Source organism: Hydra vulgaris, chromosome 06 (genome assembly GCF_038396675.1).
Source record: "Hydra vulgaris chromosome 06, alternate assembly HydraT2T_AEP".
Taxonomy (NCBI): domain Eukaryota; kingdom Metazoa; phylum Cnidaria; class Hydrozoa; order Anthoathecata; family Hydridae; genus Hydra; species Hydra vulgaris.
In genome coordinates this window covers 38559457-38631545 of record NC_088925.1, presented here as the reverse complement: position 1 = coordinate 38631545, position 72089 = coordinate 38559457, and the positions used below count along the sequence as shown (strand labels likewise).

Sequence of the window (72089 nt, the reverse complement as noted above, 5' to 3'; positions counted from 1 at the left end):
AATGCAGTAAAAATAACCATCTTGCCTACTTTAGAATACACTTCTGAACAGAGAATGAACCAGTTGTTCTGTATATAAACTGATATGAGTTGTACAAGTTTGTTCAAGCTTTTGTCCACAGTCGCTTCAAAAAAGTCTTGGGTTGATTGTCTCCTGGTTACAAACTCTTTCAATATTTCAGCAATTCGCCCAATAGGATTAGAAACAAAACCTCTGAATCCTCTAAATCTGCAATGTTCAATATTTTTAAGATTCATCCAGCCTTTGTATTCTGTATATTAGAATATGATGTGATTTGCTAGACTCTTTTTTTTTAAACATTTTGTGGCCGGCAGCTTTGGTAGTTTATCAAAGCCAACAGTAGCAACATCATTTGCGATAAGTGAGAAGATAATTTGCTTCCATCTAGAGATTGAAGTAAGATGTGTCTTCCAAATATCTATCTATAGTCCTTGCAGAGGGGAAAACGTAGATGAGATCTCTAGTAGAGTGATATCTTTTCAGGTTGTCAGTGATTGCGCTCTTTTCCAGTTCATTTAAGTCTGACTCTGAATCACTCAAATCTTCATCTAGCCAGTTTGAATTGATTGTCCATTTCTGACCAAAGATGATGTTATCATTTTTACAATGATACCAACTGCATCACCATGACTGATTTTGTGGTCGCATAAGCACTGGATTGTGCATTTTATTATAAGTTCCAAACGTTTTTGACTAGTTCTTATCTGATTCCTTGGGAACATATCTCCTGGACTAGTAGGATTGTTTCTCAATCTTGCAGACCGTGTTTCTGGCATGATTGGAAGTCTTGATCTTGGTCTTCCGAGTTGGTTCCGTGTTTAGGGCATCCATTTAATTCAGAATTCTGCATGCTTTTTCCTGTTTAATGGTTTCCTCCATAGCCTTCCACTTTTTCTCATTTGACTGATGTCTTTCCTCTTTACCTGCTCTCTCTCTCTTTACCTGTTTTTTCCATTTCCGTGAAACTGTCGATGTACGAATTGCCAAGTAAGAACCATGGCAATTATCATAATTTCCATGGCAATTATCATAATGCCTCATCTTTATCTATCATTTTAATGCAGAACAACTCTTCCAATTTCCATTGGTATGCCACATCATTTAATCTGATGTCATAGGCTCTGCTTGTCATACACTTGTGAAATCTTGAGCTTTCTCTATACATTGACTCGCTTTTTTTGTAACTTGAATTTTTGTTTTTTAACCAGTCATGAAAGTTTGGTATTCTTCTCTTATCTTTTTGGCTATGTTTTGTTGATACAGTGGATAGATGCTCTTCGATATCCAGTTGTCAGATAGTTCCTGTGCCACTATTTTGCTTGCATCATTGTATGTGAAAACTTTAGAACTAAGTCTCACTAAACACAGGTGTATCATCTGTCCTATTAAATGTGCACCAGTTTGCAACTTGGATTTACCAATAAACATTGGTTCTACTCAGTATACTACCCCTGCGATTTCGCTAGTTACAGCATCTCTTCTAGTTTGACTGAACTATCTGTGTTCTTTGCATGGTGGATTGGTGTGCGTCAAGACCTCAAATGTAAAATCTGCGTCAAAACAATGACCTTTTTAGGAAAATGAAGATGCTGCTAATCACGTAGGCACTTCATTTGGTCATGTAGATAGGTTATTTATACCAGACTGAATGTGCTGCTGGTCACATAGGCGCCTTTGTAGTCAAGTACAAGCACACAAAACTGCATGTCTACCTTTGCAACCATTTACTAAGTTTTAAACATTTTCTATTTATTTCTGCGATACTTATGGACAGGAAACACATGTTCCTGATCTTAAATGCTATTTAACACAAAAGTTTCTGTAATTTTGGATCCAGCACACAAGAAAACATATAGAATGATATATTACACACATATATTTGCGGAAAAATATTTTTTCAATTTTTGGCAGCCATTTTGAAAAAAAAAAGCAAATTTCTATCCAAAACTGCTGTCACAGGCCAATAATACTTCCAGATTTGAATTCAGCTTCACATTTTGCCTTAGAAATAGCTTGTTATAGAAAAACTTTCAGATTTGCCCCACCCTAATGTTAATGGTTATTGTAAGGCTGCTAAATTACCCTTTGTACTAGATGAATGGAATCAAAATTAGTTCTATTGCTGATGTATTATTATATTCTTATTGATGATGCCAAATAATAGATATAAAGCTCTAAGACGATATCTTGATATAGTTAACAATTCCATAAAAGATGAAGCAAAAAATAAGGGTGATAAACTTTTAAAAATCAGACTAGTATTAGAAATGGTACAAGATAACTGTTACAAAATTAAGCCAGAACCATACATTCTATTGATGAGCAAATAATGTCTGCTAAAACGAAACTTAGTTGTATTGGCTAATATAATCCGAAAAAGCCTCACAAATTGGGTTTTTAAATGTTTGTTCAATTTGGGTCAAGTGGAATAATTTATGAATATTTTTTTATATAGTGGGGCTAAAAGCAGCAGGAGAGAAGATTGTTCAGCAGAGAATGTTGTTTTAAGATTGGCTGAGCAAATACTCAAAAATTTAAACTAAAAATTGTTTTTATCAATTGGTTTTTTAACTCTTTCTTTATGCTTAAAACTAAAACAGCAAGGCATATTGACGACTGCAACTATTTGTTCAAATCAAATAGCAAAATGCCTACTACTTTTTGAGAAAAATTTTAAAAAACATGGTTTAAGATCCTTTCCATATAAAGTAGATGTGAACTCGGTTCTTTCGTTTTTTAGATGGTTTGATAACAAATGTATTCTTATCACCTCAACGTGTTGTTTAGCTAATATATCTGGTAATCTGAAATGATGGAACCAAAAGAATAAGAAATACATTCAAGTACCTTGCCCAGAAATTGTAAAAGCATAAAATTCTGGAATGGGTGGTTTTGATTTGGCTGACATGCTTATTAGCTTATATTTAATACCCATGAAAACAAAAAGATAGTACTTCCACGTACTTGTTGATTGCATGGATATATGTAAGATAAATGCTTGGTTGCTGTATAAAAGACAAGCTAACCAGTTAAATATTCCTAAGGGTAACTAACTCAATCTTCTTCAATTTAGCAGCCAAATTGCTAATGTTTTAATAATGAAAAGTAAACCAGTTGACAGACCCATAGGCTGACCAATGAAGCAAAAATTAACTAATTCTGATTTAACTAATGGAAGAAATTGTAATTATCAGTTTCATAAAAATTAGGACCTTCATTGGGCCATGAGTTAAAAATTGACATTTGTACTTTTCATGTTTCAGGAAAAAATCATATAATCATGGTTTTTTATTTTTATGGGCTGTTAATTCTTGTTTAATAAAGATTTATTTTTTTTTAATTTTTCTTTAATTTCTACTCTAACCGGTGAAAATTGCTATATGTCAACAAAATAGATCTCAGAAATGGCTGACCTCAGCCATTTCTGAGATTTATTTTGTGATTTGATATTCTGAGATTTATTCTATACACCAAGTGTTTCTATTGAAGGAAAGATGAAATTTCTTCTGTTAATTATTCAAGTACCGACCTGTAAAGGGTTATATTTATTTTATTTTACATAAATTTATTAAATATTTTTAGATTAATAATTAAATAACTTAAACGCTGTGTAATTTTTATCCAAGTGATTATTTGAAAAGTTAACTTAAAAGTAATCTTGATTTAGATGTGGATCATACTTATTGTTGTACTTCTTGTCATTATTGCAATTATTGTCAGTAAGTTTTTTTGAGTTATAATTCTGCATACGTTACAACTTCAATTGTGCATTTAATTTTTTTTTCTCTTTAATAGACAAACTTATCTTTTATAATAATATTGTTTTCTCACAGGTTTTAGGTTTGTTAAGCTTCAAATAAATTTTACATAAATTTTTAGACAAATTAAAATTTGATGTATATTGTTTATTTAAAGTTTACTTTTTTTTTTTAATTTATTCTTTGTTACTGCAATAAAAACCCTTTTTTTCCTTTTAGTTATTGTCGTTACTGAGAAAAAAAACTAAAAACTTTTCATTGAACAGTTTGAGTCCGACTTTCACGCTCATATCAAGATCTTACGTGTTTTTTATGACGTAGTAATGTAGTAAAGTTTCATCGATTTATTTATTTTTATATACAGTTTCGTGATTTCTTTATTGTAGAGCTTCTATAACCTAGTTAAAATTTCGATAATTTGAAATCATGTTTAAAAGAAAAATTGAAAACTAATAATCAATGGTGATGGTTCTCCTATTTTTCAAAGATTTTCTTTTTTTCAGGATAAAATATAACAAGTGAAAACAAAGTGTTAAGCGTAACTTATGATTTCATTTAAGATACTTCGGTAGTTTTATGTATAAATTTCTTTGTTTTTTTATATTTTGTTAAGATTAAAAAATCATATTAAATGTTTTTGAATCATGTTATGGCTTCAATATTCATATTGTTGGTGATTTGGAATTAACATTTTCGGTAATATAGCAGGCTTTATCAAAAGAAGTCGAATGAAATTGTTAATAAAGATATTGGAACAAGTTCAGCCAACACTTTTTTTTATATGTTTTTTTGTATGACAAATTTTGAAAATATTTTGGTTTTGGTAATTTATTAAACATTTATGCTAAGTTAATGTTACACTTTTTTGTTTAACAAAATATCCTCAAATAATTTTTATTTTGTTCTTAGTTTTTGTAGAAAATACCGTTTACTCATCCACCACTCCTACAAATCCCTTATGAGAAAACAATAGTTTATTGTAAGACGACTGAATAAGTGCGAACTGGCATAAGTGAGAATGGCGTAATGCGAACTGGCGTAAGTGCAAACTTGTATAAGTGCGACGCAGTTTCAAAAACTGCCACAGGTGCGAACTGACATGTTCGCCATAAGAATTAGCAAACATTGGCATAAGTGCAAACTGTCATAAGTGCGAATCAGTTACAAAAATTAGAATAAGTGCGCTGAATAAATTTATAAGAATTGGCATAAGTGCGCCGAATGATTTTACAAACATTGGCATAAGTGCGCCGAATAAATTTATAAACATTGGAATAAGTGTGAAAAAGTTACAAAAACCACATAAGTGCGATGAGGCATAAATGCGCCGAATCAATTTGCAAACATTAGCATATGTGCGAAATGCCAATTTGCACTTACACTAATGTTTGCAATTTTATTCGGTGCACTTGTGGCAGTCAACAAAAATCTGATAAACTTTATATGATTCTTTTATTATTATTTTTTTATTTCGTCATTAAAACATAAGCTTTTACAATGTTTTTACAATATTAAAGTTTCGACCGGAGCTTGCAGAAGACATGATCTTTTCATCCAGCCCCGTTAATGTAATTAAAAAAATCAGCCGATAAAAAGGAAAAAAGAAACTAAAGCGAAAACTAATTTAACAATCAATTTTCAGAAAAAAATTATTTCTTCTTATTTTTTTAATTCTCTATTTTATTTATATTATACACGCACATACACACAAATATATGTCCGTTCATATTTACATACAAAACCAAATAAAACTGTTTTATATTCCATCTACAAATTGCGTAAGATATAATAAATATTGCATTTTACAAATTGCGTTATTATTGTAAAATAGAATAATATCATACATGTTTTAAGTAATATATAATATAATTAAGATGTTGCGTCAATTTATAAGACAATAAATAATTAAGATTATCAAAAGTTTTTAATAAAAGGATAGTAATTGCTTTGCATCAAAATCAAATTAGTTTTGCTTTGTTGCAAGTTTAAAACGTTGAGTTGAAGTTAAAGTTTTTATATTACTTGTTAAAAGCTAGTTCCTTAACCGCGGCCCTCGGCAAGACATCGAAAAATCAGCTTGTTTTGATAATGCTTTTGGTATAATAAAGTTATTTATTGAGTATTTAGGTTCGTATTTGTGGTTAAATGAAAAAAACTAAGTTTGGAAAATGCTTGTTAGTATACCATTTTTTAACTTTAACATAAAAATAAGTATATTAAAAATGTTTATTTCATAGACATCACGCACTCCAATTTCTTTTAATAGAGGTCTGGCACTAGCGTATTTATTTGAATTTAATATCAAGCGACTTGCTAGTTTTTGTATTTTGTAGATCGTATTTAACTTTGAAGGATAAGTACTTGCCCAGATAATGTTGCAGTTGCTGATGTAGCTATGAATAAATGCAAAATAAATATTTTTTAAACAATTTGTGTTCAGAAGATGTTTTGTTTTATACATAACACTATGTCGTAATTTTATACAATTGGGTGGCCAAAAATAGTTTTGAAGAAAGAAATAACTTTCATTTAATTTTTTTAATTTAGTTCAAGCACCTGGACGGCGCTGCGTTTTGATCCAATTTTAAGAGTTTTTTATAAAAGTACAAACTTCGATTTTTTTTTTTTTTTTTTACAGTTAAACTTAATGAAGGAAAAATTTAGGACTGTTTTTTAGGGGACAACTCCGAACAACCAGCCGCCCACTGATTATATTATCTATTATTAATTATATTATTTCGTTGGAGCAGATGACTTGTAAAGATAACCCATTACCCTCACAGACCTAATTAGTAAACTGTGTAGTAGGCCATAAATACCGAAGAGGACACTAGTACTTCTACAAAAGGTTACAAACTTGTTTTAATTTTAAAAAGAGAATATTAAAAAAACTTTCTTCGAAGTAATAATTTTTCACAACTTTTACTTTTAATATTGCTATATTTATTTCACACGTCAATGTTTTTATCTTCCAAATAATCTTCATTAGTAGCTTCTAAATCGTTCATTATTTCATCTTTTAAATTAATAATTTTTGTTGGTTCCGATAATTCTAAGTCTGAGGATTCTAGTTCTGTCGGATTCCTTTCTTTATCCCTTATGTCCACTTCTAAAATTAAAAAACTCTTTACTTTTTCTGGAAGTTTGAGCACAACTTTCTTCGCCCGTCTAGATTCCAAGGAGATAGAACTAATAAGACGATCGGATGATTTCATTGCACGGTTAAATATGTTTTTAAAATTTGCTTGTCTTGAACATTTACGAGCATGTAGTTCACGATATCGTCTATAATATTTATTTCGGCATATAGATGCTTTCTCGGCTAAAACTCCCAAGGGAACTGGAGAGTTTATCATTATTTCTGCTCCATGTGCAAGAACTTTGTGAACTGTTGACGGCATTTTATACCAATCATACAGATCTAAATATCGATGGTATACTGTTTTACAGTATAGCTCAATTAACTTTGGATTTAATGTTTGCTGACAATTTATTGGAGTTAAGATATTTTTGAACATTTTAATAAATCTTATCAATCCCTTATATTTTGCTTAGTTCTTTTGGGTCAGAGAACGCTTTTCTGCAAACATTTCTGGTGGTAGATGTTCCTGCACCACTTACTGCGGGGAAATCAACTCGGAGATGCTTCCTTTTGAACATTAATTGCTGTATAAATTTCTTTTTGTTATCGTATACTGTCATGAATTCTTTGATTACTCTCCATTTTTTGAATTCGAGTTGGTATGAAATATGTAAAAGACACTTTAGAAATCTTATCCAAGCATGTAACGAAGATACTCCATAGATAAGTGTACCTTTTTTTGCTGTATATCCACTTAGAAAGTTCTTCAAACAAGTCATTGCAGTTGGTGTAGCTCCGCAAATACAACAGCACTGCGTTGACGATGTGTTTGTTATAATTGCTAAAACTTTTCCATTAATCCTGCACAAAATAAAATTGAAATCAATAATAGCAAACTTTCCATTAACCTGTTCAATATACACTGAATGCAAATCCAAAATTTCATTTTCTATTTGACGTTTTTTTCCTAAAACGACTACGGCAGTTTCTTTGATAAAAAGAAGTTCAATTGGCCTACAAAATCTTACACTAAGAGGCATTAAATTGGCCCACAAAATGTCACTTTTTGAATTTGACACACTGAGCCTCAAAGGTGTTGTTACAACTGCAAACATGCTTGAATCTCGACTGTCAACAGAATCGGAAAGCGCTTGGTTGTACAAAACTTGCCCAGTAGATCCATCCATACCCCAACATTTTAAAAGTAACATATTTGCACTTAGTTTGTTATTGATATTTAAATAATCCATTGTTTCTTTTTGACCCATTTTTACAACTCTTTCAGCGGTATGATTTATAAGTGCTTGTAAATCTACTTCCAAGTGATTATCCTGTGAACTATACAACTTAAGTGCTGTTTCAACTGTTGAGTTAGATGGATATCTTATTTCAGATGCCTGTTGGATTTGTTTATAGCCAGTTATGCTAAGATCTACGTCAATTATTATCGCAGCGGCTTCTTCAGCAGTCATTTTATCGTTGTCATTTGTCAACTGAACAAACATATGATGTAAATCTTTATTTTTGATGACATGTGCTAACACATTGAATAAAGAATAATCCTTTTGATTATATACTTTTCAACGGGCTATAAGTAATGATTTTTCAATTGAATCAAAATTTGAATTTGTATGAGAAATAGAAATAGACTTTTTGTCATTGTAATTGGCACAAAACATAAAAGCCCAATCAAAAAAAGATTTTGATGATATGAGTAAGAGAAGTAAACGTCAGATAATTGCAAGAGAGCAAAACAAAACATAAAAGCCCAATCAAAAAAAGATTTTGATGATATGAGTAAGAGAAGTAAACGTCAGATAATTGCAAGAGAGCAGAACAAAACATAAAAGCCCAATCAAAAAAAGATTTTAATGATATGAGTAAGAGAAGTAAACGTCAGATTATTGCAAGAGAGCAATTATCTGACGTTTATCATATCATCAAAATCTTTTTTTGATTGGGCTTTTATGTTTTGTGCCAATTACAATGACAAAAAGTCTATTTCAAACTTTTAATTTAACCATTTTTCGTGTTTCTTTTCAAAAAAAGTTAAGTTTCTTGATGAATCTCTCCAAAATCTTTGGTAATTAGATTCAACTCCATTTAACTTTTGTACCAAGTTTTCTTTTTTACCATCACTCTTACAAACTCTAGAAGTTATAAAAAGTGAAGCGTTGTTTATATTTTTCTTTTTTTATTGAATATTTGAAACAGCTAATAATATCTTTAGTTGTTAAATCCATTGCTTTTAATTTAAGTAGAATATATAACTTTTTATTCTTTCAACTTCTTAATTTTTTATTTATTTATGCTAACTTCAAGCATGGAATGTTAATTTTAAGCATAGAATAATAACACATATGCAAATAATTACCTAATTAAATGTCAATTATCAATAATAAACTCATTTTCAATTGATTATTGAATACAAAGTCTTATGTAGACTTTTGATCAAATATCACTTGGGAAAACAAAAAATTGAAAATTGGCTATAATCTAGGTAGGGCCAACTTCAAATAGAAATTTCTTGCATAGTCGCAAAAAGTCGCAACTAATTTTTTAATTTCTTAAAAAAAGACTCAATTCCACGTTATTTAATAACAGTTTGGTTGATACCTTTTGATACCATAATTTTTGCGAGTTCACGGAAGTTGGATTTGAACTTTTTTTTCGGTTTTAAACATCATGAAAATTGAAAAAGAAAAAAGTTTTTTTTTTTTCTTGAGCATCTTAAGACGAACATAATTTGATACTCTTTAATATATAAATCAATTAGCAGAAAGAAAAAAATTGTTCACAAAACACTGCATGACAAACTAAAACATTTAACTTTTTTTGAAAACTTTGATATGATTACTCTAGCTAATATGTTCATTTAGAATTACGCCTAAAAAATCGATCGAGTATTCTCGTTTAAGTTTAGTTTTATCAATTAGTAAACTAGGTAGTTTTATGGGGAGGGTTTCAAATTTTGATAATTTTTTAAAAAGAGTATATATACTTTTTTCGACATTTAGACATAGTTTGTTAGCCTTAAACCATTCGTTCAGTTTCTCAAGTTCTTGATTAACAGTGTTAAATAATAGGCTAATGTTTGTGAGGCTAAAGAATACTTGCGTATTATCAGCAAAAAGGACAAACTTAAGTATGTTAGAAGATAACTAGATATCGTTAATGTAAACGGGGAATATCAATGGACCAAGAATTGATCCTTGTGGGACCCCACAAGTAATGTTGTCAAGTCGTGTTATAGTGTTGTTATATGATAAAGCTTGTTTCCGATTAGTAAGGTAAGAGCGAAACTATTTTAAATTGTTATTTCTTATTCCATAATTATACAGTTTATAAAAAAGAGTCTCGTGGTCAACTGTGTCAATCGCTTTTGAAAGATCGAGAAAAACCCCAAGAGTGTATTTATTGTTGTCAAACCCATTTGAAATTTTAGTTGTTAAGTTTGGTTAAAGCGTGTTCTGTTGAATGGTGTTTTCGAAAACCATATTGGTTATTATTTAGCAGGTGATGGTTTGCCAGCTGATTTTATTTTCAGGTGATACATAATGCAATATACTTACATCCTAAGAAACATGATGACTTGAAAGCAGTTGATGCAGTTGACCGATTATCAAAAGAAGTATTTTTAGGCTTAGACTCATTGGTTCAAAATGTCTTTAAGAAAACATTTTCAAAGTTTGACTTCTGCGATATTGTCAAGAAAGAGTTTCAAGAATTTCAAAATGATAAAGTAACAGATTTTTCAAAGAAAGAAGAATTTTCTCTTAAAGTTTCTATAACACGTCCTTCATATTGGGCAACTATAGCCAGTATGGAATATCGGTTACAAACACTGATGTCAATGTAGATATTAAAGAATATTGGAAAAAGGTAAAGTAACTTTTATTTTATAGGATTTTTCTAATGTATAAAATATTTTATTTTGTGCTTTTCAGTGAAAATAGATAATACACTTGATTAAACCAGCCCACTATTCTTCATTTCATAACTAATTGATATAGTTATTTTACTTGATTCGCTGTTTAGAAGACGAAAATGGCAGTGCAAAGTACATTCATCTTGCCAATTTGGCATTAACAGTTTTACTTCTGCCACATGGAAATGCAGATTCAGAAAGAGGATTTTCTATCAACAAAAGGTTACTCGAGGTAAATTTACCAGTATTAGTTGTTTTGTGTTGTCCAGATGATAAAAAAAGAATTCGTTAAAATGCTACCATTAGTTATCATAGTTTTTATTATTTATTTCTGTTTGGAAACATGGCAACAACATCTGTGAAGTTACCCTCGAGTCAATTCGAATCATTAAAGACTTTATTATTCAAAGTAGTGGTTCAGAAGCTATTAAGGTAACTCCAGCAATGGTTGATGGATGCAAAAGTTCTCGTTCAGCCTATTAAAAATACTTGGTTGAGAAAAGGAAAAATGAAGTAGAGCTTCAAGAAAAAAAGACGAGGACGTTATTTTTTGAGTGATTTAAAAAAAAAAAAAGTTTAATTTAAACTTTTCAGATAAATAAATAAAATTGCTTCATCGATTTAAATTTTATTTCCATAACACTTAGGCAATACGCAACGATAGAAAATTAAAGCTTGAAGATATTGAGCACTCCATATCACAGCTAAAAATACAAATAGATTCTGCCAAAAAAATGTTGGACGAGGGAAACAAACTATTAAAAGTTTGTGTTGCAAAAATGTCAAGGGTTGTCTTCCTAGAAGGCCAGCTTAAAGTAGAGTTGGGACAAAAACTTAAAAGAAAACTAAGTACTAAGTTGGATATGGAAATAGGAAAGAAAAGAAAACTAGAATTAAAATAATAAAAGGTTTCGCAATTGAAAAATTTTTAAAAATATGAAAAAATATTATTGTTTTCAATTCTTTCCTTAAAAAAGTTTGAAACAAAAGTCTAAAATATAAAAATACAAGTATAAATTATAAAATAAATAAAACATAAGATAATTATTAAATATAAAAATAAGATTCTTAAATGATAGTTAACTAAAAGTTATAAATAAGTATTAAGATAAGTTAACCCCAAATATTATAAGTATAAAGTAAACTCCAAGTTAAATAGAGCATATACGCATCTCGCGCTGCGTTTATGCTCTATTAAATTAAATTTATTTTTTGTTTTTTAAGAAATTCGATATCGTCAATCATACACAAAGCATCATATTTGTTGCAGGCCTAGTTTATACCACACATATATATATATATATATATATATATATATATATATATATATATATATATATATATATATATATATATATATATATATATATATATATATATATATATATATATATACAGTTTTTACTGTTTATAAAACGTCTTTACTTGTTCATTTATCATTTTTTTAAATAATATATTTTAAATTGCATCACAAAATAGCCTGTTTTTTTAAGAAAAATCCTGTTTTTTAAGCCTCAACAGTCCTGTTTTTTTTTTAAAAATGTCCTGTTTTTTTTACCAATGACCCTGTAGGAACCCTGTTATTTTACCATTCTCGAACAAAATATAAAAGTTAACTCAAATAACAGTTGTGTAATAAGTCAAAATTTATCAGTATTAGGGTTCAGGAAAGCTGCAGCCTCGTCTCTTTCTCTTCCGTTCCGCACACTTTTAAAATATATAAATTGTTCCCTTTTTTTAAAAAAACAACGTATGTAAAAGAAAAGCTACGTGTACCTAAAGATTTAAAATGATAGAACAAAATAAGGATGCAGAGCAATGTAAACTAAATACTAAGTTTTTAAACTAAGTTATTGAATACTATAGTTTTTATATTAAGCATTCTTTATAGGTTGCTTTGTATAAGTGTCGTTATCATGAGCGTATGTATTGTATGTTAAATAAATTCACTAATGCGCTTCTGAAGTATGTAAATATTAAACTCGCTAACTCAATTTTTTTCGATAAATTTTCAGCCGAAAAAATTTTCGATAAATAAGTCAGTCAAATTTTTTTGATAAAGACTTTGAGCTCTAACTCGCAGATGTTTATATTGTAATTTGATATTAAAAAAGAAAAATACAATAATGAAAATAATAATGATAATATTTTCTTATGCATCAAGTTTATGCAATATACGAAGAAATATCATTTGTATATAACTGTATATACATATACATAAAAATTTCCAAAAAAGGTTATGTACTTCTAAGAAAAAAGCTTTTATAACTTGACTTGGACATTTTCTCCATTCTCCCAACTACCGGTTTTTGATCCATTTAAAATAAACGTGACATCTATTTAAAACAACCATGACATTCATTTGAAACAACCATGATATTCATTTAAAACAACCATGACATTCATTTGAAACAACCATGATATTCATTTAAAACATCGTAACTAATCAAAACAATCGTGGTTTTCAATTAAAAAATCGTGGTTTTCAATTAAAACATTTAACGCATGCGCAACTCAACGGACTTATCTTTTGAACGCTAAAAATATCTTAATGAAAATTGAAATCTGTTTAAAAATTTTGATCTAATTTGTAGCAGCAATTTTATAATAAAAATTTGCTTTGATGTAAAAAAAAGTCAACAAGGGAAGTAGCTAAATATTTTAAAATATATTTAGAGCAAAGCTAAACCCTGACTAATTTCAACAAATTATAATATTCAAAACCAAATAGTTGATAATAAAGCATATGATTGTTATTTATTGCATTTTTTTTCTTTAAATAAGTTTCTTAAAATCAGTTTGTTTCAAAATGGGGCGAATTGGAGAAATTTTATTTGGTTTCTTATAAATTGATACAAACTTTAAAAAATTGAATAAAGTAGAAATTTTAAAGTTTTAGTTTTATAACTTTTTTTAAAAATAATATTAGGGACCTGTTTAATGTTAGACTATTTTTTTTATTCAAAATATTTTTAAATCCAGTGTTATTTATTATTTAGAACACATTAATGAAGTGCCAGCAAACCCTAACATAAACCTAACTCTGATAAAGAACTTTATTTTAAAAAACCAGCTAATAGAGATACGGTTTTGCCGTAAAATAGAATTTTACGGCAAAACCGTAAAATTCTATTTAAATTTTTAAGTATACAAAAAAGATTATGATATAAAATAAATAATTATTGTTCAAGTCATAGTTATTCAATTGTGATAATGAACATATTGACGTGGCTTTCTTCTGTGGCAGAACAGAGTTTGTCAATAGTATCTTGTCAATAACTTCTATATAGTCTATATAGTCTAATAAAGTCTAGTAACTTTTCACACTTCCTGCATTCGTCCATAAAAATTTCCGGCAAAGATCCAGATAAGTTGATTACCAGCAATATTCAAACCTAGATAATTCAAATATCAAGATTGTTAAATAAAACAATTTTTCCTCTTTTTGATTTAACAAAGTGTCCAGTCTTACTTCTACAGTTAAATTTAAAAGCAATTTTAATAACCCTCCTGAATGATAAAATAATCTATATTTTATTATTCAGGTGGGTTGTCATCCCCTATAACCAGGGCCGCCACGAGGAATAGGGCAAAGGGGGCGTATGTGCCTTGGGCGCAAAGGTATTAGGGGCGCCAGAATCATAAACACTTTACATTATAAATACACTCCGTAGAGAGTTGTTAAACTTTAGCAAATATAGTTAATTCTTATAAAAAATTTTTTCAAAGTTTTGGTGTAAAAAATACATCTAATCTATATCAAGCTAGTCAAATCATAGAATAAATTACTTTTTTGGCTAATGCCATTAAAAAAATCATGATGATAAAATTTATTACGCTGCATACAATCAAAGCTGTATATATCAATTTGTATTTATCAATTTCTAATCAAAGATATTTGTGCATACATAATACGGCATTTTCAACATGCTCACAACTTCCTGATCTATACAGATGCTGTGAATTGTATGCAATTGTGAACTACCTTTCAAAGCTTTTAGGCAGGTGTTATACCTACTCCTTAAGCTATTAAAATTAGTTTAGTGCAAAAATGCATGCAAATATTAGCATGTTATTGTCAATATTGTGACACATTATCAACATCTGGACAGGTAGTTGGATAACATAGTATTAAAAAAGAAAAAGCAAATGTCCCGTCTCGAAAACGAAAACAAAGCGTATGCTTATAAATACAAGCTGATATCTCTCACCTTTATACCGTGCAAAGGTGACAGAAAGTATTATCAAAGATAGGATTATGAAATACTGTACACAATCGAACTTCAGAGTCTCAATATATCGGATTGAATTCCGCAATATTCTAATGGGATCGGACATTTACCATGTATATTATTTGCGCAACTGGCATGTGAATTTTAACGTATAGAAGTTCAAAGTAACGCAAGTTGGTTGTCGGAAAAACTAATTAACCATATCAACACCATGGCTGATACTGATGGTAACAGACGCAATCTAGTTTTAACATACTTTGAACGCAACCTTAGAGTACTAATATCCAACAAATTCAAAGTAAAAATACAAATAAAAGCAGCTGCTTGGATTAGCAATCAAATGCTTATTTTTGTCATTATAGTGTCGGAGCTCTCCAGCAATGGAAAAACACTACTAGCTGTAGATTAAACCCCATCTAGAGTTTTTTGTATAAGTCTTGTCATCCCATTTCAAACTGCAATACAAAACTGGTCATCATTTATAGAAGGTTGAATTTTATATTCTACAACTACACTACAGCCTTTCTTGTCAAACTCAGCATATAGTTTAAGAAAAATGCACTTTTTGAAACCCCAGCAAATCTAAGGTCATCCAAAACGTCAGTGGTTTTTTTACGAACCGTTTTGTAAACCGTTGGAATAAACTAGCGCAGAATGTAGTTGATGCAATCTCGCTAGATTGTAGGTTTAAAACCTTTCAGAAACCAGATGGTCAGCTCAGATTCCCGCTATAAAACTAATTGCAAAAAGATCACGGTAAATCACGGTTTAGAGCTTATTTTCCTATCTATAAACATTCTAAATCTATATGCATACTAAATTTTAACTCAATGCCAGTATCTATCACAGAAGATAAACAAGTTTTAAGTAAATTGAAATTGATTAGATAAAAGATTACAATTCACAGCATCTGTATAGATCAGAAAGTTGTGAGCATGTTGAAATAAAAGATTACAAATAGAACAAGAGCGTCTATCGGGCACTCAAGTTGAAAATGAATTGGAGACATTTCTATCGTAAGTTGACACACTAATTATAGTTTTTGCTTTTAAAAAAGCAAGAAAAAATTATTTTAAGTAATAACTTTAAAAAACTGCCTAATAAACCTAATCATAGATGTTGTTTAATCTAAATGTGGTTTATGAAAATATAAATGCAAAACATATAGAAATAATATTACGATCATTAACTTTCATAATTTTACATACTTCTAATTTAAATTCCTTTTAGAAATATGCAAGTTTATAGAGGCACTTAGTTGCTGCTATGCGCCGGGCGTCATAAAAGCTCACGGCGGCCCTGAATACTACACAATAATTTGGCAGTGATGTTAATGAAGCACAACAATCTTAGCTTGTTTCTGTTAATGTATTCGACCAATGCTAAAAAACTCCATTTTTTAAAAAAAAAAACCTAACATTAACACAACTTTCTTTATTAGGTAATAAAAATTGCAACGTTTCTACATTAAATATTCATACTTAAGTAAGCTTTAGTAGATAAAGAAAAAAATGCTTTATACTGTGGTGCTTGCTGGTTGGTATTATGGAAGGCTACAAAAGTTTTGTTTTTAATCTAGCTGATGACTGTAATAATTTAGCGAAACATTTTGCTAAACATGTTTTAAGCAAGTATGTTTAAAGTACTCCTACGCATAAACAAGTGTTTATACACATAATGTTTGATACAATATTAAAATAGAAAATTATCGTTAAAGCACACTTCTTTGAAGATAGCATAATTACAGTCGTTTTAGCAGCAATTTAAGTTATTTTGGCAGATCATAGATTAGCATTCTAATAGCATCAGCAAGGTCGGTGCTTTAATTTGGTTATATCTTACATCTGCGTTATTTTCTAAACTCATAATTTTTTAGACATATTTAAGACCATAACATAAGCAACCGTAGCGCAGTGGTTACCGGGCTTGCCTCAGAAGGTTGAGATCCGCGGTTCAACTCTCTGGGCAAGTTTTATAACTTCGTTAAGGAAAGAGGCGTGAACTTCCCTTCAAATGCTCTTCCGCGGTGGATAAACAATTTGCCAAAGAGAGAATTGAAATTATATAAAAGGAACATTGATACTACTCGCAAAAAGGTTCTTTGGAATATCTGTATAAGATAATTCGAATAGCAATATACTATAAGATAAATAATGATATAAGATAAATATTGTTAATGGCTATTATAGATTTTTTCACAAATGTTTGATAAAAAATCGTAATTTTGATTTTTAAACACTTTAAAGCATTAGCAGCAGGGCCGGCGCCAGAGTATTTGGCACCCTAGGCGAATCTGACACACTGCGCCCCTACCTCCTCCCCAACTTACTTTCACAAAGGAATGCTTAAGTTATGTTATTACATTTTGTATATACATTCGGAAGAATACATCTATAATCATAAAGAAGCGTATATTCATGTAACTTTATAATATATTGATAAATAATTTCAAAACTTCACTTTTCGCGCTTTTGTTTTTGCAAATGTAGAAACGAGTTCCGTCAAGTTAATGTTTCTGGCAATATCATGTTCACTTGACAGAGTTGCTAATACAGCAAGTCTTTCTTGCTGCATAGACGTTCTCAAAAATGTTTTTATCAGTTTGAGTTTTGAGAAGCTTCACTCACCGCTAGCCACGGAAACTGGAAGTGTCAAGAGGATTCTTTAAGCTATAATAGTATTGGGGACACAATCTGTTAGACTATTTTTTAATATAAAATTTAGCAAATCTAGTGGCAATGTACACCTTGCAACTCGTCTTTGAAATTGAAATTGATTTCAGTTTACTACATAGATCAACTGCATCGATCTGCATCTTTGGAGTCTCCATGTTTGCTAGTTACACTCTGTAAACTGTGAACATCATAGAGAAGACCAAACAACGAACTTATTGTTTGCATAAGAGTAAATCTTTTTTCAACCGATTGTATTGCTGTGTCAAGAATAGCAAAGTAAAAGTTTATTTTGAATTTTTCTTTTGGATTTTGAATAAGTTCGTCATCTCCTTTATACGTAAATTGTTTATTCTTTCTTCTGATACGAGTTGATTCGGGTTCAAAAAGTGCAGGTATCTCTAAACTGACTGCAATTTCAACTGCATCTTGAAGTATTTTCTTAAACTCCATTTCATTTCTGCGATTTACAAGAAACTTCTTATTTTTTTAAGATAGTTTATGACGCCATGCATATCTAATTCTTTTGCCTAAAGTTGCTTACTAGTCATATTGATCTCAAACAACACTATAATCTATAATTATTGAAAAGTACTTAGCATCACGAGCAGATGTTAGAATTTTTTGTTTGATTGCATTGGATAAAAGATTAATCAATTCATTTTGTATGTCTTTGCCTAGGTAATATACATGTGTTTCATTGTCTTTAATCTTTTGAAGATGCTCATCCATAAGTGGGTCAAACAAAGCTACAAATTCTATAAATTTCAGAAAGTTTCCGTTATCAGCAGTGTTCAGTTTCTCATGTGTTCCACGAAAAGCAAAATTTTGCATACCAAGAACTCTAAATAAAGCTATCAGCCGTTTCAAGATTTGCTGCCAATACTGTTCTTCTTTTTTAACAAGACGCAAATGTTCGGCATCAACTGTTTTATTGTTTCACAGTCGCAGCTCAAACTCTTTCCATGACTGAAAATTCGCTCGATGTTCACTGCTTTTCTCATGCCCTGACAGAATTGCAGACATATTTTTCCAATCATGTGAACCATCGGAAGAAAGAGATGACGAAGCTGTTGTGCTACTGGTAAACAGTTTGCAGCAGAAGCAATACACAGAGTCATTACTTATAGAGTACTGCAGCTAATGTCTGCGAACTTCATCTCCATTTACAAGCCGGCGGTTGTAATGGTTTTTGAAAATTTTCTTTGCATCTTTAGGAAAGTCAAGCTGATCGACTTGTTTTGGTCCATGTTCTATCAAAAGTTGTCGCATTTCATCATCAAATACGACCCAAGTAGCCAGATTGCTATGGTTAGCATATAGACCAGAGAATTTATAAATTTTATGCACTTTAGATTCTTTGTGTGCTACATGTATTACATTATGTAATTCAAACTCTTCTGATACTGTCATCTCATCGGCTTCCCTGTCTGCTTCAACTTGTTTTTTTAACTCACCTGTGCCATTTTCATTTCTCTGCGGTGAATATAAATACTTTAACAAAGAACCAGCCTGTTTTGTTATAAATCCTTTATTTGCAGCCCGTCGTTTACGATATTACGCACCAGATAATTTTTTTCTTTCTGCCATCGCAAATTGAAATAACAAAGGAAACTGCTAAAAATAATAAAAATGATCACCTCGTGCATTTTTAATATCTTTAAATTAAAGTATTATTTTAACTTCTTTATAAAAGTTTTAAAGATACATTTTAAAACTTTTAAAGCTCCATAAATATAAATAATAACACTCTATTGGTATAAAAACACAAAATAAATCAGTTAATTTGTTACTATACTACTTCGTAATTGCTATCATAGAATATTTAATTTAAATTAGTTTCCTTACTATTTCTGAATAAACACGCCAGCAAAAAAAATTTTCTCTATAAGTTAAACGTGCTAAATGAGTAATGAAAACTTTGCATTGTATTAGTTGCTACAAAATTTCATTCTGCGTAAAAAGTATTAAAAAAAAAAGGAAATCGCGTCAAATGAAACAGAAGTATCAAAGTTGATTCTTTTGTTTTATTTGACGCGATTTAAAAGAGGACTTTTTCAAATCTCCTAAATTTAATTCAAAGAGATTTGAAAAAGATTTTAGCAATGTTTTTAATATATTTATTTTTTATGTAGCTAGTTTTAGTGCCGTCCTAGAAAGCTTGCCGCCCAAGGCGGCCGCCTAGTTTGCCTAGTGGTTAAACCGGCCCTGATTAGCAGTCATTCTTACGTCTTCTATTTTTCCACTAACTCATCCTTGCATCAAACTTAAAATTTCGGGGTTTGTACCCATATATCAAAAAACGCCATCTGGGAAATTGGATGTGCCATTCTGTAAAAAAGAAGAAATATAATTTTTGCGCAAATATGCGCAGAATAATTTTTTTGGTTTTATTTCCTTATAAATATAAGGTTTAATTTCCATATAATCGTGCAATAACATTTGATAATTTCATAAAACTTACAATTTGATATAAAATTACTCACTTCTTGATAGAACTCTTCATGACAGTAAAAAATATTTGTTAAAAGATGAAAGCAATAATAACAAGAAAAAAATATAGCAATCCTTTTTTCAAAATAAATAATTTAGAATGAAGTTTACGACGCGCAACGTTCACAATTACTAAATGAATCAATTATTGTCTACAAATTTGTTCCACTACTTTAAAAACTCGCACATGCTCAGAAGAATTATTTAGCCGCTGCATTAATTTAAAATATAATTTGGTTTTGTTTTAAAACATTGCATCTATCTACTATCAAAACAAAAAACAAAAATAAAATTTGAGATAACTCTAAAAATTAAGTTTTTTCTTCCTAGATAAAAGAAAACAGGCTGCTATGCTGTAAGAACGGCAGAAAATTTGGGCATTTAGGAGTAGCTTCAAGAGTTGCACTTCAAGAGCAGCACTTCAAGAGCAGCTCGACACTAAAATTTTGTCAAAATACTCCACCTAATACTATTAATAAGGTTTCAAGCGAAACGTTCTAATTCTATATTTTGATTTCATTATATCAAACCTCCAATTATTGTTTAGAGAACATCTTATCAAACTGTAAAACTTATTCTCGTATGTGAAAATGTATTTCAAGCTCGAATATGTAGCATAGATAAAGGTTTGAGACTTAAAACTGTTGTTGAAATGTATATCAATAATTTATCTTATCTGCATGCATCTATATCCTAACCCAAAAAGTTTACAAGCTTCATTGCTGAAGTGCAATAAGCAAGGTCTTCCAAATGTATTCACTCATTTATGCATTTGATGTATTTTTTAGTACCATTTTGTGAATATGATCATTTGGCAACTGCGTTCTGCAGATTTTCAAATTATATTAGAGCACCCATGAAGATTGAGCGGATAGGAGCACTTACATTAATGCTAGGGTATCGTGATTATGTAGAAATACTAGACAAATCAAAAATCACAAAACCGTTTTTCTAACTATATCCAAGATAAATAGAGCAGCAATCTTTAATCATATAACATTGATTTATTGTACAATATTTTATTTTAACTTGATTTTGTTTTTTAAATGATATATCATTAAATTATAAAATTATATCAATCTCACAATTTTGAACTTTTAAATGCAATTTATATGCCATTTAGGCACATTAGAAATAGTGCTTTCAAAAATCTCTGGCTTTATTAGATTATAATTTTATAGAACTCAAAAAAAAGTTACTGTTGTCAAAATTAATGTTACAAATTTAGTCTAGTAGGAAATTTTTTATTTAAAATTATATTAATCATTAAACCATTATAATCATATGTATCTGGTCATCATCTGGCATGTCATCATGATTTTTACAATTGCTAACTTACTGCTTTTAGTAAAAAAAGATCATTATCCAGTGGGTACGGGATCTAAAAATCACGTTTTTAGAACTTTAAAAGTCATTCAAAAGACATTTAAAAAAAGTCTATTTTTTTTTACGTCCGTGCCAACTGGGTAACTTCTTTTTAAAGATGTTTAAGTTTTAGGCCTGTTATTAAAATATAAACTTGCAACTTGATCCATAAGTTCATTTAATGTGCCAATAAACCAAATAAATTATCTTTTGATGATGCTCTGTGAGCATGATGTAATCAATTAAAGAAATTGTTTTAATAATTTCTTAATTTTCAAGATAAGTTCTTCTCAATATGCAAATTTTGAGAAGAACTTATCTTGAATTCGTATAATTGCTTATAAAATATAGTCAAGACTTTGACAATATTTTATAAGCAATTAAGCGAATAAATGTGTTTTTTCATAATAGTTGTTTAATTTCCGAAGGACTTAAAAAATTCTTTGGCAAATTTTATTATCTTCGGCTATTTTTTAAAACCATTTTCTGGACATATTAAGTCTTTGAGCAGACGTAGCGCAGTGCTAGCGCCCATACTTCAGAAACAAAGGATCCGCAGTTCAAACCCCACCTCTGGGCAAGTTTTGCGATATTGGTAAGGAAGGAGGCGCGATCTTCCAATTAAATGCTCATACGTGGTGCTTTGTGATAAGACTATAAGGACTTCTTGTGGCACCTAAATAAAATAAAAATAAAAAAATAAAAAGTAGTTGTACGTTATTTTTTCGTCTCCACAATTTTTTCTACAAGTTTTTCTGCGTTAAGCTCTTGAAGTAGAACCAGAGGCTCAATTTTTTAAAACAACATTTTTTTAAATGTGCAGTTCTAAGCATTAGAATTACAGACTTTCAGCGTAGTATGACAATGTAAAACATAAATGAGACACTGTGGCACATAATGAACACAAGTTAATAATAAAAATTGTCAAACAAATTAAATTAAATGTAAAAATACAAAAATGTGCAACGTTTATTTAAAACATTATTAATTGGAATGAAAAAAATAAAATTTACGAGAAATTTACTTATAATACTAAAAGACTGTCTCTATTTACAAAATGGGTATTGTCATCAACTGCAACAGTTAACATTGAATTTTAAAACCTCTACGTTCAAGATTTTGTTGGTTTGTACATCCTATTATTCAAGAATAGTAATTTGTCCTCAACTTTAGAAATAACAAAGTGAGACCCATCCCCGTTTTTTGCAGGACGCATAAAAGTTCCAAGACATTCTTTTAAGCGCAAATCTTGATCAACTCGAAAACAGAGCCAACGACACCAAAAAAAGGGGGTTGGGACAGGGCCCCCAACTTTATATTTCAAGGATCTTTTTTTTTTTCTAAGAAATTTCTAGGTATAGAGGACTTTTTTTTAGAAATTGATAATTGTACCCAAGCTTTAAAATTTAGTATGTAAAAACTTTCTACCAGAAAGTTTTGCTAATTTTAAATAATTTCATAAAACATTTTTGAGACGAAGTTTAATGGATGCGCACTCCACTGCATTACGCGTCGCGAAGCGAAAATTTTACTTACTTTTCTGAAAAAAAATTTCAATTTTAATATTTCAAATATTTTTTAACCAAAACAAGTTATCATTAGTTAATAAAAAAATATTTATTTCAAATTTTATTAATTTATCTTTTTCAGTGCGGAATTTTTAGGGGTAAAAAAACCCGGGTTTTCACTATATCTTTAATTACATACGATAATTTCCAAATTTCCTAAATTTTTTTGCATTTAATCAAATAAATAATACAAATTGTAAATTAAAAATCAAGAAAAGAAAAAAAAGAAGTGTGTTTGTAAAGATTGATTTATTAGACCATGTTACTACAAAGGTAGCCAGTTTTCTAATTATTATAAATTTTCTACGATAAATAGACTTTTTAGAAGTGAAATAATATTTTAGCTACCTCTGTAATAACATGGTATAATATAAATTCATTGTCGTGGGTTTTATTAAATACCGGTTAGTTAATAAGTATAAAATACAATATAAACAGGTATGCAAAGATTTATATATCTCCCTATATATATATATATATATATATATATATATATATATATATATATATATATATATATATATATATATATATATAAAATAAATAAATATATATATATATATATATATATAAAATAAATAAATAAATATATATATATATATATATATATATATATATATATATATATATATATATATATATATATATATATATATATATATATATATATATCCTTAGTATTCAATGGAAATGCACAAAGTCCAAAAACATCATTTTGAGATTATCATCAAATAAGTTTTTTCATAGTAGTTAAAAAAATAAGTTTTTGTATAATAGCTGAAATAAAAAATCTTAATAACTCATTAATAACTGTATTATATATTATATATATAATATTTTGCATGTATTATATATCGGAAGAATAGGTTTTTAAAATTGGTATCATGTTTAGGATAGCAATGTTAATTTATACAATTTTACACGAAACTATTGGGGTGAAAAAAAAACATTAAACAGACTGAAAAGTACTAATTAAGGTGGTATTAAGATAGTATCATCCTATCAGGTTCTTTGTCTGAGAGTGCAATTGAAGCTTGTAACAAAGAAAGCAAAACTGCTTGAGTTAGTCATGCACCTCTAACTTTTTTAGCAGAAAACACTAGGATACAGTTAATGATTTGTTTTTGACTTTTGATATGAACATCTATTGAGTGTTTATTTGAATGTTATGCTATTGTTAGTAGTTTAGACTATTTTTGGTAATTTTTTATTTGGTAAAAAAATAACAATAAAGTTTATAATAGCAATTCAAAGTTTTGTTGTTTTTTGTTTTTAAAAAGTATTTAAGAAATAATTTAATAAATTTTAACTAGTAATTAACTAATCTAGAAAGATCTATATCATGAACTTGAATGTTATACCGATAAGCTGTTCTGCGTTGAACTTTTTATTTTCATTGCCACAAGTTATTAAAAACTTCTATCAGAACGTTGACAAACTTTGTAAGAAAATAAAGAACAAAAAATCAGATGATAGCAGATTTGTTTATAATTTTAATAAGTTTATATTTAATGATATTGTTTAAAAATTTCTAAAAAAATATCGGCGCCTAACTGTTTTTTAAATAAAAATATCCGGGCATATGTAATTTTCCGGATTTGTCAGAAGTTAGCCCGGATAAACCGAAAAAAAAAATACAGTAAACTTATTTTATAAAAACCGGATATTTTTCTTTTGAATATAGAGAAATATAAACAAAAATTCGATGCCTTATGAAAAAATGAGCACAATATGTCGAATGCTTCCTTATTTATTAGCCTATTTCCTCATTTTGTATTTGAGCGATGCATAGTGCGCTGGTTGACATATTTATTAATAATAAACAGAAAAAACACTGGGCATACAGCCTCTTGGTTCTCAACTGACGTTTTGTCCGTGCGAAAAAAGTTTTTTTGTACTTACTTTTTGACAGTATTTTCTGCAATATGTTAATTCACAACGAAATCACCGTCGATCAGCTGTTCCTGTTACTTTTTGGACATCAAAAAAAACTTTTCTGATTTTTGTCCCTATTTACATTACTGTACTTATTCACCTCTTTTACGGTAGACCAGTTTGCAGATATGAAGGAAAAAAAAAACTTTCATTAGACTTTTAACATACTAGATATTCTGTAACATACTTGTTTTTATGTCATTAAATTAAAATTGTGTTTAAGAAAAAGTTTATTATTTTTATGCATAATTTTTTTGTAAATAAGGAGGGGATGGGGTAGGAGAAAATAAATTTAATGGGCTCGGATTAAAGTTTTTTGGGGGTCAAATTTTTCTCGTTACGCTAAATACTTTCTTTGTTCAGCTTGATTACCCAAAAGAACACATTATGTGTCTACACAGTGCCGTCTTTATCCACGTTCACCACGGACAAATGACCGCAAAAGGTAAGGCCATTTTAAAATTGATTACATTTATTTTTAAGGACCATTTTATTGTTCAGAACTTTTTTTTATTTTTTAAGAGTTATCTCAAGTTAAAAATATGTCGTAATTATCATTTAATTCCAAAAAACAGCCGGACTTATTTGCATTTTTTGGTTTGAAACAAAGGTGCACTATTTGAAAATTTCGTTCGTGCGTTAAGTTTTAAAATATAAAGCGATTTAAAATATAAATTACAACACGATGTAAACACCTATTGTTGTTTTTGTTTGATCTTTTTATTTTTGCTTTCGGAATGCAAAATTTAGTAGAAATTTTAAATCATTGTTTTACTGTATATTCATTTATGTTATAATGTTATATTTTATGTATAATACTTTGAAAAAACATATCAAATAAGGCGGTTTTATTTTCGAGACTGTTTTAATGATGCTTGTTGGATTTAATCATACTTTTTTCTTCTTCAAAACAATTCACATATTAGGATAGTTAGCGCAGTAATGGTAATAAATATGCAAGATAAATTGATACGTAAGTTTTATAAACATTTGATTTTTATTTAAAAATCTTAATTAGATAAGTTTCTTAATGAAAAATAATCGAGGTTTCTGCTCCATGTTCAATAATTGGACAGACAAGATTGTCGACACTTTCAACTTTACACATTAAAATTCTAAATAAAAATCGCCAGTGAGAGTCTTACTGATCGTTTTGCTAAAACCAAATGTCGTCAAAAGGTGTTTTAAAACTAAACGTTGCTAAACTGATTTTTTATTCTTCGCTTTTGTGCCGGTGATATTTGAGTTTAATCCAAATTACTTAAGTTATTAAGTTTAATTCAGTCATGTTTGCTGATGATACAAATATATTTCTTACTAACAATGATATCAAAAAAAATTATACTTAAATATGAATATTGAACTAAATAAAGTAAATGATTGGTTTAGGGCTAACGAACTCTCACTTAACTCAGAGAAAACAAACTATATATTATTCCATAAAAAACACAAGAAGAAAACCTTCCTCTTAAGTTGCCTGACCTCATCTTAAATGATAACTTAATTAAAAAACAAGCTGGTATTAGGTTCTTAGGAGTTTTTGTTGATGAGAATTTATCCTGGCTTCCTCAAATAAGATATATTCAATCTAAAATCACAAATATAATTGATATGATGTATCAAGTTCGCTCATATATTAATAAACAAAGTCTAAAACTAATATATTTTGGATTAATTCATTGCTTTATCAGTAATGCAAATATATTATGGGCAAGAACTCAACCATCAAAACTTAAAAAAAATTTATAGCTTACAAAAATATGCGTGCAAAACCATTTACTCTATGAATAAGCGTGAACACGCTAAACCTATAATGAATGATATGAAAATGATGGATATTTTTGAAATAACTATCTATCAGTATTTAATTTTTATGTAGTAAAAATCAAATAAAGCTTTAACAATAATCTTTATATAATGCTTCAACAATAATCTCTCTCCTGATAACCTTATAGCAAGTTTGAAATAAATATAAATGAAAACTATTATCTAAGAGCAAATATAAGCAACACATATAAACTGCCTCAAAAACTTAATGAATATACTGAATACAGCATTGCACACCGAGGTCCAAATATATGAAAAGATCTCTTTTCATATATTTGATATATTGTTAAAACTTGTAAAAACTTAAAGGAGAGTGGGGAGAAGTGGGAAGCGGGAGAAGTGGGACACCCCTATAATTTTATTTCGCAACAGCGCCTAATTACTGTTATTTAATGTAAACGTATAGATTTCATGTGCTCTTTTTAGTAGACATCATTTCCCTTCTCTGCGCGCGGTGAAAACCTTTTTTTTTGAAAGTACCCCAAAAAAGTACTTTTCCTGACAGTCTAGTAACTCATGTATGTATTTATTTTTGACTGTTGTTGCACTTTTTTTCTATTTTACAGGGAAATGCACTTATCATCTAACATTTAATAATTAAATTTGTATTTCAGCTTTAACTGTGTGGCTGTAATTTTAGTTTCATTTCGTCTTCCCTACATAGGGGTGAAGAAGGACAAAGAAAAAAGCCGCTGTCCCACTTCTCCTTTACAGTTATGCGTTATTTTATTGCGGAAAATTCTAGAATATTTTAGCTACGATTTTTTATAGTTTTCAAAATAAAAATATTTAGACGCTTTATTGAAATATTTAATTTTAGTTTTAGTTCTTATTCAGTTGATTTAAAACAAAATTTGGAATGAGAGATCTTCATTAAAGATAAATTTGATTTGATTCATCATTATTGTTTAGAGCAAATTTATAATTCTTTTTACATCAATAGTTTGAAAGCATTTGGAAAGCAAAAGGCATGCATAAAAGTTTTTTTAATAATAATAGTCTGATATAAGATATAGTAATAACAGTGACCTTAATACCATAAAAAATAAATATTTTTTATAAAACCTAATTTCTTTTAAACTTCAGGTCATGCCTAGAGTTTATAACAGAAAAAGTGAATCTCCACATGTTTCAGAAGACATTTTGAATGTTGCTGTAGCCGAAGTGGAAAATGGGATAAGCCTTAGAGAAGCAGCATATTCGGCTGGCATTTCTAAGTATGCACTTCATAGGTGTATAAAAAAAAAGTGTCAATACCCAGCTGCTAATCTTCAACCAAATTATTAACATTCTATGATTTTTTCTGTTGCACAAAAAGAAACACTGAGCACTTATCTAAAGTCATGTTCTGATATGTTATATGGCCTTACACCAGTTCAAGTAAGAGCTCTAGCTTTTGAAATGGCTCAAGCAAACAAAATAAAATGTCGCTTGCGTTGGATAGAGCAAAAAAAGGCTGGTCGAGATTGGTTAACAGGATTTTTAAAAATAAACCCAAAACTATCTGTTAGAAAATCAGAGGCAACTTCAATTGCAAGAGCATCGGCATTTAATCGGTATACTATTGATATTTTCTTTAACAAATTACAAGAAGGTATATCAGAGTCTAAAGCAACATCATTTAAAATTTTTAATCTTGATGAGACAGGTGTTACTACTGTGCAAAAAACTCCTCGTGTCATTGCATCAAAGGGATCGAAGCAAGTTGGGCAAATAACATCTAGAGAAAGAGGTGAATTAGTAACAGTGTGTTACATTGTCTCCGCAGCTGGTGTAGCAATACCCCCTGTTATTGTTTTTCCAAGAAAATTATTTAGAAACCCACTAATGAGAGGAGCACCAGAAGGTTCTATTGGATTAGCCAATCAATCTGGATGGATGAATGCTGAAATATTTATAGATGTTTTAAAACATTTTATTAAGTTTGCTCGCCCAACAGCCGATCACAAAGTTTTATTGATTATAGATAATCATGAAAGCCACCTTTCACTACAGTCACTTAAATATGCAAAAGAGAACCATGTTTGTATGATGACTTTGCCACCACATACTTCACATAAGACACAACCTTTAGATAGGTCTGTTTTTGGTCCAATGAAAACATATTTTAATGCAGCTGCCAATAGCTGGATGCTTAGCAATCCAGGGCAAGCCATTACAATTTATGAGAAGGCCAGTCTCATTCGACAAGCATGGGAAAAATCTTCCACACCAACAAATATTATGTCAGGATTTCGCGTGACAGGAATTTGGCCTTATGATAGACATGTATATGGGGATGATATTTTTTTACCATCAGTTGTAACAGGTAGAGATGTGCCTCAAGAACCATGCAGTGAAGGCTTGTGTGAGAAATCGATTACAACTGCTACTCCTTCAGATATCTCAGGTTTGGATGTGCAACATGAAGCAGTTGTTACAGATAGAGATGTGCCTCAAGAACCATGCAACGAAGGTTCATGCAAGAAATATAATACAAGTGCTATTCTTTCAGATATATCAGGTTTGGGTGTGCAACATGAAGCAGTAAAAGAAAACTTAACTGTATTTTCTCCTGAGATTGTACGAGGTTATCCAAAGGTAATTTAAACTAAATATTTTTAGTTTAGGTTTTCTTCAAATTCTATAATTATATAATACTATAATATATATTTTGCAGGCACCTTCTCGTAAGATTTTAAGACGTGGACGTAAAAAGGGAAAGTTTATGGTAGCCACATCAACACCAGAGATTTTAAGAATAAAAAATGAAGTGTTAAACAAACAAAAAGGTAAAAAAATTGTCCTTCTAAAATCCAAAAATGTGAGGAAAAACATTTTACGGAAATCGAACAGTGACCTTGATGTAGATTTCAACAAAATAACAAATGATGTTTCTGCTAATTGTTACTCACTAGAGTTTGAAGAAGAATTGGAAACAGTTTCTTTTAGCGTTATTCAAAATGTGAGTGTCAGTGATTATGTTCTTTGCGAGGTTTGTAGTAAAAACACCATTTCTTATTATGTAGGCATAGTGCAGAAAGAAATAGACTCAAATTTTGATGTTGAGGTCAGCTTCTTGAAATGCCAGAATAAAAAAACTTCTATATTTGTCAAACCTAGAATTAATAACATTCGTAGTGTGAATATTGATGATATAAAAGCAGTCCTGCCTCAACCGCTTGCTGGAACAACACCAAGAACAAAAGCTGAAATCATTTTCCAAGTGAACTTTGGCATCTTAAATGTAAAAAAACTTTTTTATTTTTTTAACAAAGAAATTTTAGTTCTTAAAATGTAATCTTAATTTGATTGAAAAAGGCATTGATAATTTGATTTTTTTCTATTTTTCATCTCTCTAAGGGGGCCACTTCAGTCAAGGAGGCTACGCATTTTTAAATATTTTTTTTTATTGTGGTTACAACCCTTTAACTCGAACACGAACCTTTACGAACAAGGCCCGCTGCGCGAAGAAACTAAGTTGAGCGTGGTACTTCCAGAGACGTCAGGGTGGCCACAGCTCCTCTAAAATCCTCTAATGTCCTTTATTTTCAAAAACCTCCTCTAAAATCCTTTATTATCCTCTAAGAAGTTAAAAATGTGATCAAATCTCCTCTTTATCTCCTCTTTTTTATTTTTTTATTTCTTGATGGTAGTATAATGTTCAAAATTCATGGTCTGCAAAACTGGGTAACATCTGAAATAAGGATTGGGTCGTAAAAAATTATTTTTAGCGAATCCGTGTCATCCAACATAAAAAATGACATTGTTGACCCCTGTCCAAACCCCAGTTATGTGGAAACATGGACGTTAAACCTGTATAAAAAATCCTCTATTTTTATTCAAAATTTTGTAGTTTTGCGAGAAAGTCCTCTAAATTAAATGCAAAATCTCTTCTAAAATCCTCTTTTTCTTATAAAAATTTTATGAGGCCACCCCGGACGTGGTGGGAGTCAAACCTCTCTCTTACAAGCCAAGCGCTCTACCATTACTCCTCTGCCGCGTTTTATTTAAACTAAACTTAACTTTAAAATCAAAGTTTGCTCAAATTAATATTTAACTAGATTTGGAGTTGTTTTTATATAGTCCCACATCTCCCCCAAATGTCCCGCTTCTCCCGCACACTTGTCTCACTTCTCCCACACTTGTCCCACTTTACCCCAATAGCAGGGTTCCTTTTAAACCAAGAAATATATACTTTATTAAAACATTCTGTTAATCTTAGGGGTGGATTCGGTGCCCCAAAAACTGCTTTATTTGTTAAGACTAGTTTGGTTCAGTTCATACATCAAATAAAAAAGATATTGCAATTACCCTGAAAAAAAAAATTCGTGTCCCACTTCTCCCCGCTTTCCCCTAGTAATAAAAATACATGGAAAAAACCCGTAAATAGACATTTTTTCAAAAACGATATTATTATAGATTATGAACGGCAAACATTAATTACGCCTTCTTATGCTGAAACACATAAACTAATAAGCCTTTCAATGAATTGTATTTTATCTTGAAATTTTCTTTTATTGCAAAAACCCGTCAAGTAAAATGACATGGCAGCTTTCTGCAATAAATTTTATATTTTGTGCACAAAATATAAAATTTATTGCATTTTTGGTTTTTACGTTATGTACATGTACATAACTTGATAACCAAAAAGCTCAAATGTATACTATATACAACGTAAGTGATAAAACATGACCTGTGCATATAGGCCGAGCCTATATGCACAGGTAATGTTTTATCACTTACGTTGTCATGTTAATGTTATTTAATAGTTTGCTTTATATTATCTTGTTTGCCTTTAATTATTACTTTGTTTTGTGTTACTCTTTTAACTCATATTTAATTATATTAAACTTTTTTTCTTTTTCTTTAATAAATTCAAACATACGGATATAACTCTTTAAATTTACAGGCATACAACTGCATTTCACAATTATTATTATTATTTTTTTTTTATTTAGTTATTAAGTTATAATTTTTTTAGCTAGTAAAAAAAGCCTTAACTATTATTTGTTTTTGCAATACAATAAAAAGTATTTTAAATTTTTACCCAAGCCGAAATCTTCACAAATTCAAAATTTTTCCGAAAATTAAAAAAAGTGCACTTGACGGGTTTCTGAAATAAACAACTCCATTTCATAATCCGTTTTTTTAAGCCTTGAGCCCAATGTCATATTATAAGATTTCGGGGCCTAAAGCTATTTTAATGAAGGAGCCTTAAACTGACATTTACCACAATAAGTAGGGAGTTTAGGCAATATTTATAGCAAATGTAAATATTTTTTATATTAAATGCATTATATTCCTTAACATATTTCCTTTTCAAAATGGTTTCAACCACCTCTGTAGCTTATTTAGTTCCAAAGATATACGTGTTTTAATATTTTTCAATATCTCAATTCATAGACTTTTTATGAAATATTTTCTTAAAGTATCTCGTTCAATTTTTGGCACCGAAAAAAAAACTTTTTTATCTTTTTTTTTTTTTGCGTAAAAAGTTGCGTAAACTAACTTATAATAAAATTTTATTAGAAAATAAATTGTAAATCTAAATTATTTGAACAATTCATAAGTAGAATTTTTTTTTTTGAGGGGGGGGGGAGGGGTTAACGCAGACGTACCATGAAGTAGTCAAATAACTGTATGAATATGTTTTAAACCTTTTTGACACAAAATAAATTTTCAAATGTTTTAATTTATAATACGTTGAGCGTAACAAAATTTTGATGATAAATATTAATTTAAATTAATTTTATTTTTCTTTAATAAATTATCAATTGAACACCGTGGACCCAGATAAAACACGCCGAAAACGTCAAAATACGTACAAAATAAAAATAAATCTAAAATTTATTTTTACACAAAATAAGAAATTAGTCAAAGACTTGTTAATAATTTCAGTATTGTTATAGATTCAAAAAAAGATTTAACCACTTATAGTCTACTGATTCGACTAATTTATTGTTTTCAGCACCTATCATAATATAAAAAATGTTATATTTATTAATGGGGTTAGGGTTTTTAACTTTTTAAAAATTTTGAAAACAATGAATGAAAAACTCGTTGAATTGTTCTATTTCATTGTGTTTGGCTTTATTTGATTGTGTACTCTCGAGTCCTTAACTCAAGGGGGGGGGGGGGGGGGGGGGCGTTTATTACTTTTGGGAAACTTTGCCACCCACACTTAGCTTATTAAGACCCCCTCCCGTTTATTAATTTTTACTTGTTTTAACAAAAAAATTATATCTAAAAACTAAAAAAAAATCAGTGAAAATCAGCTTTAAAAATCAAAAAATACATACTAGTTACTGATAAGTAATAAAACTTTCAGTGTAAATTCTGACCCTCCCCTCCCCCGGTTCATTAAATCTTGACTAAACCCCCCATCCACTTTTATTACCCCCCCCCCCTCTTCTATTAAGAAATTGAGATTACATAGATTAACAGACACATGGAAATACTTATACGGATTATCTTATCTATCTATTTGTCTTAAACTTTTTAATAGATGTTTTAAATCGTTTTGTCTTTGAAATAAATTATCGCACTATTAATGTACCCAAATTTGACTATATGTTGCAAACTATTTGAACTCAGAAAAAATATTTTAATTATCGAATTTCAATTCAAACTTCAGAGTAGGCTGTGTGTGTGTTGTTAACAAACAATTTTATACATAATTTGCCTTGGCTATTCCGTTCATAAATTAGACAAAATTGTCTAACTTACTTAACGAAGTGCACCAACGAGAAGGTAAGCTATAGGACTTTGCACTCCATCCGTGAGCTGTCATGTTGCCTAAGGTTAGCCCTCCATTTCTGGATTCTTTCCTTTACTTGATAGGCAGTTCATGTAAAAGTAATAGTAAATTAGCCTAAGGTTAGCCCTCCATTTCTGGATTCTTTCCTTTACTTGATAGGCAGTTCATCTAAAAGTAATAGTAAATTAGCCTAAGGTTAGCCCTCCATTTCTGGATTCTTTCCTTTACTTGATAGGCAGTTCATGTAAAATAATAGTAAATTAGCCTAAGGTTAGCCCTCCATTTCTGAATTCTTTCCTTTACTTGATAGGCAGTTAATGTAAAAGTAATAGTATTTTTGCATAAGCTTTTTTTTTTTTTTTAATAATAAAAATGTGCAGTTAAGCTGCAAATAAACAACAACAAATAAACAAAATTGGTACAGATAAACATCAGATTTGATTCATACTATTTGTAAAGATAAAAACCACTGAACTCAAATGCAGTAAAAACAAACTATTGGAACATAACAATAAAAGAAATAAGATTAATATATACTGTAACATAATTCTAAATTTACATTAAATAAAATTACCTCGCAACCCTAGCTACAAAGAATAAGATCACCTTTTTCAAAATCAATCAATAAAGGAAATGACCATACTTCATCAGGTTCGTTATCATACTTAACAAGGTATGTAGTTCTTCTACCGTTTAATTGATCAATTTGAACCACTTGCGCACGTTCCCAAGATACTTTAAGAGCATCTTCTTCTCTAACACGATGTTGTATAGAAAAACCTACAAAATCAGATGGATTGTTAATAAATTTTGATAAGGAGTGCTTTTTTTGTTGCTCTATTAGTTTGTTTAGTCTTGCATCCTGAATTTTTTCCATTAATTCTTTTTTTTTGTTTTCAACAGCTGCATCGCGTATTGTACGAGGCTTTAAATTATTACTTATATTATTACTTAAAGATTGTTTGTTTGGTGTTAAATTTGCTTGAATAACAATAAGAAGATTTTGATATAATTCCTTTGAAGACAAGTTTATTCTTTTGCTTCCTTCTACTTTTGTGTTACAAAAATGTTTTTTGTCACATTCAACACATAAGATTATGCGATAAAAATTAAGTTGAGCAAGGAGTACTTTTGATTTCAATGGCTCTTCTATATTAGAAACTGTTTTCTCTGCTTCCTCTAATGATATCCATGCCCTTACATTTAAATTTATCAAATCATTACAAGCTGCAACCTTTTTATGTTGTAGTTTAATTTCTTCTCGATTTTTTTCTTCTTGCTTTGCTAGAAGGTGCATAGCTTTATCTTTTTTAAGAGCTTCTTTTCTTTCATCATATTTGCTTTTCAATAATGTTACTTTAGTTCTTGAATATTCAAGCAATTGTTTTCTTTCTTCATCTGATTTACTATTAAGCCATTCTAATGTTTGGTTCTGAGACCACATTGTCAAAGCCTGGATAGTTTGAACATTTGCATTGGGTTTTGTGCGAACCATTAAATCCAAAATGGCAAAGTCACTTTCTGATGCTTTATTAGTGACAGGGACATTAGAAGCAGCTTCAGAAACAGAATTAGATGGATTCCAATATTTACCACCTGGTAATTGATCAGCACACTGACGTTCCAAAATAACAAGAATTGAGTGGAAAATAATTTCAAGTGATTGAACAGTTAAAGAATCAAACTCATCATTTTGAGTGCATTCAAACAGCTTGGTGTAAACCACATCTTGATGAAGAAGATTGGTATCCTCAAAAATTTTTCCATTAGCAAACAATAAAGAAGATGCATCGATACAAAGAGATGAAAGTCTAACTTTCAAGCGAAGTAGGTAGGGATTTAAAAATAATATACTATCAAGTGATTCGATAATTCTCCACATTGGACCAGTAAGTAGTTTGTCAATAATACCTAATGTACAGACTTCAGCAATGAATACAAGATTTGTGATATCTTCCTTAATTGCTTTTAATAAATTATTAGAGTTAGGCCAAGCATTAAGAAATTCTGGTATAGAATCCTTATGATAGTATAGGGCAGCTGCATTGTAATACAAAATATTAAATCGATTTCCAATAAATGGAACAAAATAAGATTTATCGTTACGAGAGGAAAGAAAAGAATTAAACCATGATGCAACACCAGCTTCCTCACTACCCCTTGTATGAAATGCCTTACATGTAGTACGAACTAACCGTACAGCACCACATTCTTTACCACTAAAAGCAAAAACAGTTTCATAATCATTTTGAAGCAGAATTTTTTCAAAAGAATTTAAAACTTTATCAGTTTCAGAAGCAAAATTAGCAAGCAAATGAAGTTTACAGAAAAAATTACTCATGTCCTTCATATTGTCTTTGACGTTTGAGGAAAGAAAATCCCAGTTACTAATTGCAATAGGCAAAAGTTTTTCCCTTAATGTTTTTAACTGTGAGTTAAAAAGAAGATTAACCGAAGAAAGATCAGTCATTGTTGATTTTATTGATGTTATTAGTTTAGCAAAATTAATTTCTTTTTCAGTAGCTGAGTTGCTAACAACGTCACAAATGTCATCTACTATATTAGTAAAGTTTTGCAAAACAGTTGCTGCATCTTTGCCAACCACTTCTGACAGACCAAAAGATAAAGTTTTCCCACTAGTTGTAGTAATTTGAAAGTTTTGATAATGCTTATGGTATTTCTGAGTATCATCACCATGCAAAGAATTGCCTATATTAGAGTTTTTATTTATCAAATTATTTTCAAGCATTGCTTCCGCAACTTGAAATTGACCTAAAATTGAAGCTTCCTGCATTAACCTACATTTTACAGCGGCTGATGGCAGTCTAGATATGTTCTTTTTGGCTAGTTTGTTTAAAACTACTTTTATGACTTCGTTGACACTATTCATACTCACGTTCATTAAAAGAAGTTTCATTATTGTTTCTTGAATGTCATCACTGTATCTGCCATCTTCAAATGTTATTACTTCGTCATCATCCAGCAAAGAAACCAATTTTTGAAGTTCTAGATTCTCTTCTTTTAAAATGTTTGTCTTACTATATAACGAAACAACTTCCTTCTCTAAACTTATAACATCTTTCATATTGTTGTCATTAATATAGTTGGTTTTATTTTGCAAAATAACTTTTAAATTACTCACTTTTTTTTGCAGCTTTATTTTTTCGTTTATTAATTCAGAAATGTTTATGTCTGAGTTTTCAAGAATTGAATTAATATCTGTTATTTTATTTTTGAATTGCAATATTATTTTTTTTTCTTCATTTTTTAACGAATTTATTTTATTCTTTTTTATTTCCAGCTGAGTATCACGATATTTTATTTTTTTTATTCAAATTTCTAACATAAAATGATTCTTTTTTTGACTTTAATAGCTCTAATTTGTTTTCGATATTATTAAGCTTTTCTTCTTTTTCACAATAACACTTTTTAATAAAGTTTAATTCAGCTTCTATTAGAGAGTTTTTTGAAATAAGTATTTTTAGATTGTTTGACATATCTTCAAAATCTTTTAGATGTGTAAAATAATCCATTTGTAAATCCATCATAGATTCCATTTTCCTTTTTAAAATTTTGTTTTCTTTTTTAAGCATTTTGTTTTCGCTTATCAGTATTGTTTCTTTAAGAATTTCGGATGCATTCACTATATTATCAGAAAAATTTGCCACAGGTGGAAAAAAGGCTTTACCTAATAACAATGCTAATTTTTTATTTTTTCGTTGTTTCTTTAATTTTCTGATGGTGTCAACTAATCTATTTATCTTTTTGGCTAAAGCTTTCTTGCAGCAGAAAAGTTCAACTTTAAAATCCACACAATATCTACAATATATTGCATCATAAGATGTATCTTTTAAAGCCAAATACCAATCATAAATACTTTCATTTATCATTTTATCTAAATAAATAAAGATTTTCCAGTCATCAATTCGAAAAAATATATAAACATATAAATATATCATTTTAAGTCTTTTACTTATTATATATATATATATATATATATATATATATATATATATATATATATATATATATATATATATATATATATATATATATATATATATATATAAACTTAAAAACTAAGTAAATTGTATAAAAAGAAAATTGTAAGTTACAAATATGACTTACTGATAAACTGCTGTGATTCAATTACCAAATGGTTAGCAAAAACCACATTAACAACACAAAACAAACTCACTTTAGAATACCTTTAGTAAAAATTTATAATAAAATCTCAGCTATATAAAATATTGAATTCAACGTGTGCAAAAATCTTTAGTCAAGTAAAAGAAGAAACGGCAAATTTACCAAAAATATCTAAAGACGGGGGAAATTATAATAATCTTTACTTAGAAAACAAAAAACCCACCCTATAAGACTACAAAAAAAAGAAAAAAAACTTATTCACTTAATAAATAAATAGTTGCAGAATTTGTTTTTACGTGGGGACGAAAGAATTATTTTAACTTACTTGTATTTTAACAAAACTGAAAGATTTAAAACTAAATAACTTTATCAATTCTAAACCAAAACGTCGTCCCCAAACAAATTATTGTAGTACAACCTTTTCTAAAAAAAATAACATCTACATGTACGTATATACTATTTATTTTCATGGGTGGGTTTTTATTCTTCAACACCTACATAAAATCATTTCTGGCGTTTTTTGGACGAAGTTTTTCAAAAATATATTAACGATTTTTTTCCGCGATAAAATGTCACGTGACAAAACTCCCTACAATAAGGAAAAAAGTTGAAAATTTCACCTGAAAAAAATAAGACCACTAAATCTGTGGTACTTTAAAATATAAATTCCTCCCCTCCTCCCTCTCCCTCCCCTTCACCATCTTTTGCTTGAGGCTTTTTTTATTAAATAAGCCGCGAATCCAGCTGGGGCTAAAGACTGTGTCTACAATATTTTTTTTATTTTTGCCATTAACAACTATGCAAGCGTGAATTTATTTAAAATAGTGATTTCTTTCTTCATATTTTCAGCATTCTGTAAAATAAATCTTATCTCGAATACTCATTTGTGGCATTTTTGCTGAACTTTACCTGGCTGCGCATATAATACAGTTTATGCCGACCATAGATCAGCAAAAATACCAAAGTAAGTATTTGAATAGACTTTGGTTTTGATTTTTTTTTTTTTTTTCTGTTTTGTTGTTAATACTATTTATCCAAGAGATTATAATTACTATTTTTTCAAAATTTATTTTTAAAATAATTTTTTTTTTCGTTTTAAGTTAATTTAATGTTTCTTTGTTAAGTTTCTTATAGCAAAAATGTTTTTTAGTTACACTTATTTACCGATGTTACTTTCACTGATCAAATATAAACCTTTAATTACAACAATTACTTTCACAAACACAAGCAAGGTGTCTGAAAGAAGATCGCACTGATCTTTTCTTCAGAACCTTTTACAAGCGTGGGTATATAAACTGCTCGTAGTTAAATAATATTGGTTTAAGCAAAAAAATATTTTTAGCATTTATTATCTATAAATTGAGAAAATTTATATCATAAGACGTTAAAATCAAACCGAATGAGTTAAACCATAACAATTTACGGCCTCATTCGCTAACAAATACTTTATTCCTTTGTTATTGCATTACAAAATTAATTACCGCAAACTGTTTAAAAAGATTATCTCCTATTGAAAGTAATCACTCAATCGTTATAAATCGGTAATTAGCCGAATAAAAAGTTAAAATGTATAAAGTTAAGTTTATATACACGTGAACCTATTTACAGGACTTATTTTGCAATTTGTCTTAATGAATAAATGTAATAATATCCAACTTATTAACTGCAATAGTTAAACTGAAACATATAGACAAAGTTGATTATGATAATATGGCAGATACTGCTGTAAGTGCAGATGAAAGCATTAACGAAGCTATTTCTCCTCTAGACAATAAAGAATTAGTGATATGTGTTACAGGATATGTTTATACAGAACACAATAACAAAGAAAACTCGTCTGTTGAAGAAAAGCACCAAAAAGGAACAGGATTAATGAATTTTATTAGAACTAAATCAACGCGGAAAGTCAAATTTAAAGACGTCAAAGAAAATTCTAGCAATACAAATTCCTCCATTAAAGCACTTCCAACTTATAAAAGTCTAGATTCTTTAAATGACGAGCCACCTAGATACGAGGTGGTAACAGGCAAACCATTGCAGCATGGACATGTTGTTCTGGAACAGGTAAAACATATTATTCATTTTAAAAGGTGTTTGTAAAAAAATGCTTTTAAAGTTTGTCTTAAATCATATTTCAGAAATTATATAACTAAACGCACGCTCACTTGAAGTTTTAAAGGTTGTTAAAATTTTAACTTCGAATTTACTACTCAGTCTATTCTTATACAGGTACACAACTAAAAAGATTTGCAATATTTTTTGCGTTAACAATTATTAACCGTAACACAAGATTTATGTTTGGATTATAAAAATATGCGGGATCCAGCCGGGTTGTTAAAATTTTCAGATTGGAGGGGTATGCATTGATTTATTATGTAACGAAAATAGAGTGCACCTGAAATGTTACCTAAGCATCACGTTGTCAATGAAAATTATTAAATTGGTTGTGATTTAATATTAAATCAAATTAGTTCTTGTTATTTGTTTTTTTTTTTACTGCAATTAAAACTGAATTCATCTTAATTTATAAGTGTTTCATATTTTTTAAATTCATTCAAAATATAAAAAAATATAACATTATTACCTACTACAAATTTTGTTTCCATATAAGTTTTTTCCGTACATATAAAATATACAGTTATAAAAAATTAATTTTTAAAATCAAATTTATTTAAACATAAATAACGCTTTTTATTAAAAAAGACTTCAAAATCATTTAAAAGTAAAATGTATTTTATATATGTTTAGGAAATTAAAAGAATTTTATATGTGTTTAGGAAATTGAAAGACATGAAGAAGATAACGAATCTGAATCTTCTGCAGGTAGTTCTCGTATAAGACATTTATTAAATAGTAATCGATTGATTCGTCTAGTTACATTTGGAATGTTATTTATCGTTATTATTCTTATGTTGATTGGAATCTTAAAAATGAAAAAATAAAGAAAAATATATTTACTTGTCGTAAATGAAGAAAAAATATAGTGAAATAATTTTTTCAAAAATTATAGTGCTTCGAATTTAAGCATAAATAAATGCCTTAAACAAGTATTGCAGATCATAGACGAAACTTGGAAAACTACAATTAGATGCTACATGGTTTGGTTGCTTTGGTAACTACAGTTTCTTATTAAAAACATTCTGATCTACGCATGTTTCTTCAAACCAAAATAAATTTTAAGTATAATTGGTTGACAAAAACGACTAAGTTGTTCAAGGTTTATTAAACATCCATTTTAGGTTGTAAAGAATGATTACATTTTTGTCATTTAGACAAACCGTAAGTTTATAGGCTTGTTTTGAAGGAAAATCCTATTTGGAGATCTAACTTGCTGAGTCAAAAAGAAGCATGTAAAAAACTTATAAAAGTTAAATGTTATAGAAGAAATACAGAAAAGAAATCAAAATTTATATTTTTTGAAATATAAAAAGAAGAAACCAAAACTTAAAAATTTAGATTTCAACTTATCATAAGAAAAACAAGCAAAAAACAAAAAAAAATAATTTTTTGATAAATTTATTATAAACTTATATTTACTATATAATGATAAATTTATTTGTTATCAATTGCACTCCCGCTACATAAAAGAACTATGCTTTTAGAACCACGACGTAGGCTATTAAGTTAAATATTCGAAGAAAAACCTCTTCCTTTTTTTTTAACACCAAAATCAGGTGGTATTAAGTCAAAATCAGATATCATTTCAATATTTATAAACGAGTTATTTTTGGTAGCATTAAGTAGAATGCATTTACCATTAATAGTCATGATAATTTTATGAATTTACTGTAACCAACTGTAAGTAGTTAATTGCCACTAGTCATAGCCGTAGATAAGTGGGACTTGGAGGGACTAAAAATCTTACACTTTTGTTTTTTTGTTTTGCCTCTTATTAAATATATTTATAAACAGTTTAAAAACTTAAAAATTTTTTTTTTTTTTTTAAATGACTATAGAAAAATATTTCGCAACCAACTAATAATAAAAGTAAAAATGCCGGTAATGCTCGCCATTTAAAAAATTTAATTATTGATAATGACAATTGATAACGATATTGATATTTGATACATGGTAATGATAATTGACAATTACAAAGGCATTATGATAATAGACAATTATAGTTGATAATGATAAATTAAAGCATTTAAGATAAAAGTAAAAATGCCGTAAACGCACCGATTACGTCATCGTTTTTATAAATAAATAGAACTCGCGGTCGTATTTATGAGCTCATAAACTCTCGAGAGTCATTTTTTCTTTTAATAAATAGTTTTATTTTTTATCTTGTTTTGTGGTTTATTTTGAGTTGCTTTTATGCTTGAAAAAATCTTTCAAGAATTTAATACTAAAATTTATATATAATTAGATAATTTATATATGAATGGTTGATCGCCAACCCAGCCTATACAAAAAGTTGAAAAATTAGTTTATATTAAAAAATGATTTATATAGTCCAAAAACATCATTTTGAGATAATGATCAAATAAGTTTTTGCGCAATAGTTGATAAAGTTTTTGTGTAATAACTGAAATAAAAAATCCTAATATTTCATTAATAATTGATTTATTAAGTTTGTGTGGTATATTAAACGATAGAGAATTTAAAATACGAAATAGTAGTATAAACAACTTCATACTGCCAAAAATGGACTTCGTGGATTTCCCTTGTATACCGACGATAAACTAAAGTTAAAATTTTTAGGTGCGCTGCAGCCGTATTCACATATCTCCGTTAAAGTAACGGAGAATTTGAATGTCCGTTAAGTAAAAAACTCTAAACGGCCGGTTATAAAACGGAGGAAAGTAAATGGTATTCTAATTCTTTGTGTTAACATTTAGTTTCTTCTTTTTTAAATTTTATGTTTATATCTCTCAACTCTTATTGATTACACATTTTCTTATAACTCTATTTTCTTTGATTTTTGCAAATAGATTAAAACATTAAGTAGTTTTATTGTGACACATTTCAAGAAATTACGATCTTCTTTATCGCACCAAAGTAGAGGTTTTATTCGCCTAGTGTTTAAACTATATATTAACTCCAAAATGACTGTGTACCTTGTACTGTGTTATTTGAGTTTAAGAAATCGACAACTAATTATTCAAAAGTTATTTTTTTTATTTTTTTTTGCTCGTTTACATCGTATTTTACAAACAAACAAACAAGGCATCTGAAAGAAGATCATAATGATCTTATCATCAGAACCTTTTACAGCTTTAGACATTTTACAGCAAAACAAAAATGAATAAAAAAAAAAAAATTTCAGTAAACAGTGTAAATAAATCTGACGATGCTATATAAATAAAATAAAATTTCGTGTAAATAAATCTGACGTTACTACATATAGAATCTATATCATTTATACATAAGATAAAAACAAAAATTAAAACGTTTCATAAAGCGTATTTTACAATAAAATAAAAGTTCTAACAAAGCTTACAAAGCTTACAAAAAACAAAGATTACAAAGTATCAATTAGAAGTACTTGACTACGTCATCAATAGATAAAATTTTTCAGTTTATATTTGAAAGTGGGATAAGTGTGAAATATATCAAAATTTGACAAAACAATCTTATTCCAAAGATACGGTGCGCGATAAGCAATACAAAACTTATTAAACTTGGTTCAACAAAAAGGTTCATATATGAGAAAATTATTTCTAAGTGTATATTTATTTATTGGTTTTTCACAAAAGAGATCTTTAAAGACAGATAAAGATAAGTCATTTTTCCACAAATACATAAAGCATAAGACATTAAACACATTAAGCTCATATATATTGAGAATTCTCATTTTAATAAAAAAAGGTTTGGAATGAGTGTACCGATCCACAAAATTAATTAAACGGATCGCATGCTTCTGACGGCGGTAAGGACATTGTAACTTACTTTTAAATAACTATGTATAAATGAGTAATAGAGTTGGGTTAAACTTTTTTTACTTAAATATGTTCTGGATTTATATAAAATTTCAAATGCTTTTGGAAATTTTTGTGCTAATATCGTCAATATGTGCTTTCCATGTGATGTTTTCATCAAGAAAAACACCCAAAAACTTTGTGACATAGTGTCTTTTTATCTCAGATCATCAATAATAATTTTGGGCAAATTTGGGGGTAAATAAGCTTTTTTTAAGACAGGATGGAACAAAATCCATTTTGTTTTGTTACTGTTTAGAGTTAGTTTATTGCATTTGAACCACTTGGATATATTTTTAAGTTGGTATCATCAGCAAACATGATACTCATTAAATTTGAGGCTTTATTTAGGTCGTTTATATAAATCAAGAACAACAGTGGTCCCAAAATGGAGCCTTGAGGAACGCCACATGAAATATTTAGAAGCTCATCAGAATAATTATTATTACTAAAAATAAACTGTTTACAGTTTGATAAATAACTTCTAAACCATTTTATGATTTTGTAATTTACTCCATAGTATTTCAGTTTTTGTATCAAAATTTGATGATCGACAGTATCGAATGCTTTCAATAGGTCAATGAAAACACCTAAAGTATATTTAGATTTTTCAAAAGAATTTCAAATTTCACGTACAAATTGGATAAATGCATGTTCCGTAGAATCGTTTATTTTAAAACCAAGTTGGTTGACGTATAACAAATTATTAGAAAGAAAATAATTGTATAGTCTATTGCACATAATGCATTCTAGTATTTTTGAAAATGTGCAGAGGACGGAAATAGGACAATAATTACTGATATTTTTTTGATCTCCCTCTTTTAAAATAGGGGTAACTTTTGCAATTTTTAATCGGTTTGGAAATACTCCTTGATGGATAGACGCTCCATATACTTTAAAAAGAATATCTTTTAATTGTTCAAAACATTCTATAATTATATTACCGTTTATGTCATCTGCTCCGCTTGCTTTGCTTTTTTAAGTGATTTGAATGCTCTTTCAAACTCTTAAAAAAATAGTTTTGAATATAATTCGTTGGAACCATTGCAATTATCCATCTGTACTAGAAAATCGTTAAATTTTGCTTTGGTAAAAGGAATTTTATTTGCTAGTTTAGGACCGATGTCAATAAAAAATTTGTTAAACTCATGAGCTATATCTCTTGGATCACATATACGTTTGTTATCAACAATAATCATCTGGGAGAGAGAACCTGAGCATTTCTTTTGTCTACCACTAATTTTGTTCATTACTTGCCAAATGCGTCTTGAGTTATTTTTGAATTTATCTTGGAGTTTTGAGTAGTAATTTTTTTTCAAGTTTTTACGAACTTTTTCAAATAGATATTTGTAATCTTTATATATTTTCTCATTTGAAGATAATTTTGTTTAGAGATATTTTATATACAGCTTCTGTTTTATCTTGGATGATTTTTTAAATCCTTTTGTTACCCAAGGATTCTTTATATTTTTTGGAGTTATTGTTCTATCAATAATAGGGAAGTTTGCATCATGTACGGAGTAAAAGGTTTCAAAAAAATTATCTTAAATTTTGTCTGCATTGTCATTGAAGTTAATATGCTTCCAGTGCAGTAACGATAATTGGTTTTTAAACTGGTTTATATTAGTATGGTTAAAAGTGCGTGTTTTAATTTTGATTTATTTATTTTTATTTTCATATTTTGAATTAAGTGTAAAAAATATTGGAAAATGGTCAGTAATATCAGATTTTAGAATACCCGTTTGAATATCATTGTTGAATATATCTGTTGTAATGATATTATCAATTTCACTTCTTTTTTTTTAAATTTACACTTTACACTTTTTGCCGATAAAAAAAAAATACAGTCGTAACTTATAAAAAATAATTACATGATATCTTATAATTAAGCTCCAAAAAATCCGTCATTACTCGATAAAATATAGTTTAATAATAAAATTTAGTTTCAATGTATGTATCTCTGATTTAATATTATAAAAGAAAATGTAAATATATCGCATAGCGTTTAAAATTTGTCGTTTTTCAAAGAAAAAGATTTAAGAATTGTTTAGTAAAATAAAAGAAACAAAACTTAATAAAATATTAAAATGACAAAAATAACATTTAAGAATTGGTTTAAAAAAGAATAAAGATATGATTTTATATAAACATATTTTATTGTTAGAGCAACTTATAGTTTAACTTATTTAATTAAATTGATAATACTTTTCATTGCCAATTGAGTAAAAGCAAAAAAACTGTAACAAATTAAAGTAAAAGATTAATAAATAACGCAAAAATAAGTTTCATTTAAAATGATAAAAATATATGTACAAAAAGCATAACCCAAAAAGCATTGCAAGAAATCTTGCTTCGTGCTCAAAGTTATTCCCTAGCCAAATAGTCTTATACGACCTATTGGATTTTGAAACCACCAAAAAAAAAACTTTAATAACAATAAACTTGTAACTTATGTGATTAAATTGAACAAGGTTCAAATCTGAAATTTTTTTTTCCAAAGTCTTATAGGGTCTTATAAGACTTTTTGACCAGAGTTGTTCCACAGAATCACTAAATTGAAGAAGCCAAAGAAAACTTTAACAAATATTGGGAAGATACAGAACTAAAAATAATAAACTTCTTTGAAAATAGTCTTAATGTAAAAGATGTAATCATAGAAAGAGCGTATAGAACAGGTATAACCGTTATTATTAAGCCAAGAACAATTGTAACCAAATTACTTTTAAAATGCCAACAATCACTTTTAATTCGGATCCTGATATTATTTTTTAAAATTTTTTATACTATTTCCCAGGTCTTATTTTTTATAACGATGATGTAGTAATTAAAAATCCTCTTCGATTACACTATTACCCAAATTTAAAAAATATTAATAATTGATTAAAATAAAACTTATATTACAAAGTATTTAAAAATACTTTTCATCGTTGAAATAATTTTTATATAAATTTTCCAATAATTTGTCTTAGAGAGATATGGTGTCACGATGTTAACATCGAAAACAATTTTCAATTACTTAATTTTAAAGAAATTCATCAAATTAGAGCATCTAAAAAGGAACTACTATTGGTAAAAAATTAAAACTTTTAGGTTAGAGGAACAATCACTTTTTAAACCCAGAGTCCTTAGATATATTGGTGGCAAGGACTTCAGGACTCCTGGCTTAAAATCAATAAGTTCCGAGTCATTAAATTTTATGCATTTTTATAAGTCAACCAACATGTTTAGAGCTTCTGGACACCAGAGACCAGGAAAAATCAGAAATATAAAGTTGGAATCCTTTAGTGACTCGGCATCCCAGTTTTAACTTGAAACAACTTTATGTTTAACCACTAATAATTATGAATCGTTTGCTTTCGACATTCATGCTTTACATAGAACGTTCTCGGGAGGCATTGAGGTATTTAAAAATCAAATAAAAAATATAATTAAAAATAAATCTTTAAACAAAACAGTTTATATTTTTGGTAACACCACCCTCAAAATATTACGGCAAAAATAAAAACATTAAGTACTTTTTTAATATCATTGCATTATTAGTTGTATTCCCATAATCGATAAACAAACGCAAGTGATTTGGAGAAGTGCAACATCTTGAGATAAAATAATTACCATTGAATTCAGAGATTTTTTTAAAAAAGCAGGAAAATTTAAATTTGACAATACTGATCATTTCAATAAACAACGCTTCCATTAGACATTTTCATAAGCTTTTAACCAGTGTTAACTAGGACACTCTGCAACCAAATGTATTCAACAATGTGTGTCATTTCTATTATATATAAATCTAAATGCAAATGGATGTGATTTTTTTTAATGGAATTTCTCAATCTCTATAACAAGACATTTCCAGAAGTTATTGTTAGTAAATTATTAATCAAAACAAAGGTAGTAAGTTAGTGATCAAATTATTAAGTTAGAAATCAAATTAGTTAGTAAGTAATGAAAACAAAACACTGTTAAACCTATCATGAAAAGTATTCTTAAATCTTCAAAAAAAATAGCACTTATTAAACCAGGTTTTTCAAAAACTCCTAAAAATGAAACTATTTACAAAACCTGTAAATAGCAATTTGAATCAATTTTAAAGAAGCATAACTATTCTGAAAAATTAATGAAACACAAAATTGACGAGAAAAAACAAAACATTAAGGAGTCATTTTTTGTAAGAACCAGGCAAATTCTTGTAACTGTGAAACTGACCGCCTCCAAATTGCTTGAATTTTATATATATTGCTCTTGATGTAAAAAAAATTATCGGGGTATGCATTTTCAGCAAAACTTAGAAAATTTATATATATATATAAATTTTCTAAGCTTTAGAAAATTTATATATATATATATATATATATATATATATATATATATATATATATATATATATATATATATATATATATATATATATATATAATACCAACTCTATATCTCTCTCTTTGCATAAATTGTAGACTACTTCAGCTGAAACATTTCCCTGATTGCAGCCGGCATTACCAGATTTAGTAAACTTCTTCTTGAAACGTGATTGATTGATTTTGAATTGGTCTAAAATTGCAGTAGCTAACAGTATAACATTACCTATTCAGTGCCATGTCAGACAGCTGATAGGCCTTTTACCCTCTCCTTAAATTTGGATACACCTCCTGGAGACAGTACTGTTGATATAATTTAGAAAATTTATCGAACTTTTTGTCGTTTATCAACTAGATGAATAAATTGCTTCAACTCCATTTCAAATGGATCAATATCACCCATCTCATTGTGGAAATTCTGGCACTTTAGCAAAAAGGGTGTAGTCTTTGTATGCTTTAAAGAGACTTTTCTGATTGAACAGACATCAAAACACAGAAGCCACATCATGTGTTTGTTGAAAAACCTCTTGTACAGGCTGTAAAGCTTGATCCATAAGACAAAGTCAGTTTTAAACTGTGGTGGGAGCATTTAACTACCACTTTCATTGTCTCTTTCGTAATCAAACATTTTCTTCCTTGTGGTGCAAATCAATGGAAAACTTCTTTGAATGTTCAGTTCTTCTGCAATTTCACGGGCTGTGGTCACAGAACTTGGGAATCCACTTTCCCAATACTTCTCTAAAAATACCTCAATTTTTCTGATTTCATTTTCCTTGATATCTAGAGAGATACAAAACGATTACATCATCTTAATTATTTTATTTACTTGGAATAAAATGACAAATTAGATGATAACAAACAAAAGAAATGCCTAATCTAAAATGCGTAGCTTTTTTTAAACGTTGGAGTTATGTTGTTTATTGGTCATGGCGTCGATCAACTAAAAATCAACGTTATATTAACGCCAAAATAATCAACGTGGCTAGATAACATAATGCTAAATTTTATATGCATTAAATACGTTTTATTTTTCATTATTATCAACGTAATATCAACGTTAGATCAACGTATAAAAAGTAACTCTTTCTGAAGTCTTAAAATCATAGTTGAAAGCAACTTAAAATTCAAACCAGTTGCGTTTTTTTCAATAACACTATGCAGCAAATTTTCTTTTTGTTTTGTTCCTGGGCTGAAAGTATGCTTTTCTAACCCGTTAGGTCTAAAACAGAAAGGAAATTGGTGTTATTCTAAAAAATCTTTGCTTCTGTAACCGGGACAATAAAATTTGGAAAATCGCGTGATTTTGAGAAAATTGATATTCAATTCAATTCTTGAAGTTTGGCATTAAAATGTTTTTATTGCCGAGCTCCCTTCTATAATTTTTCTGAACTGCTAGAGTTTTCCAGATGTTTCTACAATTCTCCTAAACACTCTGGAACGTTCAAGAAACTTCCAGAACTTTCAAGAAACTCTCAGAACATTCAAGAACGTTTTTGAATGTTCTAAAAGTAGCTGTACAAGTATAAAAGCACAGGTGTCTCGAACCAAGATTTTCATAAAATTTCAATGTTTTAGATTTAGTTCATGACAAGGATTTCTAATTGACAAAGTTTTGTCATAAGTTGTGTACAGAAGCTTTCATCAATATATATTGGACTTTGAACGTGGTCACAAAAAATAGTATAACGAAAACATGATGGGAGACTACATTTTTGGGCTACTTCGAGAGAGTGATTCACAGCACAATCGTAAATCTAGAAAATCAAAACATTTCTGAACCTTGTTGAGTGGTTTCCGAACATTGTTGTGTTTGTCTATCACTTGCGCAATTTTTTTTTTACCTGACGAGAATGACGTAAATGACTAAAAATTGTTCTATCATCACAAAAAAATGAGTTTTCTTCATGCTTTTGTTGTGTAAGCAAAGTTTGTGCTTAATGAAGTCTTTTTTCACATATTTTAGACATAAGAAACTGAAATATAACACTTAGAACCCATAAAGAAAAATTGTGTTACATAGTGTAATTACTTTATGAATCCAGTTTTAATTTTGTATCTAAATTCACGAGGCGAGAATAACTTCGGAATTTTTACTAGTTATTTATTTTTGTTTATTTTTTTTTGTTTTCTTGTATGCAATGTTATATTTATACTAAAATTAATATGAATTCTATTTTAATGCCATGTCGAGTTCATAACTTTACTTTAGTAACTTGAAGTGAATGTGATATAGCCTATGTCATTGCCGCAGTAATTGTTTTAATAAATATAAAATCATTTTATTATAAACATGAGTATCATTGTGTATTCATTTATCAAGATAAAATAAAATTATTCACTTATTTGCACGTGTATAACACAATATTTATGAACAACTTTTGAAATTTTCTTTTTAGTGTAATTAGAGTACATTCCAATGTATGGAAGCTTAAAGTATCTTATATTTAAGCTATTAACGTTGTTTGATTGATCGTACATTTAAAATTAATAATTCTTGGGTTAGTTAAAAAAAATATATATATATATATTTTTTGACAGTTGGTTGTTTTTATTGGTTATTTACCGAGTTATTTTGTAATAAATATATTGGTTTATTATGTATAGTTTTTTGTCTGTTAATATTTCTCTGTAAAGACTTCTATTTTTTAATATTTATTTCAGAGTTTTTTATTATTGTAAAATAATCTTTTGAAAATGTAAATAAAATTTATGAAACATGTCAAGAATAAAAAACATCATGTTATTTTAAAAATAGTTACTTATTTTATGCTATTACGACGTTCAACAAATATATATATATATATATATATATATATATATATATATATATATATATATATATATATATATATATATATATATATATATATATATATATATATATATATATATTACTGTTCAGTAATATGTTTAGTATGAGTAAGACCGTATAATATGTTTTCGCGTTTTTTAAAATTTTGTGCAAATAAAAATTTTTGAGCGCAATTACAGATTTTTTGTTAGGTAAAAGAATTCAAACCTAAAAGAAAACCAGAGGCGCCTAGTAGCAGCCAGATTTATGAAGTTATTCAAGCAAACATATATAAGCTTTAAAACATCTGAGTATAAAAGATGTAGCAATAAAAAATATATATTGTCAATTAAAAGCAAAAGTTTGACTTTAAAATATAATAAGCATATTTAAAATTGCTATAAATATGTTAATTACTTACCAATTTTAGTCTAGCAACATTTAAAATCTAGATAATACACAGAGTTATAATATAATATTTTAAAAAGCGCAAAACTTTATGTAAATGTTATTTATTTCCATCGATTTTTAAACAACATTTTTCTCTTTATAATTTTTTTTTTCTAATTTACATTTGCGTCTACTTTAACCACAGCATTAGTATATTCATTAAAGCTTTAAGTGTATATAAACGATTTTAAATTGTTTTATAATATCTTTATAATGGTTTGAAACCATTTAGAAATCAAAGTTCTGATTTTGGTTTTTATACTTTTGTCCAGTCACTGGTCCACTGTGCAATGGTAAAGCTACATGTATCTTTTCTATACGAGTTTATATTCCATAAACTATTAAGGTGCCATTTGCTTATTAGATTTTTTATTTTATATTCTTTAATGGCATCAACACTTAGTTGCCATGGTAATGTTATATTTTTGTAAAAATTATTATAAACAACTTTTCAAATTAATATATATTATACATATTTTTAATTTGTGTTATTTAGTGGCTGTAACATTTATCACCGATGGCATCAACATTTAGTACCAGTGGTAAAGTCACAAGTATCTTTTCACTGTAATTATATAATCCATATATTTTGATGGGTTGTCTGCCTGTTTTCTTTTTTCTTTTTTTCTTTTATTTATGAGTGATATCAATGGCATTTGTGACATCAATAGCAATGGTAAAGTTATATCTTTTCGAAATATTTGTGAATAACCAATTAGATGTTTATGATTTCATGTTATACCTTATTTTATGATGAGTTTTTCAATAATAATCTTACCGATGAAATATTTTTAAAATCATTATACAGGGAAACCAGAAAAAACGGAGACAAAATTTAATATGTTCTGATAATAAAGTTTTTTACGGTATCCAATTAATTTTATTGGTTTTCGGATTCTCCATTTTATGTTTAGTATATATATATGTTCTTAGTTTGATATCTCTTAAATATATTATAATTTTAGAATGTCAAATAAACGTAGTGCAATTTTTGAGTTGTTTCGTAAAGGAATGCGTCAATGTGATATTGTTTGCTTGCTTAATGTGCCTAAGCAAACTGTGTCCAAGGCCGTCAATCGTTTCAAGAAGCTCGGCCACGATAGTCGCCGTCCAGAAAGTGGTAGAAGACACACCGTCAACTTGTCCGCCAACCGCCAGATCATCAGGAAGCGAGTCAAGCGAAGTTCGAGGGTCTCCATGCGAAAAATCGCCCGTGAAACCGGAATGAATCGGTGCGACAAATGGCAAAAAGGGAGCTTAACCTCATGCCTTACAAGCTCCAAAAAGTTCAATTGCTCACCGATGAAAACAAACGTGTGCGGCTCCAGAGATGTCACCAACTCAAGCGTCGGGCCGCTGCTCAGCGATGGGAGCGCATCCTGTTCACGGACGAGAAGCTGTTCGCCGTCGAGTAGGCGCACAACCACCAAAACGACAGGAGCTGGTCCGCTGAGGCTCCTGGCACGTCGGCCATTGTCAAACACCGCAAAAATCTGCAGTCCGTCATGGTCTGGGGCGGAATCTGCGCTAGCGATAAAACCCCCCTCGTTTCCGTGGATCATAGAGTCAAAATCAACCAAGAAGTCTACCGAAGCGACATTTTCGAGACTCAAGTACTTCTGTGGGCCCAACAGCACTTTGGCGATGTGAATTGGACGTTCCAACAGGACTCTGCTCCAGCTCATAAGGCGAAAATGACTCAATACTAGCGTCGGACCCATTTTCCGGACTGCATCGTGTCTTCAGAATGGCCGCCCTTCTCGCCGGATCTCAACCTGATGGATTACAGCGTGTGGTCAATTCTGGAGGCTAGGGCCTGTGCTACTCGCCGCATAAGTTTGGAGTTGCTGAAGCAATCGCTGCGCCGTGAATGGGATCGATTGTCGTCAGAAGACCTGCGGCCATCGCTAAAATTTCAAGACGCGTTTGGGCTTATGTATCGCCGCGGGAGGAAGCCACTTCGAAACCGACTGAGTATATTATTGCGGAAGGTCCATGTTGTTGTTATTCATCGTTGTTTTACTTAATTTTTGTTGGTTTAATAAAAAATGATTAAAAATGTTTGTCTCCGTTTTTTCTGGTCACCCTGTATAAATGACATTTTAAAGATGCTTTTTTGCTTGTTATCTTTGTATTTTGCAGTCTTTAATGACATTGACATCTGTTAGCAATGATAAGGTTGTATCTTTTCAAAATGATTATAAATGACTTAGCTACAGAAAATGCCTTTTTAAATTATTGTTCATTTTATTTTGTAACCTTTAGTGGCAACAGGATTTAGTAGGATTGGTAAAGCTACATGTACCTTTTCAAAACGAATTTATATTCCATAAATTATGAAGGTGTCACTTGCTTATTATCCTTTTAATTTTATATTCTTTAACGTCATCGACACTTTGAAGCTATAGTAATGTTATATCTTTGAAAAATAATCATAAACAACTGTTCAAATTAATATATATTATACCTTTTTAATTTGTGTTATTTAGTGACATTAAAATCAAGTAACAATGGTAAAGCTATACCTTTTCAAAATACTTGTAAATAATCAATGAAATAAATATATATTATAAAACACACATGATTTAAATTAGTTATCTTTTTTCGCTTTGTAATTTTGAGTGATGTCAACATCTTGTACCCAATTTTAAGGTTATATATTATATGTTTTTTAAATATTCATAAATTGCGCAACTTTGTTGATTAACATTGTATATGTAAACTTTAGACACTGTGTAATTATTTTTTAATTTATTTATTAGTTTTATTATATTTCTATATGTTTACAACAAATACATATTATAATAATTTAACTTCACATATTTATATACTGATTATTATCTTAAAACGTTTTTGTTTTTTAATATTGTCCTCGTAAAAATAGTATCAGTATAGTAAATATAAGGCCAAATATAACGTATTTGCCGTTAGGTCATCTTCTCTTAAATATAACGCTAAAGTTGAGCAAATATAACGGATAAAACTAACGCCAAAATAACGCCAATATAACGGCAATATAACGCCAATATAAAGCTAATATAACGGATAACTGGCGTTATATTTGCTCAACTCTGGCGTTATGTTTTTATTTTTATTTTAGCGTTAGTTTTTAGTCGTGAAAAGAGTTTTTAGTCAAAATCTCTTTTCACGACTGTGTAAAAAAAAAAAAAGAAAGACCATTTGTTTTTACTTGAGTCAAATAATTTAGTTTGTATCAAAGATATATTACATAACAATTTAAATTTTGTGTGATATACTTATAATTCAAATGAAAATTTTGTATTCAAATCCATATCATACAAAAAAGTTAATATTGGTTATGTTCAAAAGTAATGTTTGTATGAAAAAGAACGTTTTCATCAATCTGCATTTAAGTGCAAAGTGGCATGTAAACCCAATTTATTTAATAATAATAGTTTGTACTATTGTACAAAGTTTATTGGTCATAAACCAAAGATTTTTTTCATTTTATAGGCGTGGTATATAATATTAACCATTATATAATTATTATTAGAGTTGTTACGACATAATATGTCTGGCAGATCTGTCGACATATTTTCAGACATATTTTCTGCCGACATAAAATATGTCCTACATATTTTCGATTGACATACTTTGACATAATTTTATGTCTGAATTACTTTCTGCTGACATAAAATATGTCAGACATATTTTCTATCGACATATTTTGACATATTTTTATGTCTGAATTATTTTCTGCTGACATAAAATATGTCAGACATATTTTCTGTCGACATATTTTGACATAATTTTATGCCTGAATTATTTTCTGCTGACATAAAATATGTCAGACATATTTTCTATCGACATATTTTGACATATTTTTATGTCTGAATTATTTTCTGCTGACATAAAATATGTCAGACATATTTCTATCGACATATTTTGACATAATTTTATGTCTGAATTATTTTCTACTGACATAAAATATGTCAGACATATTTTCTGTCGACATATTTTGACATAATTTTATGTCTGAATTATTTTCTGCTGACATAAAATATGTCAGACATATTTTCTATCGACATATTTTGACATATTTTTATGTCTGAATTATTTTCTGCTGACATAAAATATGTCAGACATATTTTCTGTCGACATATTTTGACATAATTTTATGCCTGAATTATTTTCTGCTGACATAAAATATGTCAGACATATTTTCTATCGACATATTTTGACATATTTTTATGTCTGAATTATTTTCTGCTGACATAAAATATGTCAGACATATTTCTATCGACATATTTTGACATAATTTTATGTCTGAATTATTTTCTACTGACATAAAATATGTCAGACATATTTTCTGTCGACATATTTTGACATAATTTTATGTCTGAATTATTTTCTGCTGACATAAAATATGTCAGACATATTTTCTATCGACATATTTTGACATATTTTTATGTCTGAATTATTTTCTGCTGACATAAAATATGTAAGATATATTTTCTATGGACATATTTTGACATAATTTTATATCTGAATTATTTGCTATTTGATATTCTTGAAGAAAAAATCAATCTAATAAATTTATTGCTCATTTCAACTTAATTTACAGAGTTAAGTAAAAATAGTTTAACAAATTTGTTGCTTTTTTGCTATCAGTTATAATTGAAGGTCAAGAAAAAAATTTTTTTTTTCTGGTGCCGAGCAAACAATTTGTTTTTTGGATTGCATTTCACATTTTGATTTCAAATATGCAACTCTTTTTTTACCATCACGTCAAGTTGTAAAGATATTTGGGTTCAGATCTTTAATATTTGGGGTAAAGTCCCTAATATTGTCAAAAAAAAAGTTGTTCAAAGGTATGTCAACTTGGGTCTCAAAAAAAGCGTATTTTAGAAGATAGTATAGAGATTTTAGAAAACATAAAAATTTTTCCTTAAAATTTTTTGGCAAAAAAATTATTTGAAAAAATGCTAAAGACTCTTGAAAAAATGTCAACAAAATGTTTTTCAGCAATAATACAAAAAATACTTATTTTTATTACAAACGAATAACATCTTTAAAATCTCTATGAAAATACGCTTCTTTTAAGACTCAGGTTGAAATACTTTTGAACAACTTTTTTTTCGACAATATTAGGGACTTTACCCCAAATTCTAAAGATTTGAACCCAAATATCTTTACAACTTGACGTGATGGTAAAAAAATGAATGGCATATTTGAAATCAAAATAAGAAATCCTACATAAAAAACAAATTGTTATCTTGGCACCAGAAAAAAATTTTGTTTTTGTCGACCTGTGTTATGCTTCATAAAACTTTTATTTTAAATCCTATAAGCAAATATCTTTTGTTTCATAAAGGTCTTTTTCTGCCCTTTTTAGCAATGCATCATTTGAGAGTATCGACTAGTATTGATGCATCATTTGATAGTATTTGATAGTATTTGATAGCATTTGATAGTATTTGATAGTATTTGATAGCATTTGATAGTATTTGATAGTATTGATTAGTATGGATTAGTATTGGCGATTTTCCTTATTAGAATGTAAAAACCATCTCAAGCTGAGTTTTTATTAATGAAAATGGTTTTTATTAATATGACTAAACTTAAAATTATTCTCTGATTAAAATAATATTTTAAAAAAAAACATTTTTAGTTATTTTTAAACTAATAGTTGATTCATTCAAAAATTATTCTCCATTTTTGACTTTAAATCGTAAGGAAAACGAAAAAAATAATTATTCCAATATATATTTCACTCAAAACATTTTATGCAAGTTTATGGCAGTTAATTATGCTGTTATAATGCAATTGTCAATTATTTTATTGTTAAATAAATCATAACTATTATAACTAAAAGTATATAATTCGTAATTAGTTATAAATTATTACCGGTTAGTCTTCTTAATATGAATTTAATGAGCTGAATATAACTTTTGTGAAATATTTCAAATTCTTATGCTTAAATGAATTTAATTTGGCACGAATTTTTTGAAATTCTGTGAACCGTTTTTTTCATAGAATCTTTTGAATTCAATTTTTCATAATGAAATCTTTTTCAGGATCAACTAATAATTAAAAATAACTGAAAAAGTTTTTTTTTTATTATTATTTTAATCAAAGAAATAATTTTAAGTTTAGTCATACTAATAAAAACCACTTTCAGTAATAAAAACTCAGCTTCTGAGATGGTTTTTACATTCTAATAAGGGAAAGCGCCAATACGAATCAATACTAATCAATACTATCAAATACTATCAAATGATGCCTCAATACTAGTCAATATTAGTCAATACTATCAAATGTCAATATTAGTCAATACTATTAATGTCAATATTAGTCATAATCAATAAATAAGTCATAATCAATAAATAAGTCAATAAATGCCAATATTACTCAATACTATCAAATGATACATCGCTAAAAAGGGCAGAAAAAGACCTTTATGAAACAACTGATGTTTGCTTATAGGGTTTAAAGTAAAAGTTTTATGAAGCATAATTGATTGCAAAAAAGCAACAAATTTGTTAAACTATTTTTACTTAACTCTGTAAATTAAGTTGAAATGCGCAATACATTTGTTAGATTGATTTTTCTTCAAGAATATCAAACAGCAAATAATTCAGATATAAAATTATGTAAAAATATGTCGATAGAAAAAATGTCTGACATATTTTATGTCAGCAGAAAATAATTCAGACATAAAATTATGTCAAAATATGTCGACAGAAAATATGTCTGACATATTTTATGTCAGCAGAAAATATGTCTCAGACATATTTAACAGATAACAACCCTGATTATTATATACGTGATTATAATAATGAATAAAGTAAACCCCAAATATGCTTTGTTATAACCCAGTAAACACAGATTGGTTCAGAATTGGTCAATATTTAATCGAAATCGGTTGAAAATGGATGCTTGATTTGAAATGTATATTTCAAACTTTTTTATATATACGTTTACTAAATGTTGATCTAACGTTTAGAATATCGACTTACATTAGTCAATATTGTAAACCTTTAATCGACCTTAATTAAACGTAAACATTTATAGATTTAAAATCTTCGCTTTAAATCTTTAATTTATACGTTTATTAAACGTCAATTAAACGTTTAGAATATTGACTAATAAAGCTGTTATTCTAAACGTTTGATCGACGTTTAATAAACGTTTATTATATTACAATATAGCAATATAGCCATTGGTCAGAAGACTCACATAACAGCTTGAGTCACGCGGTTTAAATAGACATAATTAAAACGAAATAAAAAAAAATTATTAAAACATTACTTTTTATTGGCTAAATAATTAATTTAAATGTGTTTACAAGATTCACTTCCTTATAAGGAAAGTTTTGCTTTCAGTTGTTGTATACAACAACTGAAAGTAAAACGACTGATTAATAAATAATAAACGAGTGTCGGGAGCTAAAAAGTTAAAAATCTCTTATCGAGACAACCTACCTTCCTAAATGCCAACAACTTAATGGACTCAGATGTTTTAGAAATTATTGATTGCAACATTGTCACAGTTAAAAAATATGAGTTGCTGGTCTCTTGTTATGAAAGTCCTGCTGCAAGAACTTTTTTTCGTAAGTTTTATAAACAGTTTAAATTCATTTTGTAAGCGCTAGTATGATAGCGTAACAGTAGGTATTCATCTTTGCATTAATCAAGAGGTTTAATAAATAATTTTTTTTATTTTTTTTATTTAGATTCATTTTAGCTTAATTTAGTTACATTTGCTAAAGAAAATTGGTAGAACAGAGCTGGTAAAAGCCACTGCATATAATATGGCGCGACTTTTTTCAATGTTTATTTTTGTCAAAAATAAACATGGATGGTACAGGAAATTTTGGAAACTTCCATTCAGAAAATTCTCTATATGTAAAGTTGTTCTGTGTAATTCCAAGTTTAATTTATAAATGTACATTTAAATTACTTTAATTAAAATTGTTTTTTGCGGTTACAAATCAGGTTATGAAATCAGACGATCAGGATAAGAATGTAGAAGATGATGTTGCACAAACAGGTGCATAATAAACAAGTGGTAGACGGTATTTTAGGAAGATTTTTGAAAATGCATAAGCCAGTGATCCAAAATATTTGTTTATGAGTTTATTAATTTTATAAGTAATCTTTGACTTAGTCTTAATCTAAACTTTTATTTTCTGCTGAGATTATATTTAAAAAATACTTGATAGAAATTTTTGAATATGATATTTCCACTGCCAAAAGCTTGGTCATTTAATTTTTTTTAATTATCGAAACATAAACAAGCATAGTGCACAAATATTTTTTCTCTACACCCCCGCTATATGAAAATGTTTTATATAAGTTTGTAACTTTATACAAAGTTTTATAAAATAAATATAAAGTATAAGTAGTTTAGTATAAAAGTTTATAAACATATTATAATAGTTATAAAAAATATAAAAAATAAGACCAGGTCTTTTATAACTATATCCTATTTATAAATTTCATTACTTTTTCAACTATATCCTACTTATAAATTTCACTACCTATATAGCTCTTATTACTTATATAAAGTTAAATAGTTATAACGTAATTTTAACTTATATTAGTTTTAAAACTTAAATATATTAAATTTACATTAACTAAATCAAAGAAACTAAAGTTTAATATAGGTTTACTTAGATTAAATCTAAACGCTTTATATACGTTAATTAGACTAGATTTAAATGTAAATTAAACAAAATCTAAATGCTTTATATACGTATAATAATCCTATAATAGACGTCTAAAATACGTTTGAATATAGACATTTTATGGACGTATGTTCTAAACGTTAATCTGGATTTCATTCTAAACGGGTAATTGACCAAATCTGAACGTTTTGTTGAAACGTTGTTTTGAAGTATAGTAGACGTTTGTGTGTTTATTGGGAAGTTTTAAACTGAGTGTAATTTTTTTATAACATTTTAAATATTATGTGAGTATGTTTTTAGTTCGGAAAATATTGTTGTTTTTATAACTGTTAGTAAACTGTACTAATATCTATTGTACTACTCTATTTTTGTTGCAACCAATGACGAATTTATATATTTAACTGAACAATTGTTTGAAAACGGAAGTTAATTAAGGAGGCTGTTTAAATGTGATAAAAAAGATTATCTGATAAAGTCTGTGTGGTGCAAAAAAAAATATCGGACTGATGGGATATGAATATGTAACGTAGTTTTATAATAACATAGATTAAGGAAGTAAAAGACTAATATTCTTTTTTTTTTATTATTTTGTTAATTTTTGTTTTAGGTGCCCCATGAAGACTTAAAGGTCTTGTCACAGAGCACCGCAGAAGAGCATTTAAATAAGTTAAGGCCTTTTTCCTCACTAATGGCACAAAATATTTAAAAAAAATTTAAAACATTTCTTGCTTTGTACAAAATTAGGAGCTTTACATTTACATTTATAAATATCAAAAAATATGTAAAAATTTCAGGTCTAATTCTCCGAATTAAGGCAATTGGGCCGGGAACAATTAAGGCTCTGTAAAAATAATAAAAATTAACTTTAGTTAAAGAACAAGTGCTTTTTTACATTGTTAGAGTAAACAAGTTCATACACATTTATAAAAACCCAAAACAAGAAGTAAGAGTCCCAGTGCTTGTTTTAAAGTAAGAATCTCAGTACTTGTTTGCCCCATATGGGGCAACTGGGTCAAAGGCAATAAAATTTCTGAAAAAACCAAAAAAATAAACTTCAGTTAAAGAACGACAGCTTTTTTATATTTTAAGAGTAAACAAATTCATATATATTTATAAAAATCCAAATTTTCTGGAAAGAAATGTCTTTGAAAACCATAGAAATGCAATGCCTTGCTTTGTCCAACAACTGTCTGAAACACTCCAAGTACTTTCTTCTGGGGAAATTTAATAATAAAAACTCGAGAGAGACTTAGTAGTTTTTCCTTTAAATATGAAATGTGGTGGAAAAGAGATACCCATTGAATTGAGACAAGATATTACTCTTTTTTTTTCCGATTACCTGATTGACTTCATTGTTGATACTTAACTCTTTTTTTAGCAAATATTTTTCCAGGACGATAATTAAACTGCATCCCAGTCTCATCCATATTTTAAATATTTTGCGGTTTCTGAAGTAGGTTGTTTTCCGTTAACATATTTTTAAGAATGGAAAAATATTTCGACACTTTACAAACATTCATACACTGATGTCTAATAGCTGCTGTACCTTCTGGTTGATTTCAAGTTAAATCTTTGTGCCTTTTGTAGATCCCACGCCACCATTATTCTGTAGGAGTTCTATTCTTGAATGCTTTTTATGTTTTAAAGCAAAATTTTCAGCTCATTTTAGAAATTGCAATCAACCAAATCCAATTCCTAAAGCTGCACGATTATATGCAAAATCAATTAATTTCTTTTCTTCTCTTCTTAATCTAAAATAGTTGGATTTCCAGGTTTGGCTCTCATTTCTGTTACTCCAGAAAGTCAAATTACGAGTCAATAAGTACTTTTAACTGCATATTTATAAATTATAAAGTCTAAATATTGTATTTTTACTTTAAAGCAATCATACAACCCTGCATTAAGGATTTTTTTTTGAAAATCGTCCAGAATAAGGACGCAGCCAGATATAGGTCAGTTTATCCTAAATCAATGATGTATTATATAGCTAGATGTCTAACTTGCGGGATTTTATTGGACAAAAAATGAAGCCGCTTTTTTTTGTTTATAACAATAGTTCGCCATTTGTAAAAAAGGTAAAAGCTGAAGCCGAAGTGTGGAATTAAAGTTAAAAATGCAAGTTAAAAGTTCTCAATAGATTAAAAATAATTCAAAAACAAATTTTAATAATTATAAAGTATTTATAAAAGTTTTTATATGAGCCTATGTTTATTAAAAAGTATTTTAATTCATAAAAATGCTTCAAAAGCGTCTGTCGTTTTACTTTTCTATTCAAAAGTTTAATCCTTTTTAATCGAAAATAAATTAACGAATCATAAATTATTTTTTTACAAGTATTATAATTTCCGCTCAACACTTTTACGTAAATAGTATTTAAATTTAAAATATATTTACTTCATTTAAGAAAAGAAAAGTTAAAAATATTTGTTAACAAGTTTAATCCGCCATTTGTAAAAAGGGCAAAAAGTGGCTTCACTTTTCGGATCAAAGTTAGACATCTAGTTATATAATATATCATTAATCCTAAATAAGCTACGAAGGTTAAATGGAGTTAACGTTATAATGGCGTCAACTCATAATGGCGTCAACTCATAATGGCGTCAAGAAAAATATCAAAAAAATAATAAAAGGTGTTTTTTTTAAATTGTCCAAAAAGTCCAAAATAAAAGTTCAGTTATAAAAACAAGTTAGTTTAAAAACAAGTATCAAATATTGTATTTTAATTTTTAATTTTTAATTTTTTTTATATATATATTTTTGTCATTATTAATATAAGTTTGTACAACATTTTACCGCGAAATATATGACTGGAGCAGTAGAAGACAATAGTCTTATCATCTTGCCCCATTTTTGACAAAATATAACAAAAATATAAACCAAATACAAATATAATAAAATATTTATAATACATATAATTTTTTTTTTTTTTTTTTTACTTCTTTTACAATGAACATCATTAAATAACCAAGCAAGTAATATAATAGAATTTCAAGAAAAAGTGAAGATTTAAATTGAAAAAGGAAAAATTTTAAAAATAAGAAAAAATTTTAAAAATAAGAGAATGTTTCATTAATGTTAAGGTCTAGTAGCTGTTGTTTTACAACGCATTTAAAATGTTGGAATGAGTTTATCGTTTTTATTTTGTTTGTTAGAAATGAGTTCCACAATTGGGGTCCTCTGCTGGATATTGAGAATTTAGATTGTCTTAAAGAGGTTTTCGGAATATAGATGTTCTTGATAAGTATTTTGTTTGATATTTGTGATTAATAAGGCGAAAAAAGTTATGGAAGACTTCAGGGACCAGATCATTTTTGAGTTTAAACATGAACTGAAGAATGCAATAGATATTTTGTTTGTAGATATTAAGAACTCTCAGTTCCTTCATTAAATGTTTAGAATTGGCATTTCTATTTGCGTTTGTTAATATACGGCATGCTTGTTTCTGTTTTTTATATATTAAATCTAGTTTTGATTGGTAGGTACTAGCCCAGGCAATATTGCAGTAGTTAATATAGCTATGTATATATGCAAAATAAAAACTTTTAAGGCATGCATTATTTAAAATATATCTGGTTTTATGCATAATTCCAATGTTTTTAGATATTTTGTTTTTTGATATATTAATGTGGTCTTTCCAGTTAATATGTTCATCTAAGAATACCCCGAGAAATTTAACTGAGAACGCTCGATTTAGTCTAACTTTGTCTAATAGAATATCTGGAAGTTTTAATGGTAGTTTGTCTGAATTGTATGGTTTTGTGAAAAAGATATAATTATTTTTCTCAATGTTGACAGTAAGTTTGTTTGCTTTAAACCAATCGCTCAACTCTTCAAGTTCCTGATTTACTGTATTAAAAAGTGTTGTAATGTTAGAGTGGGTATAGAAAGCTTGAGTGTCATCTGCGAAAAGAATGAAGTTCAATATACTGAAAGATAAAAATATGTCATTTATATAGATTAGGAAAAGCAGAGGTCCTAGAATAGACCCCTGGGGAACACCACATGTGACGATTTCAAGGGGAGTGTATGTTTTATTGTAAAATAAGGCTTGTTTACGGTTTTTTAGATAGCAACTGAACCATTTTAAATTTTTATTTTTTATACCATAATTATAAAGTTTGTATAGAAGGATCTCGTGGTCCACTGTATCGAAAGCCTTTGAAAGGTCAATAAATACTCCAAGGGTGTGTTTGTTTTTGTCGAAGCCAATTTCGTTAACTAATTTTATTACAGCATGTTCAGTTAAGTGGCCTTTTTTAAATCCGTATTGGTTATTGTATAGGATGTTATGATTTTGAAGGTATGTAAAGAGTCTATTATACATTATGGGAGTATGGAGATGGGTCTGTAGTTAGATAAAGTCGAGTCATCTCCGCTTTTAAATACTGGAACTACGCGTGCTAATTTTAGGCGGTCAGGAAAAACTCCATTTTTTAATGAGAGATTAAAGATATACATTAGGGGATACTCAATAACGTCATAAACGTTTTTAACAACTTTAGAGTCTATGTCATCAAGACCAGAACTTTTTCTGAACTGTATGGTTTCAAAAGCATTCCAAAGCTCATCAGGAGATAAGCCATACTCATCCATTGTAAAGTCTACTTTTTTTAAGTGTGATTTAAATAGTTTTTTACTTTGAGTTATTTTATTTGCTAACGTCTTTCCAATGTTTATAAAATAATTGTTAAAGCTTTCAGCAATTTCTTTTTTATCACTGATAAATATGTTTTTATCATTAGTATTTAAACGTTTAGGCAGTGTATTACCAGAGTCAATTTTTTTTTTTCCTATTATTTCTTTTATAACATCCCATGTTTTTTTGTTATTTCCGATATTGTTTTGCAATAAATTAGAATAATAATTTTTTTTTGCTTGTTTTTTTATTTTTTAAAAAAGGTTTTTATAATTTTTGTATTTGTTTTCATTTTTGTAAGTTTTTTTTTAAGTGTTTTTCATAGAGTCTTTGTTTTTTTTTGGAAGATTTAATAAGACCTTTGGAAATCCATAGACTTTGTAAGCAATTAAGTTTAATTATTTTTTCTTGCTTTGGAAATGCTTTTTCATACGCATCACTGATATTTAATAAGTTAAATAACCTTCTTTAATATGCTAGAACCCATAAAGATGTTCTAGAACCCAAAAAAGCGATTTAAAGCAGTATATGTACTTGTTAAAAAGTGTAAATAAAATAAACTATAGAGAAAACGACTTGAAGAATCTTCTAGCTTCTTATTTAAGAAACTTTGAAGAATAACCTCCACAGATTAACTTTTTTTTTTTAATTATTGCCTGTAAAATATAACTGGCAATTGGGTTTGAAATTAGATAGCATTAAAATAATTTTCGAAAAAGTTACCGAAAAATTCGCCAATATTTATATTCTGAACTTGTCTCACGGAAAAAGTCACGTGACTGAAGTGCCTAACAATATTCCTATACTTTTTGAAATTTTACTTGATAAGTTTTGAATGTGATTTATCCAAGTAAGATTTTCATTTATACAAACACCTAAAAAGTTGGTTACTGATACTTTTTAAATTTGTCTATTACCAATAACAAGTGAAGGCATATTAGTTGGCCGTATATTTTTTTTGATAAGAGAATGTAAAAGAATCCATTTAGTTTTATTAATATTAAGAGATTGTTTTGTCTTGAATCAATCAGATGCTTTGATTAGTTCGATGTTCGCGCAATTTTTATAGATTCTAGAAATCGTTGTCAAAACGTATTCAACATTTTTTACCTCCTACAAGTACTCTTCCGTAGTTTAACACATTCTGGAAATTAATTGCAATTATTTTTGCTTGCGGTTAAAGCTGTTTAAAGTTTTATCGGGCAATTCCGTTAAAAACGCTCGTTGCGATAATTCTTCGTTTTCAACTTTGACCAGCCCTATAAGTAACCCAAACCAGCTATATACAGGTTTCGCCTTCATTCCATCTCCGATCTCTGAATAATTCGTAGGCTGCAAATCTATTAACTGCAAATCCATCCATTAGAGCCTTTTTAACTGCAAATCCATCCATTAGAGCTTGTGACATGTTCGCACTAATATATTAAAACTAATATATCATGACATATTCGCACGAGCTTATTCAAATAGAATATTCAGCTATAATGTTTATTCAAATAAAATATTCACAACATACTCCATGATAAAATTTCTAACTGAAAAAACTCAAAGAATCAAAACTAATATACAACTGATAACATTTTAAAACCTGTAACATTAAATTACCCATAATGGCTGTTAATCCGTTGAATTTAATACGACTTTAAGGAATCCGTATATAATTAGTTTTACTCCTTTAATTTTGTTGTTTTTGGTAACAAAGTACTTCGTTATTTTAACGTTATATTAGTTATTTTAACTAAGTATTTAAATTTTTTTCGCGACACCCAAGATTAAAACTTAATGCAATTATTGTAGTCTTTGCAATCTTCGTTATAAATCTAAGCGCAACAAAAAAGACTTGTCACTAATTAAACATCTTTACTTTAACATATCATGGTGTTGGAGAGTTTTCCAAAAAATTGTATTTTTATGAAAGTTTTAGTAATTTGAAGAACCGTTTTTTTTGAGAGCACATTTTTGTAAATAGCTTTCAAAATTCTTTTATGATTAACTTAATTCTATTGTTTTATTTGAAGAAATGTATACAAAAAAGTAAAAATATTTAGCATCTTCTTTTATTTTTATTATAACCTAAAATGTACATTTGTTGTTTTTAATTTTTTTTTGAAAAAATATAATTTAAAAAATAGTTTGCTATTATGTTAATACAGGTTTCTTCAAAAATTATTTTTTTAATCGTATCAAAGTTTAAAGTAGTAACTATATTCTCTGAGGTATTATCCAGTATTTATAACTTTATTTTATTCCGTAATCGCCATAATTACTGCGGCGTCGTTGTTTATAACGTATTTACTAATTTTCTGATATTCGTTTGCTTCCACTTAAAGCAAACGATCCGAACTCAGTAACTGTTAATTAACACGATTAATTCAGAACTGTGGTAGAGTAATCAAGGTAAAAATATTATTGTGTCTTTAAATTTTGTTAAAGTTGTCATAATTTTGAATATGTGAAAAACCTATTTTGAAATATGTTAAAAAATGTTGAATTAATTAAAGATTTTAGTTTTAAAAGCATGCAAAAAGTTAAATTGCTTTTAGCTAGAAATTTTTTGAAATTTAGAAAAAGCTATTTAGGGTTAGAGTTAGAAAACAAAAATCTATTAGAAACAAATAATAAAAATTATGTTAATGTAGTGTGATAGATGACAAGAGATATTGTAAAATAAAAATTTTAATTATTTAGCTAAATTGTGGTATTTTTGTTAAAATCAAAACATCTTAAAATGAAAACATTGTTTCAACCTATGCAAAAAATGTTTTTATTTTAAGATGTTTTAATTGTATGTGTAAGGTTGGGAAAAAAAATGAATTTTATATGTGTTCAAATATTTCTAATGTTTTGTTGTATAAAATGTTGAAATAAATCAATAAAGAAATCAAAAAAAGAAAGAATTTCGTAATATTTGTGTGTGGAAGGACAAACTATATAAGTACATTTAATTCCAAAGCGATGTGTATAATTTTAACGAACTTCATTGAAAAATTTAAAAATTAACTTTACTGAAATTGTAAAATTTCTTTGAATCAAAATAATGAGATGACGCATTGGAATATAATAATAATACATTTTAACTAAAAAAGCGTGGAGTTTTTGCTTTTCACGTCTACTTATAAAATATAATCACATAAGGCCAGAGCTATTTGTTATGTTATTCGGTTGCTAATTATATCTTTTAGGTGTTAATTACATGTTTTTATTTAGTTTTTATTTGGACTATATTTTTTTATATTAACTTGTTAATATTAGGTTTAACTGTCCATCAAACATCACTATTCTACGGAAGAAATATTTTCTTAATTTTATAAACAGTTTTATTTATAAAAATGCTACTAACGACGTCTTTAAAACGTCTTTTTTTGATCTAGATAAATTTTTATCTAAATATGTAAAATGAAAACTATTTACGGCTTATATTATTTATTTGATTTAATCTAGTCAAGATTATTTAAAACTAGAATAAACTATTAAATAGATAGATAGAACATAATTGAATATATTTATTCTAATATTTTACAAATCTTGCACAATTTTCGATCACTTGCTAAGTAGCATCATTTTAAAATTATTAAATAAAGATAAAATCAAAAACACAAAACAAATTTTAAAGTGGAAAACTCCAAGAGTTTATTTAGTTTATTTTTTCATTTTAAATTTAAAATTGATGACTTCATTATTGCGTGGTTAGGATGGGTTTCCATAATGTCATTTTCTTAATTAAATATGACTTTATGGAAATGTTGAAGATACTTGATTGTAAAAAGTTCTTCAACCTTTCCATAACGTTCTATAGAAATGTTAAAAAAAAAAAAAAAAAAAAATGAAATTGCCATTAGAAAGTCTATTGTAAGACAAAGAACTAATCACCTAAAAGATAAAACTAAAAAATAAAGATAAAGGATAAAACTAGTCACGTAAAAGATAAAACAAAATAACAGATACATTAAAAAGACAAAGACATAAGCATTTTTTTTTAGAACTCAGAAAAGTAAAATCTGATGCTCTCTTTTCGTTGCAAAAACAATTCAAAATACTTGTTTGTCATTACATAATATTTGAAATAAGTTCTACTTAGTACACTGCACTGCTATTTCTGCACTGCACTACTACTTCTGCACTGAGTGTAACAATTGCTTTTCAACAATTTTGAAAGAATTTTTATTTATTTTTAATTGTGTATTTTTTATGAGAAAAGTAATATAATATAAATTGAAACTACATGTACTATTTTAAATAATATAGGTGCAGTATTTAAGATATAGTATCTATATACATATTTGGTGATAAATATGGTAGGATGAAAGTGGAATGAGCCCTTGTTGGGCAATTAAACCTTGATAAATTAGTTTTTATTAATTAAAAATAAAAACAAAAACATTTTTAAATAACTAAATAAAGACAAAATTTTATATAATATTTTATGTTTAACAGTTATTAAAAAATCCTATCCATGCAATTGCACTTTTTTTTTTTAAACATAACTTTGTAAATTAAATAGTAATGTATTCTGAATTTTAACTAAAACTAACAGGCTGCAACCACTCATCACACTTAGAATACATGTTGCTTTTAAATAAAAGAGTTGTTGTTATTTGTATTGCTGATAAATGTTTACATTTATCAGCAATGCAAATAACAACAGCTCTTTTAAATAACAGCGAAGCTGTTATAAGATAGAAAATTTGTATTTAGAAACACTGACAAAAAATATAATAAGGAAAATTAAAGATCTTAATGAAATAAAAGTTTTTTTTTGATTAATTAAAAATGACTTTATATGAAAGAAATTGTGTTAAAAACTCTATTGTTTAAAGACAACAGAAAAAACATCTTGACTAAAACACTAAAGCTTTTGTAAGAATACGCATTGCATTCAATTAGATTATCTGAGAAACCAAACCATCTAGGTTTAAAGTAAATATGTTTGAACTCACTGCCAGCACTTTTGAATCTCTCCTAACTTGTCTCATAACACATATTAAGAAAAAAGGACCAACAAAAAGCTTATTTAAGTGTCTTGAAGTCAAGGCTATTACAAATTTTTTCATTAAACTTTTTTTTCTAGGGAATTTATAAGTATTTACTTTTTTGATTAAAAATGGATAGTTTTTCCCTCTAAAAATAGTATATTTTACATTTTAAATCAGCTAAAATTTGTTTATTTCGCGGTGTGGCTTTACTTTTAAAACCTTTTCAAAAATTAAATTCAAACGTCTTATTTAGATTCATAATAAAGATCAGTTTCCACTTATCCATATTTCCACGTGAACGGAAAAGGAAAAATAATCACGTAAGCTGCGTAGTTTTGCTTTGGACAAATCAAAATTTATGCTACACATGCTCAACTAATAATTTTTTTATTTTTTAAAATCAGGAAAATACCATCATGCCCGTTTTCTTGCTAAAGCCATCTGTAGATGCAGATTCTTTCAATCTTCTCAACTTGACTTTGTTCTCGAAAATAACGCATAAAAAACTATAAAAAAAACTTTTTCTATTGAACTTTCTATAAAAAGTTTAAAAAGGAAGTCATTAAGGTTTATATAAAATAAACTATAATTAACAAAAAAATAGCATAACTTTGTTTAAAACTCGTATGTTTCTCCTTTATTAATTGTCATCTTAAATACGCTAAAATTGCTTGTTGAAGTACCAATATAAATAAATTAAAAAAACTCTTTAATATGCAAAAACACAATCCTAAACACTATTTACTAAGGTGAAGAAAATGAACAAATACCAAATAAATATTCAATATATATGTTCAAAATTAATAAAAGTATTGCTAAATTTTTATTCAGCTATTTAAAATAAATAAGAAATACTTAATCAGATATTTAAATACACTTATGAAGAAAAATACTTTCAAATGAAGTTAAACCACCATGATTTTTTTAAGATTGCAAAATTGAGATATAAATTAATTATAAATGATATAGGAATCCAAAGCATCCTCCATAAAATAGGCAACGCTATATTTACTTTAAAAAAACAAATAGGAGATCATAAGCTTTTTTACGCGGCGATTTTCGTTAAACTTAAAAAGCTATTTTATGTATTTATTTATATTAAGGCTTCGCGAGTGAAAACTTTAATCATTTTGGACGATGGACGATGCTATAATTATTTTATCATTTATTAGTAATATCTAGATTCAAGTTGTGGTAGTGGTGTAGTGGTAAAGCGCTCGCTTCATAAGCGAGAGGTTCCGAGTTCGATCCCCACCACGCCCCTGGTAGTACCGCGCTCAACTTGTTTCTCCGCGCAGCGGCCTTGTTCGTCAAGGTTCGTGTTTCGGAGCTATAGAGTTGAGAGAGGGTTATTAACCACTAATAAGTAGCCTCCTCATCTGTAGTGGCCTTCTCGACCTTGAGGAGGTGAATAAAAAAAAAAAAAAAGATTCAAGTTAATAGTTTTATGTTTATATAGTTCATTTGTCTTTTGTTGCTAAATAAATTCATAATTTCTGATTTACGATCATGAATGAAACATATTTCAATGTATATTTTTAACATCACATTAAAACATTTTAATTCATTTATTTTTATATAGCGAGTAAAATTTATTATTCTATATATTTAAGAAGTTTATCTAGGCACTTATGCATAGACATACTAAGTATTCCTCTGCTATCAGTGCAAAAAAAAAAAAAAAAAAAAAAAAAAAAAAAAAAAAAAAAAAAAAAAAAAAGAAAGGAAAAAGATGATTACAAAAATATTAGGAATGAAATAAGATGAAATTCATATCAAATAAAAACAATATCAAAAAAAAAATTAGGAAAATATGAGAAATGTAATTTGTGATAATATTTATTTTTATTATTCTGAAAATTTTAATTTAAATAATTACAGAGTGAATTAAAATAATCTGACTCTTCACTTATGTCACTGTTGTGAAATAAAACAGCCCAAGCACCTTTTTTCATTGCATATAGGTTATTCACATTTTGACGGATAGCCATACCAAAATAATTTTGAAGCGTATTTATGGCTTTATCTGTCAGTCGACCCTTTCCATCTATTTTTTTTCCATCTGAAAGAAACTGACCTTTAAGTGTCACTTTAAGGTTACGCGCACGATTTCCAAGTCTCTTTTGGTAATGTCCAACACAATGAAGTCTGTTTATTTCAAAACCAAGATAAGGATAACTTGCAATAACATCATTATATGCTGAGCTGTCACCGTCTCCAATATATTCTTCATATCTCAAACCATGCTTTTCAATTGACCGTTGAAAAATTGAAACAGCACCAGAAGCTTCCATGGATCCTGATGATTTATTATGGTTAGCTTCACAAACATGATTTATTTTCCAATTTTGATAACCTGGTGTTGAGTTTTTTTTGTTCCAATAACTACAAGCTTTGCAGAAATTAGTTAACAAAATTGAATCAAGACATTTTCCATTCTCTCTTGATATTGTAGTGACAATACCATTTAAAGATTGATAGCCTCTCTTTTGCCAGGTACCATCAACAGAAACCTGGCAAGCAGAAACATCATTAACATTGCTTGATTTAGAA

The 72089-nt window shown here is 28.2% G+C and overlaps 4 protein-coding genes across 8 annotated transcripts in view; 3 read left to right on the top strand and 1 right to left on the bottom strand.

The window, feature by feature from the left end:
• LOC100203079 (vesicle-associated membrane protein 3) overlaps nt 1-4670 on the top strand; it is a 25916-nt gene extending 21246 nt beyond the window's left edge. For all 5 annotated transcript variants that reach the window (XM_065800068.1, XM_065800069.1, XM_065800067.1 and 2 more), the window contains exons 5-6: nt 3689-3740; nt 3999-4670. In XM_065800068.1, the coding sequence (XP_065656140.1) occupies nt 3689-3740; nt 3999-4027 (81 nt within the window). In that variant the 3' untranslated portion in view covers nt 4028-4670. The remainder of the gene's footprint in view (nt 1-3688; nt 3741-3998) is intronic.
• A 21152-nt stretch (nt 4671-25822) lies between these two features.
• LOC136081026 (uncharacterized) lies at nt 25823-31185 on the top strand. Its single transcript, XM_065798356.1, has 2 exons — nt 25823-29461; nt 29541-31185. The coding sequence occupies exons 1-2, from the start codon at nt 28175-28177 to the stop codon at nt 30159-30161; spliced, it is 1908 nt and encodes a 635-aa protein (XP_065654428.1). The 5' UTR covers nt 25823-28174; the 3' UTR covers nt 30162-31185.
• A 2894-nt stretch (nt 31186-34079) lies between these two features.
• On the bottom strand, nt 34080-38000 carry LOC136081830 (uncharacterized). Its single transcript, XM_065800065.1, has 2 exons — nt 37749-38000; nt 34080-37515 (listed from the first exon to the last, which is right to left on the bottom strand). Exon 2 carries the CDS (start codon nt 36703-36705, stop codon nt 34204-34206), a length of 2502 nt encoding a protein of 833 aa, XP_065656137.1. The 5' UTR covers nt 36706-37515; nt 37749-38000; the 3' UTR covers nt 34080-34203.
• Nucleotides 38001-39285: 1285 nt separating this feature from the next.
• Nucleotides 39286-41317, top strand: LOC136081829 (uncharacterized). The gene is made up of 2 exons (XM_065800064.1): nt 39286-39830; nt 40544-41317. Exons 1-2 carry the CDS (start codon nt 39477-39479, stop codon nt 40706-40708), a joined length of 519 nt encoding a protein of 172 aa, XP_065656136.1. The 5' UTR covers nt 39286-39476; the 3' UTR covers nt 40709-41317.
• Nucleotides 41318-72089: the final 30772 nt, after the last annotated feature.

Coding starts and splice junctions, on each gene's coding strand:
- LOC136081026 (XM_065798356.1), top strand. CDS start 28,175: ATGATTTTTTCTGTTGCACAAAAAGAAACACTGAGCACTTATCTAAAG. Junction 29,462..29,540: donor TTGTACGAGGTTATCCAAAG/GTAATTTAAACT, acceptor TATATTTTGCAG/GCACCTTCTCGTAAGATTTT.
- LOC136081830 (XM_065800065.1), bottom strand. CDS start 36,705: ATGAAAGATGTTATAAGTTTAGAGAAGGAAGTTGTTTCGTTATATAGT.
- LOC136081829 (XM_065800064.1), top strand. CDS start 39,477: ATGGCAGATACTGCTGTAAGTGCAGATGAAAGCATTAACGAAGCTATT. Junction 39,831..40,543: donor GACATGTTGTTCTGGAACAG/GTAAAACATATT, acceptor ATATGTGTTTAG/GAAATTGAAAGACATGAAGA.